This window comes from Pristiophorus japonicus, chromosome 3 (assembly GCF_044704955.1).
Source record: "Pristiophorus japonicus isolate sPriJap1 chromosome 3, sPriJap1.hap1, whole genome shotgun sequence".
Lineage (NCBI taxonomy): Eukaryota > Metazoa > Chordata > Chondrichthyes > Pristiophoridae > Pristiophorus > Pristiophorus japonicus.
Genome location: NC_091979.1, coordinates 171,254,526 through 171,326,614, shown reverse-complemented (window position 1 = coordinate 171,326,614; position 72,089 = coordinate 171,254,526). Strand labels below are relative to the sequence as shown.

Here is a 72,089-nt window from a genome sequence, read left to right as displayed (position 1 = left end):
CTTTTTCTCTTTACATATCTATAGAAACTTTTGCAATCCGTCTTAATGTTCCCTGCAAGCTTCTTCTCGTACTCCATTTTCCCTGCCCTAATCAAACCCTTTGTCCTCCTCTGCTGAGTTCTAAATTTCTCCAAGTCCCCGGGTTCGCTGCTATTTCTGGCCAATTTGTATGCCACTTCCTTGGCTTTAATACTATCCCTGATTTCCCTTGATAGCCACGGTTGAGCCACCTTCCCTTTTTTATTTTTACGCCAGACAGGAATGTACAATTGTTGTAGTTCATCCATGCGGTCTCTAAATGTCTGCCATTGCCCATCCACAGTCAACCCCTTCAGTATCATTCGCCAATCTATCCTAGCTAATTCACGCCTCATACCTTCAAAGTTACCCTTCTTTAAGTTCTGGACCATGGTCTCTGAATTAATTGTTTCATTCTCCATCCTAATGCAGAATTCCACCATATTATGATCACTCTTCCCCAAGGGGCCTCGCACAACGAGATTGCTAATTAATCCTCTCCCATTACACAACCCCCAGTCTAAGATGGCCTCCCCCCTAGTTGGTTCCTTGACATATTGGTCTAAAAAAACCATCCCTTATGCACTCCAGGAAATCCTCCTCCACCGTATTGCTTCCAGTTTGGTTTGCCCAATCTATGTGCATATTAAAGTCAACCATTATAACTGCTGCACCTTTATTGCACGCACCCCTAATTTCATGTTTGATGCCCTCCCCAACATCACTACTACTGTTTGGAGGTCTGTACACAACTCCCACTAACGTTTTTTGCCCTTTGGTATTCTGCAGCTCTACCCATATAGATTCCACATCATACAAGCTAATGTCCTTCCGAACTATTGCCTTAATTTGCTCCTTAACCAGCAATGCTACCCCACCTCCTTTTCCTTTTATTCTATCTTTCCTGAATGTTGAATACCCCTGGATGTTGAGTTCCCAGCCCTGATCATACCTGGAGCCACGTCTCCGTAATCCCAATCACATCATATTTGTTAACATCTATTTGCACAGTTAATTGATCCACCTTATTGCGGATACTCCTTGCATTAAGACACAAAGCCTTCAGGCTTGTGTTTTTAACACCCTTTGTCCTTTTAGAATTTTACATGGGGGTTGAAATTCGGTATCGCCGATTTTGAGGCGGTGTCACTGGCTGAGTGCAGATTTTAACGCCAGGCAGCATTTGCTGCCTGTAACTGCGAAATTCAGTTTTGCCGCCTGAAACGTGGATTGCAGCATTAAATCATGTCGTTGCACACTACTCTGGAGGCTGTAAACAGCGTTAAGTGGGGTGACAACAGCAGCAATTTTATAAAGTTGGTTAAGCATTTGCCACGTTTTTTGGTTAATCATTTGTCACTTTTGACCAATGCATTTGGAGCTGTGCCACAGACATATTGGCGCCACCTGTATTCAATTGAGGCTGTGATTGGGTGCTCACCGCTTCTCGGATGGCATCGTCGATGCACTCCTCATGCCCTGGCGAGGCGTCGGGAACTACTGAGCACAAGATTGCGAGGAGGCCACAACCACAGGTCATTCGACGCCTATGGAGGGAAATGACTGAAAGATTGTCAGTGAGTGAAATGGTGCACAGGGCAGTTACTCAATGGCGCAAGAAGTGGAACGACATGACACTGCTGCTGAGGCTGAGTATCTTTAACATTAACCTGACCAGGCCACGCTCTCAGCTCAATGTGCAGTCTGCCCTCAATGTGAATGTGTCGGGCCCCACGTTACACGTGGCTGAGGCAAGATGCAACGTTTGCGTTTGCAGCCTCATCCACTCCAAGGGCCTGCGAGCGCCGGTAACCTTCCTCATCCGTTCTTCACACCCTCCCCTCATCTTGCTACCTCCTCACTCTTCATATGCATGTGGAAGACAGTAACCTCACCATTACTGTTAGGTCCTGGCCTTCTCATTCAAGCATTGGCAAACCAAGGACATGCAGCTGATCTAAATTTCCTCGACCTGTGAAGACTCTCATACAGTAACATGTCCTCAACTATATAAGGCACTTGGGACAGACCAATAGAAGGACACTAACTCTGATGTTCTCTTTAATCTTGCAGGCCAAGCTCGCCCACAATCGAAGGGATCAGATGAGGACCAAAGGAGGGGACCCTGACCACCAGCACATTGTTGCGTTGGAGGAACGCGTCTCGGCCCTGATGGGCGCTCAAATTAGCAGTGAGCGGGACAGTGACGGAATGTTGAGTTCCTTTGCCGCGTTTAGCAAGCCATTTAGCCTTGACACCACAATCCTTCAGCTCCTTCCATGAGACTGGTATTTCCAAATGCCTTTCCCAGTCCGGTCCCCCTCCCCTGCAGGTAACCACTCTCTTCTCCGGCTTTGTGCTTTCAGATGATCAGCCAGACGGACTGGAGCCTGCACGGCAGCCTTCAACTGTGGGAGATGTTGCACAGGAGGAGGAGGAGGACACCTCTATGGACGTCACACAGGAGACAGCGGCCTCAGAGTGTGGGGCCAGCAGCTTTCAGGAGGAAGGTGTGGTTGGCGGGGCGGAGGGGAGGGCGTGTGGAGGTGGGTGATGCTACAGAACCCAGTGGCCTGCAGCAACACCATGGAGGAGGGGAAGTTCAGGGGCCAACTCCCCGGAGGGAGAGTGCACGTCAGAGTGATGCTCAGCAGCACTCTGATGATGAGGCCAATTTACACGTTGTCGCAAGATAATCATTGCGGTTAGCCCAGTGATCTGCTGGGTGCACTGGCAATGATGCCCGAGAGTCTCGGTGCATTAGCTGTGAGGATGGTGGAGTCCACCTCAAGGTTTGCATCTGCCTCTCAGCAGCCCACCAAGCCCATCTTTGGTAGAGACTGTTATATATGTGGACTTGTATTTACTCTGTACAGCCACCAGAGGGCTCATTCCCCAGTTTCCCAAGGGATCCCATAGTCCCTTGGGAGCACCGGTATTTAAAAAGGCTTCACAGGTTGGAGAGGCACTCTGGAGACTTGCAATAAAAGACTATGGTCACACTTTACAGCTCACAGTATTCAATCTGACTCTTTCTCCATACACTGCAACTGGCGACGAGATACAAATGATCTAAAGGCCAGGAAGTGGCGAGTTATGTCGCTGAGCTAAGACACCTTGCAAGACATTGTGAATTTGAAGGACATTTGGAGCACATACTCAGAGACTTTTTCGTACTTGGCATTAGCCACGAAACCATACTTCGCAAACTTTTGTCTGTAGAGACCTCAACCTTGAGTAAGGCCACAGCGATAGTCCAGGCACAATACTAAGTGACAATACTAAGCAAATCTTTCAGCACACAAGTGCTGCTACAAGTACTGTGAATAAAGTGATGCTGTTTTCGAAATGTAACGTATAGGGCAGGTTTCACATACCTGCAGCTACACGTCCGCAGATGTCACAGAATCCACCATCAAGGGTGATGAATGCAAGGCAATTAGCACCTTGTTGGTGCTGCAGGGGTGATCATCGTTTCCATTCATGCCGATTCAAAGGATACGTTTGCAAGGGCTGTGGAACAATGGGACATTTCCAACGAGTGAGCTGCTAAGCCTGTTAAACCTGCAAAACACCAGATTGCAGAGGAGGATCATGACGAAACAGAGCCTCAGATAGAGGAGGCAGAGGTACATGGGGTACACACATTCACCACGAATTATCCCCCGATAATGCTGAATGTTGAACTAAATGGACTCCCGGTGTCAATGGAGCTGGACACGGGCGTAAGCCAGTCCATCATGGGCAAAAAGACTTTCGAAAGATTGTGGTGCAACAAGGCCTCAAGGCCAGTCTTAACTCGAATTCACATGAAACTAAGAACTTACACAAAAGAACTGATTCCTGTAATTGGCAGTGCTACCGTAAAGGTCTCCTACGATGGAACAGTGCACAAGCTACCACTCTGGGTGGTACCGGGTGATGGTCCCACGCTGCTCGGTAGGAGCTGGCTGGGAAAGATACGCTGGAACTGGGACGACGTCCGAGCGCTATCGCCGGCTGACGACACTTCGTGTGCCCAGGTCTTAAACAAATTTCTTTCGCTGTTCGAACCAGGCATCAGGAAATTCCAAGGAGCAAAAGTGCAGATCCACCTAATTCCGGGGGCGTGACCCATCCATCACAAGGCGAGAGCAATACTGTACATGATGAGAGAAAGGGTAGAGATCGAGCTAGACCAGCTACAAAGAGAGGGCATCATCTCACCGATCGAGTTCAGCAAGTGGGCCAGTCCTATTGTCCCAGTCCTCAAGGGAGATGGCACCGTCAGAATCTGTGGCGATTACAAAGTAACTATCAATCGTTTCTCCCTGCAGGACTAATACCCACTACCAAAAGCCGATGACCTCTTTGCAATGCTGGTGGGAGGAAAGACGTTCACAAAGCGGGATCTGACTTCAGTCTGCATGACGCAGGAACTGGAGGAATTATCGAAGGCCCTCACCTGCATCAACACATACAAAGGTCTTTTTGTTTATAACAGATGTCCGTTTGGAATCCGATCAGCAGCGGCGATATTCCAGAGAAACATGGAAAGTTTACTGAAGTCGGTCCCGCATACCATGGTCTTCCAGGACGACATCTTGGTCACAGGTCAGAACACAGTCGAGCACCTGCAGAACCTGGAGGAGGTTCTTAGTCGACTCAAAAGCGAGGGGCTCGAAGTGCGTTTTCCTGGTGCCTGAAGTGGAGTTCCTGGGAAGGAGGATTGCGGCGGACGGCATCGGGCCCACCAACGCGAAGAATGCACCGAGGCCACAGAACGTAACGGAGCTGCGATCGTTTCTGGGACTCTTGAACTACTTTGGGTAACTTCTTACCGGGTCTCAGCACACTGCTAGAACCACTACACGTCTTACTACGAAAAGAGGACGAATGGGTTTGGGGCAAAAGCCAAGAAAATGCCTTTGTAAAAGCGAGAAAATTGTTATGCTCAAACAAATTGCTTGTATTGTATGATCCATGTAAGCGTTTGGTACGAACATGCGATGCTTTGTCATATGGCGTCGGGTGTGTATTGCAACAAGCTAATAATTTTGGGAAACTGCAACCGGTTGCTTATGCATCCAGGAGTCTGTCGAAGGCAAAGAGAGCCTACAGCATGATTGAAAAAGAAGCGTTAGTGTGTGTCTATGCGGTAAAGAAAATGCATCAATACCTGTTTGGGTTAAAATTCAAATTGGAAACAGACCATAAGCCACTTTTATCCCTGTTTTCCGAAATTAAAGGGATGAATACCAACGCATCGGCCTGCATCCAGAGATGGGCGCTCATGTTGTCCAGCATACAACTATGCCATCCGCCACAGGCCAGGCACAGAAAATTGCGCCGATGCTCTCAGTAGGCTGCCATTGCCCACCACGGGGGTGGAAATGGCACAGCCCGCAGATCTAGCCATGGTTATGGAAACATAGAAACATAGAAAATAGGTGCAGGAATAGGCCATTCGGCCCTTCGAGCCTGCACCACCATTCGATAAGATCATGGCTGATCATTCTCTCAGTACCCCTTTCTTGCTTTCTCTCCATACTCCTTGATCCTCTTAGCTATAAGGGCCATATCTAACTCCCTCTTGAATATATCCAATGAACTGCCATCAACAACTCTCTGCGGCAGGGAATTCCACAGGTTAATAACTTTCTGAGTGAAGAAGTTTTTCCTCATCTCGGTCCTAAATGGCCTATCCCTTATCCTAAGACTGTGTCCCCTGGTTCTGGACTTCCCCAACATCGGGAACAATCTACCCACATCTAACCTGTCCCATCCCATCAGAATCTTGTATGTTTCTATGAGATCCCATCTCATCCTTCTAAACTGCAATGTATAAAGGCCCAGTTGTCCCAGTCTCTCCTCATATGTCAGTCCGGCCATCCCGGGAATCAGTCTGGTGAACCTTCGCTGCACTCCCTCAATAGCAAGAACGTCCTTCCTCAGATTAGGAGAACAAAACTGAACACAATATTCCAGGTGAGCCCTCACCAAGGCCCTTCACAACTGCAGTAAGACCTCCCTGCTCCTATACTCAAATCCTCTAGCTATGAAGGCCAACATACCATTTGCCTTCTTTACCGCCTGCTGTACCTGTATGCCAACTTTCATTGACTGATGAACCATGCCACCCAGGTTTCGTTGCACCTCCCCTATTCCTAATCTGCCACCATTCAGATAATATTCTGTCTTTGCGTTTTTGCCCCCAAAGTGGATAACCTCACATTTATCCACATTATACTGCATCTGCCATGCATTTGCCCACTCAACCAACCTGTCTAAGTCACCCTGCAGCCTCTTAGCGTCCCCCTCACAGCTCACACCGTCACCCAGATTAGTGTCATCTGCAAACTTGGAGATATTACACTCAATTCCTTCATCCAAATCATTGATGTATATTGTAAAGAGCTGGGGTCCCAGCACTGAGCCCTGCGGCACTCCACTAGTCACTACCTGCCATTCTGAAAAGGACCTGTTTATCCCGACTCTCTGCTTCCTGTCTGCGAACGAGTTCTCTATCCATGTCAGTATATTACCCCCAATACCATGTGCTTTGATTTTGCACAACAATCTCTTGTGTGGAACCTTGTCAAAAGCATTTTGAAAGTCCAAATACACTACATCCACTGGTTCTCCCTTGTACACTCTACTAGTTACATCCTCCAAAAATTCCAGAAGATTTGTCAAGCATGATTTCTCTTTCATAAATCCATGCTGACCTGGACCGATCCTGTCGCTGCTTTCCAAATGCACTGCTATTTCATCCTTAATAATTGATTCCAACATTTTCCCCACCACTGATGTCAGGCTAACCGGTCTATAATTACCCGCTTTCTCTTTCCCTCACTTTTTAAAAAGTGATGTTACATTAACTACCCTCCAGTCCACAGGAACTGATCCCGAGTTGATAGATTATTGGAAAATGATCACCAATGCATCCACTATTTCTAGGGCCACTTCCTTAACTACTCTGGGATGCAGACTATTAGGCCCAGGGATGTATCGACCTTCAATCCCATCAATTTTCCTAACACAATTTCCCGCCCAATAAGGATATCCTTCAGTTCCTCCTTCTCACTAGACCCTCGGTCCCCTAGTACTTCCGGAAGGTTATTTGTGTCTTCCTTTGAGAGTGAGCAATCACCCATCACTGCCCGGCAGATCAAAGCCTGGAGAAGCCAGGACCCCTTATTATCTCTTGTCAAAAGCTACGTGCTTCACGCGAGCTGATCCAGTGTCCCAGTGGAAATGCAGGAAGAGATAAAGCCGTTCCAGCGGCGCAAAGATGAAATGTCTATACAGCCAGACTGCCTTCTGTGGGGCAATCGAGTAGTGCTCCCCAAGAAGGGCAGAGGCACCTTCATCAATGACCTCCACAGTACCCACCCAGGCATCGTAATGATGAAAGTGATAGCCAGACCCCATATGTGGTGGCCCGGTATTGATGCGGTCTTAGAGTCCTGCGTTCACAGATGTAATACATGCTCGCAGTTTAGCAATGTACCCAGGGAGGCACCGCTAGGTTTATGGTCTTGGACCTCCAAACCTTGGTCTAGGGTGCATGTCGACTATGCAGGCCCGTTCTTGGGTTGTAGACGCGTACTCCAAGTGGATTGAATGTGAGATAATGTCAGCTAGCACGTCCGCTGCCACTACTGAAAGCCTGCGGGCCATGTTTGCCACTCACAGCTTACCCGATGTTCTGGTGAGCGACAACAGGCCATATTTTATTAGTGCTGAGGTCAAAGAATTCATGACCCGTAACGGGATCAAACATGTCACATCTGCCCCGTTTAAACCAGCATCCAATGGTCAGGCAGAGAGAGCAGTGCAAAGCATCAAGCAAGGCTTGAAGAGGATAACTGAAGGCTCACTGCAGACTCGCCTATCCCGAGTCCGCACGAGGCCCCACTCACTCACTGGAATCCCACCTGCTGAACTGCTCATGAAAACAGCACATAAGACAAGGTTCTCAATAATTCACCCTGATCTACATGAACAGGTAGAGAGAAGGCGGCTTAACAAAGTGCATACCATGATAGTGCAAATGTGTCACACGAGATTGAAGTCAATGATCGTGTATTTGTATTAAATTATGGACAAGGTCCCAGTGGCTTCCCGGCACTGTCATGGCCAAAGAGGGGAGCAGGGTGTTTCGGGTCAAACTTTCAAATGGACTCATTCACCAGAAACACTTGGACCAAATCAAACTCAGATTCACGGACTACCCTGAGCAACCCACCTTGGACCCTACCTTTTTTGATCCCCCAACATACACACCAGTGGCAACTGACACCACGGTTGACCATGAAGCAGAACCCATCATCCACAGCAGCCCTGCAAAGCCCAACACACCAGGCAGCCCAGCAAGGCCAGCTGCACAGCAGCCCAGTGAGGGCCCAACAAATGATTCAACACCAGCTTTCACACCGAGACGATCAACCAGGGCAAGACGGGCCCCAGATCGACTCACACTGTAAATAGTTACACTATTGACTTTGGAGGGGAATGTTGTTATATCTGTGGACTTGTATTTACTCTGTACAGCTACCAGAGGGCTCATCCCCCGGAGTCCCAAGGGATCCCATAATCCCTTGGGAGCACGGTATTTAAGGAGGCTTCACAGGTTCGAGAGGCACTCTGGAGACCTGCAATAAAAGACTACGGTCACACTTTACTTTGAGCTCACAGTGTTCAGTCTGACTCTTTCTCCATACACTAAAGAGACCAATAAATGTTGGATGCAACCAGTGACCATGGCATCTCAGACATGGTGGCACGAGCTATGGCTGACGTTGTAGTAGCCATTGAGTACCATGCCGACGCTATTGGTGGCCTGCATAATGTAATGTCTTCAGTGCGTGGTGGCATCAATCAGCTCTGTGGTGTGCTGCAGCCGCAGTCTACATCAGTGCAGAGGCAACTTGATGAGGGAGCAGCATCTCGAGAGGAGTTCAGCGGCAGAGCTGGACTACAAATGGTGGCGGCTGAGAGCAAGCAGTGGCAGAGAGGGAGCAGCATCACGAGAGGAGGTCGGGTTAACCAGTCTATAATTACCTGCTTTCTCTCTCCCTCCTTTCTTAAAAAGTGGTGTTACATTAACTACCCTCCAGTCCATAGGAACTGATCCAGAGTCGCTAGACTGTTGGAAAATGATCACCAATGCATCCACTATTTCTAGGGCCACTTCCTTAAGTACTCTGGGATGCAGACTATCAGGCCCCGGGGATTTATCGGCCTTCAATCCCATCAATTTCCCTAACACAATTTCCCGCCTAATAAGGATTTCCTTCAGTTCCTCCTTCTCACTAGCCCCTCGGTCTCCTAGTATTTCCGGAAGATTATTTGTGTCTTCCTTCGTGAAGACAGAACCAAAGCATTTGTTCAACTGGCCTGCCATTTTTTTGTTCCTCATTATAAATTCACCTGAATCTGACTGCAAGTGTCCTACGACTTTAATCTACAAGTAGATTGGGCTAGCCATACTGGTAGCAATATGCTGGAGGAGGATTTCCTGAGTGTATAAGGGATGGTTTTCTAGACTAATATGTTGAGAAACCAACTAGAGAGCTGGCTATCCTTGACTGGGTGTTGTGTAATGAGAAGGGACTAATTAGCAATCTTGTTGTGCGAGGCCCCTTGGCGAAGAGTAACCATAACATGGTAGAATTCTTCATTAAGATGGGGAGTGGCACAGTTAATACAGAGACTAGAGTCCTGAACTTAAAGAAAGGTAACTTCGATGGTATGAGTCATGAATTGGCTAGGATAGACTGGCGAATGATACTTAAAGGGTTGATAGTGGATATGCAATGGCACCATTTAAAGATCAACAATTGTAATCCCTGTCTGGCGTAAAAATAAAAGGGAGAGGATGGCTCAACCGTGGCTTTCAAGGGAAATTAGGGATAGTGTTAAATCCAAGGAAGAGGCATATAAATTGGCCAAAAAAAGATGCAAATCTGAGGACTGGGAGAAATATAGAATTTAGCAGAGGAGGACAAAGGGTTTAATTAGGAGGGGGAAAGTAGAATATGAGAGTAAGCTGGCAGGGAACATAAAAACTGACTGCAAAAGTTTCTGCAGGTACGTGAAGACAAAAAGATTAGTGAAGATGAATGTAGGTCCCTTACAATCAGAATCAGGTGAAGTCATAATGGGGAACAAAGAAATGGCAGACGAATTGAACAAATACTTTGGTTCTGTTTTCACTAAGGAAAACACAAATAACCTTCCGGAAATACTAATAGAACGAGGGTCTAGCGAGAAGAAGGAACTAAAGGAAATCCCTATTAGTCAGCAAATTGTGTTAGGGAAATTGATGGGATTGAAGGCTGATAAATCCCCAGGGTCTGATAGTCTGCATCCCAGAGTACTTAAGGAAGTGGCCCTAGAAATAGTGAATGCATTGGTGGTCATTTTCCAATATTCAATAGACTCGGGATCAGTTCCTATAGATTGGAGGGCAGCTAATGTAATCCCACTTTTAAAAAAAGTAGGGAGGGAGAAAACAGGGAATTATAGACCGGTTAGGCTGACATCAGCCTGGATAGAGAACTTGTTAGCAGATAGGAAGCAGAGAGTAGGAATAAACGGGTGCTTTTCAGAATGGCAGGCAGTGACTAGTGGGGTATCGCAAGGTTCAGTGCTGGGACCCCATGATTTAGACAAAGGAATTGAGTGTAATATCTCCAAGTTTGCAGATGACACTAAACTGGGTGGCAGTGTGAGCTGTGAGGAGGATGCTAAGAGGCTGCAGGGTGATTGGACAGCTTAGCTGAGTGGGCAAATACATGGCAGATGCGGAATAATGTGGATAAATGTGAGGTTATCCATTTTGGTGGTAAAAACAGGAGGGCTGCCTATTATCTGAATTATGACAGATTGGTAAAGCGGGAGGTGCAACGAGACCTGGGTACCATGGTACATCAGTCATTGAAGGTTGGCATACAGGTGCAGCAGACAGTGAAGAAGGCAAATGGCATGTTGGCCTTCATAGCAAGAGGATTCGAGTATAGGAGCAGGGAGGTCTTACTGCAGTAGCACAGGGCCTTGGTAAGGCCACACCTTGAATATTGTGTACAGTTTTGGTTTCCTAATCTGAGGAAGGACATTCTTGCTATTGAGGGAGTGCAGCGAAGGTTCACCAGATTGATTGCCGGGATGACAGGACTGATATATGAAGAAAGACTGGATCGACTAGGCTTGTATTCAATGGAATTTAGAAGAATGAGAGGGGATCTCATAGAAACATATACATTTCTGGCGGGATTGGACAGGTTAGATGCAGGAAGCATATTCCCGATGTTGGGGAAGTCCAGAACCAGGGGTCACAGTCTAAGGATAAGGGGTAAGCCATTTAGGACCCAGGTGAGGAGAAACTTCTTCACTCAGAGAGTTGTGGGCATGTGGAATTCTCTACCACAGAGAGTTGTTGATGCCAGTTCGTTAGATATATTCAAGAGGGAGTTAGATGTGACCCTCATGGCTAAAGGGATCAAGGGGTATGGAGAGAAAGCAGGAATGGGGTACTGAAATGTATGATCAGTTATGATCATATTGAATGGTGGTGCAGGCTTGAAGGGCCGAATGGTCTACTATGTTTCTATGCCACGGATGCACTGACCACTGCCGTTGTTTCTTTTAATATGCATTGATGCAATCCATCTAGATCAAGGGTTTTATTCTCTTTAAGTTTGTCCAGTTTATTAGTTAACTTTTTCCTTTGTATCTTAAATGTTTAGGGCGTTGGCACAAAACTTATGGTATTGGAGCGGCCTCCCGTTATACGTAGCACCTGCTAATCTGTTCCAATGACTGAAATGGAACTGATTATAAGGCGCAGCGTTTAACGGGTGTCGGATCCGAAACCGCCCGTTTTGCGCCTCCACAAATGACGAATTTCTAGGCCAAGATATCTTTTTTTGTTCTCTTATTCAAATGCCATGTCCACCTTGTTAGTATCCCCGATGAATACTGAGGCAAAGCAATTATTCAATATTTCTGTCATTTCACTATGCGTTTTTCTTGTGCATCTCTTAGTAGCCCTATCCCGATCTTAACTTTGCTTTTGTTATTTAACGGTTTGTAGAATACGATACAATTTAAAAAATATACTTTGATCATTTCATTTCCTAGTTTCTCTTTGCCTTGTTAATTGTTTTAAACTTCTTTCCTACCCATTTCATATTCTCTTTTGTTATCCTCTCCTTTATTTTTTTTTATTCGTTCCAGGATTTGGGCATCGCTGGCAAAGCCAGCATTTATTACCCATCCCTAATTGCTCTTGAGAAGGTGGTGGTGAGCTGCCTTCTTGAACCTTTGCAGTCTGTGTGGTGAAGGTACTCCCATAGTGCTGTTAGGGAGGGAGTTCCAGGACTTTGACCCAGCGACGATGAAGGAATGGCAATACACTTCCAAGTTAGGATGGTGTATGACTTGGAGGGGAACATGCAGATGATGGTGTTCCCATGCACCTGCTGCCCTTGTCCTTCTAGTTGGTAGAGGTCATGGGTTTGGGATGTGCTGCCGAAGAAGCCGCTCAGGGGTGCTAACAGGTGACGCTAACCAACCAAATTTTACGCCCAGTGGCCTAGAAATTTGTCTCAGGCGGAGCCGCAAACGGGCAGTATCGGATTGGCCACCCGTTATACCCAGCGCCTGATAGTCAGTTCCAATGCAGCCAATGGAACTGAATATCAAGCGTTGTGTATACTAGACGTCCAATCCAATACCAATTTGTGCCACCGCCTGAGACCAATTTCTAGTCTAATATATTTACTTTGGCTTGATATGGAAACAGTAAAATTGGCCAAACAAAATGATAAAATTGCTTGCTATAAATGGTTGCACCAATGTGGTTTTAGTCAGTGCCAGGAAAACTGAATGGATAACACATTGGTTCTATTTTAAGACTTCTTCATTACACCCATATGGTATCATTGCTGGTAATTCGGCATAAACAAGGCTTTGAGAATGTTTTTCTTGGTATAATCCATTAAACCAGATCTGTAAATTTCTGCTAAAAGGATGTTGAGCACAAATGGTTACTTTGGGGTTCGAATGAATGTTGCAGAGTGTTTAATGGCAAAATAAAGGAAAAAATATTAATTAAGACACAAGATTGCCCCTCTTCCATGGCACCTTCCTCAACTTAACTCACCAAATGCTTTCTCAAAATCCAGGTATGATGTCAGTCTCAATTGACTATGTCGATAATGTCTTCAAAAAACTTCACCAGATTAGTTAAACATGATTTCTCTTTCCAGAAAGGTGATTATTCCTTAACAAGTTATCTTTTTTTCAAGTATTCAACCAATACATCTGTCAAGTTTGTTTCAAAGACCACCCCTACAAATTACATCAAAGTAAATGATCTATGTTTCCAGGAATCCCCCGTGACCTTTTTTTAAACAACGTGGCTTATGCTTCAGGTAGTTGCATTCTAATCTTCAAGAATGTCTCCTGAATTCAGTCATTAAATAGTTATTCATCTTGTGTGACAAATTATTGCCTCAAGTATGTCTGGCATTGCACCACAAAGAATGTAGCAAGGAGTCATTACATTTGGGAAATCACAACACAAATCATTATGAAAAGGGATGGTGAAATATGGCATTGGATAGACAACAACAAATGATGCTTTTTGAACTGTGACGTCCCATTGGGAGCAAAAGGAGACAAGTTGATGGAGTTGGTGTGGTCTGATGACATCATTGTTCAATAATTTACTATTACTTTCATGATCTGAAGTATATAAATGCTGAATACAACCCAACAACAGACAGAGAGAAGGGAGAGCTTTCCACCACCACAGAACAGGCAAAATGAAAATAATTCTCTTCATCCTTGCTGCAGTCCAGATTCTCCACTGTTCTGGTAAGCACTGATGTTTTGTTTAAAATTATTGTAATTAGATTCTTCTGATGATGATCATTTAGTGGTGGCTGATATTTCCATGGGTCAGAGATGTTTTGATCTGTAAATCGCTTTGCTTTTTGATTCAGGACAAACATGTGAAATCTGTGGCTTTCCTGTGGTTATTGAGGCACTAAATGCTTCAGTTATAAAGCTGAATGAAATTTCTACAATTGACCACCTCTTCGCTGTGACCAAGCACAAAGTAGATGCTGTGAGTATCACAAAACCTGATTCCCTTTTTTGTCTCTTACCTAGAAATACATTTTTATTAAGGGAATGAATTTTATTTGATGACTTTGTAAGGATTTTACTATGAGGAAAGATGACACAATCAAGAGATAGAAAATAATTATATATAGAAAATAATTATATATCATTAGCAACACATTGCGAGTGCGAGTTCAGAACATGGTAAATGAAACGTTGGGGGAATTGAAAATCAAAAACCGCTCCTACTAGGGAGAGCTTTCCACCACCACAGAACAGGCAGAATGAAGATCATTCTCTTCAGGACCTAATTTGATTAAATTATTCTGGCCATTGAATGTTCCCAGCATGCCTTCCTGCTCACCATATTCGAAGCTTAGTAGGCCAGTTAGCACCTGAGAAAGGAGTGCTGCACAGCCAAATTTCTAAGCAAACATGCACTACAAAAAACTTCTATTTCCACTGTTTGAAGTGATCAAATAATCTATATTTTATTAAAAATGGTGAGTAGCCTCAAGATTTGAAATATAGAATCATATGATCAATACATTATAACCATCCAGACATAATGCTATGTGACAGTCTATTGAAAACACAACTATCCCATGTGTTAGCCTTTCAAGTAAAAATCCAGTTACTGAAAAGCCAAGAAACTAAAGTCCGCTGGAAAAGTCCCCTGAGAGATAGTGACTTCCTTCTCCCACACTGAGCAGGTTTATGATCCAGCCTTCCTCCGCCCCCGATGAGCAATGTTTTGGTACTCCCACAAACAAGATTTCGGTCCCTTCCCTTCCATCCCTACCCCCGCCCAGCAAGTTTTTGGCTCCTTTCCTCCCGATGAATAAGATTTAGACACCCAACCCACACCCAATACACGCGATAGATAGGATTTCGACCACTGCTTGCCACCACTTGATGGTTCTATTTCCCATTCCAATCCACCATTGGATGCCAGTTACTTTCCCCCAATCCCCATTAGATGCATTTCCCCCTCACAGGTTACCCCTACCATTGATCATTGTTCCTTTTACAGTAACCCTCTGACTGTAACATTGAAACATAGAAAATAGGTGCAGGAGTAGGCCATTCGGCCCTTCGAGCCTGCACCACCATTCTATATGATCATGGCTGATCATGCAACTTCAGTACCCCATTCCTGCTTTCTCTCCAAACCCCCTGATCCCTTTAGCTGTAAGGGCCACATCTAACTCCCTTTTGAATATATCTAATGAACTGGCCTTAACAACTTTCTGTGGTAGACAATCCCACAGGTTCACAATCTGAGTGAAGAAGTTTCTCCTCACCTCGGTCCTAAATGATTTACCCCATATCCTCAGATTGTGACCCCTGGTTCTGGACTTCACCAACATCGGGAACATTATTCCTGCATCTAATCTGTCCAATCCTGTCAGAATTTTATATGTTTCCATGAGATCCCCTCTCATTCATCTAAATTCCATTGAATATAAGCCTAGTCGATCCAGTCTTTCTTCATATGTCAGTCCTGCCATCCTGGGAATCAGTCTGGTGAACCTTTGCTGCACTCCCTCAATAGCAAGACTATCCTTGCTCAGATTAGGAGACCAAAACTGTACACAATATTCAAGGTGTGGCCTCACCAAGGCCCTGTACAACTGCAGTAAGACCTCCCTGCTCCTATACTCAAATCCTCTCGCTATGAAGGCCAACATACCATTTGCCTTCTTCACCGCCTGCTGTACCCGTATGCCAACTTTCAATGACTAATGTACCATGACACCCAGGTCTCGTTGCACATCCCCTTTTACTAATTTGTCACCTTTCAACTAATATTCTGTCTTCCTGTTTTTGCCACCAAAGTGGATAACCTCACATTTATCCACATTATACTGCCTCTGCATTTGTCCACTCACCTAAGCTGTCCAAGTCACCCTGCAGCCTCTTAGCATCCTCCTCACAGCTCACACTGCCATCCTGCTTCGTGTCATCTGCAAACTTGCAGATATTACATTCAATTCCTTTGTCTAAATCATTAATGTATATTGTAAATAGCTGGGGTCCCAGCACAGAACCTTGCGGTACCCCACTAGTCACTGCCTGCCATTCTGAAAAGGACCCGTTTATTCCCACTCTTTGCTTCCTGTCTGCCAACCAGTTCTCTATCTACGTCAATACATTACCCCCAATACCATGTGCTTTAATTTTGCACACTAATCTCTTGTGTGGGACCTTGTCAAAAGCCTTTTGAAAGTCCAAATACACCACATCCACTGGTTCTCCCTTGTCCACTCTACTAGTTACAGCGTCAAAAAATTCTAGAAGATTTGTCAAGCATGATTTCCTTTTCATAAATCGATGCTGACTTGGATTGACCCTGTCACTGCTTTCCAAATATGCTGTTATTACATCTTTAATAATTGATTCCAACCTTTTCCCCACTACTGATGTCAAGCTAACCAATCTATCATTCCCTGTTTTCTTTCTCCCTCCTTTTTTAAAAAGTGGTATGACATTAGCTACCCTCCAATCTATAGGAACTGATCCCAAGTCTGTAGAATGTTGGAAAATGACCACCAATGCATCCATAATTTCTAGGGCCACTTCCTTAAGTACTCTGGGGTACAGACTATCAGGCCCTGGGGATTTATCGGCCTTCAATCCCATCAATTTCTCCACGCAATTTCCTTCCCACTAGACCCTCGGTCCCCTAGTATTTCCGGAAGGTCATTTGTGTCTTCCTTAGTGAAGACAGAACCAAAGTATTTGTTCAGCTGGTCTGCCATTTCTTTGTTCCCCATTATAAATTCTCCTGATTCTGACTGCAAGGGACCTACGTTTGTCTTCACTAATCTATTTCTCTTCACAAATCTATAGAAGCTTTTGCAGTCAGTTTTTATGTTCCCAGCAAGCTTCCTCTCATACTCTATTTTCCCCCTCCTAATTAAACCCTTTGTCCTCCTCTGCTGAATTCTAATTTCTCCCAGTCCTCAGGTTTGCTGCTTTTTCTGGCCCATTTATATGTCTCTTCCTTGGATTTAACACTATCCCTAATTTCCCTTTTTAGCCACGGTTTAGCATCCTTCCCCATTTTATTTTTACGTCAGACAGGGATGTACAAATGTTGAAGTTCTTCCATGTGATGTTTAAATATCTGCCATTGCCTATCCAGCATCAATCTTTAAGTATCATTCGTCAGTCCATCCGAGCCAATTCACGTCTCATACCATCCAAGTTACCTTTCTTTAAGTTCGGGACTCTAGTCTCTGAATTAACTGTGTCACTCTCCATCTTAATGAAGAATTCTACCATATTATGGTCACTCTTCCCCAAGGGGTCTCGCACAACAAGATTGCTAATTAATCCTCTCTCATTAACACCCAGTCTAGGATGCCAGCTCTCTAGGTGGATCCTCAACATATTGGTCTAGAAAACTATCCCTAATACACTCCAGGAAATCCTCCTCCACCGTATTGTTGCCAGTTTGGTTAGCCCATCTATATGTAGATTAAAGTCACCCATGATAACTGCTGTACCTTTATTGCACGCATCCCTAATTGTCTGTTTGATGCCATCCCCAATCTCACTTCTACTGTTTGGTGGTCTGTTCATGTTATTTCAACTTTCACAAAAAAGCAGTTGAATTTTGAAGTTGCCTGATTACATTACCTGTATTTTGTTGGCAGGTAGAAAAAGTTAATGCTAATTTCTTCCTCTTGTGAGGCAGCAATTTTAATTTCCTATGAGGCAGACTAAGAGCAAGAGCAAGAGAGAGAGAGAGAGAGAGAGTGATAGAAACTGAGATTCAAATAGATAAGCAGGCAAGCAGGTTCCTCATTCTAATTTGATATCTTTCTTTTATGAATTTTAAAAGAAAACGGAGGGTGCTAAACTTGGTAACACCCGAAAATGGGCGCGGGATCATGATGCGCAATTAATCTGTGCCCATTCAATATAATGCAGGTTGCACATCCACTTTGTGCTGCCTGCTCATTTCAATGATTTCAGCATTCAGCCAGCACAAAGCGCACTGCTGATTGGCTGTACACATCAGCAAGGGGCCCCAAATCATGAAAGGCTAGAACCAGTTAAAGCTAGCCTGCACTTCTTAAAGCTAGCCTGCACCTCTTAAAGGGGAGGTTCATTGTGGCCGGAGAAGGTTCTGATAGCCGTTCTACAACAGAATATGACCCGGGAAACACTCAATAATGGCACACCATGGGAGAGAGCTCCAACGTTTTCCAACATGCAGTGGAGGCCTTGGTGGAGGAGGTGGAAAGGAGGAAAGATGTTCTCTATCAACAGGGGGGCCATGAGGCCCTCCAGACACACACTCAGAAGGCAGTGGGAGGAAATAGCCTTGGGGTCAATGTCAGGATTCAAGTCCAGAGGACCTGGATGCAGTGCCGCAAGAAGTTCAATGACCTCAAACGAGTGGTCAAGGTCAGTGAATGCATCTTTAAATGTTATATTCTACCAACTGCACTAACCTCAGGCACTGCTCAATGCACCACACCCCATTACTCATCTACCAACAATCTCTATCAATCATGACACATATCTAACTTTCATAGCTTCACCTCACCCTCACACTTAGCACTGCTGCAAGTCTCACACCCACAACTCAGAGCTTGCACACACTGCCAACTATTCAACTATGAATAATTAAAGAGGAGAGGAATTTTTCAGTTTTTTCCCAAATTGGCCTGAGCTTTTTATTTGCATTTTTTGCCTCTCCCAGGTGATCACATGGTTTTGGGTGGGATGGAGTGTATATGTTGTGGTATATAAGGTATCGCAATTGCGTGGGACAGGCTTGATGGGCCAGATGGTCTTTACCTGTCCATCATTGTTCGTATAACCACTATTTGTATGATAGCCACATCAACCAAACACATTGTATGACACACTGTCGCTCGATTTCACACTCTCAGCCACCAGCTCAGATACTGATACTGCACGTACTTTAGAGGATAGCATAGATGCGGGATCTGCACGTGGTGAGACACTGGGCATGAGTGGCCTACAGTCAGGGCAGGGGGCAAGGGTAGCACAGGTGTCAGCTCCCTGGATGGCAAGATCACCCAGGAGTTCTGCTGCAGAGGACACAGATGAGGACTTCGATGGGCCAGGCTATAGAAGAATGCTGATGGATTTACACAATGAGATGCTTGGTGCATTGGGAAGCCTGCCAGAAAGCTTGCGCTCAATGTCAAGAAGCATGGAGGAGTCCGGCACCAACTTGGCACAGGGCTTTGTGCAAAGCTTGGAGACAATCCTTTTCAGCATGGAAGTGGTGGCCAGCTCCATTAGCACACTTGTGGACCCAACCATGATGCAGCATCTGATGGCTGATGTTTCAGATTCAATTGCAGCACAAGCGACAGCCAACCAATGTCTGGGTGCTGCCTTGGAAGGTCAGTCTTCCTTCATGGATCTGGATTATAGTGTCCAAAGGGGCTTGCAGGGTATCACAGCAGCCCAGCAACCTGTCTCCAAACAGATTTCTAGGGTTGCTGAGGTGCTGCCCCTGGGAGTGGCAGTGGCTCCATGGAGCACGAACCTTCTGTCCTTTCTCAGGATGACAGCATTCATACTCCTACCACTGCCACTCTACCAGTGTCTTTGCTGTCAGCCAGCCAGCCCAGACTGCTGCCATCTATACCGAGGTGGTGCAATCGACAGCGGGGCCTTCTAGGCCCAGAGCTGCTTGAGGTCATCGTCCAAGACCATCTGCAGTCTCCTCCATTGAAAGTCAGCAGCCTTTCTACAGCCACTGGGGTAGCACTGCATAGGAGCACTAGGGCAGGCAAAGGCACACAGATGACAGACACTTAGGAAATACACAAGGGTGATTAGTTTACGTTTGTGCGCAATATGCCATGATTTGATTTATAAATTTGGTTTGGAATGTTACTTTGTGGATGCTTTTATTTTTGCATTGTGGCCAAGCGGGCACTGTGATGGTCAGTGGCAGAGGGAAGGCAAGGTGTGGGACTGTTGGTGAATGTGGAATTGGGGTTGTGGTTACCAGTATCATACTCAGATGAGTCCTTCATGGACAGCATGGCCAGAAAGTGGCTGTCCAGGTTACTTCTTCCCTTTCTCTTCCTCTTTTTCCTCTTCCTCCTACTCTTCCTCCTCAGCTACTCGCTGTATAGCTGATGGCAAGGGCTGTGCTCTCATAATGACAAGGTTATGCAGCCTGCAGCAGACCACCACGAATCTTGAGACCCGCTCTGCCGAGTACTGCAGGGTTCCTCCAGAGCAGTCCAGGCAGTGGAACTGTTGTTTCAGCAAGTCAATGTGTGCTCTATCACATTTTGTGTGGCTCGTGGCTTTAATTGTATGCACGCTACGCATGTGTGCAATCATCAGCCATGTCACCAGCGGACAGCCCTTGTTGCCCAGTAGCCACCTTTTGGTTTTACCGTGGAGGCTCAATTGCAGATGGCATAGTGCACTGCCACAGAATGAAGGCATCATGATTGCTGCCAGGATATTGTGTTTTGACCTGCATGGTTCATAAGAACATAAATAGGGGCAGGAGGACGCCATTTGGCCCCTCGAGCCTTCAATAAGATCATGGCTGATCTGATCATGGACTCATCGCCACTTCGCTGCCCGCTCCCCATAACCCTTTACTCCCTTATCGCTCAAAAATCTGTCTATCTCCGCCTTGAATATAATCAATGACCCAGCCTCCACAGCTCTCTGGGGCAGAGAATTCCATAGATTTCTAACCCTCTGAGAGAAGGAATTCCTCCTCATCTCAGTTTTAAATGGGCGGCCCCTTATTCTGAGACTATGTCCCCTAGTTTAAGTTTCCCCAAAGAGTGGAAATATCCTCTCAGCATCCACCTTGTCGAGCCCCCTCATTATCTTATATGTTTCAATAAGATCACCTCTCATTCTTCTGAACTCTAATGTGTATAGGCCCAACCTATTCAACCTATCTTCATAAGTCAACACCTCATCCCCGGAATCAACGTAGTGAACCTTCTCTGAACAGCTTCCTATGCAAATATATCCTTCCTTAAATATGGAGACCAAAACTGCCGCAGTACTCCAGGTGTGGCCTCAACAATACCCTGTATGGTTGTACCAGGACTTCTCTGCTTTTATATTCTATCCCCCTTGCAACAAACATTCCATTTGCCTTCTTGATTACTTTCTGTACCTGCATACTAACTTTTTGAGTTTCATGCACAAGGACTGCAGTACTTTGCAATTTTTCTCCATTTAAATTATAATTTGCTTTTCCAGTTTTTCTGCCGAAGTGGATAACCTCACATTTTTCCACATTATTTTCCATTTCCCAAATTTTTGCCCACTCACTTAGCCTGTCTATATCCCTTTGCAGGTTTTTTGTGTCCTCCTCACAATTTGCTTTCCCACCCATCTTTGTGTTATCAGCAAACTTGGCTGCATTACACTTGTTCCCTTTATCCAAGTCATTAATATAGAGTGTAAATAGTTGAGGACCCAGCACCGATCCCTGCGGCACCCCACTAGTCACTGTTTGCCAACCGGAAAATGACCCATTTATCCCGACTCTCTGTTTTCTGTTAGTTAGCCAATCCTCTATCCATGCTAATACATTACCTGTGAAATTTTATCTTGTGCAGTAACCTCTTATGTGGCACCTTATCGAATGCCTTCTGGGAATCCAAATGCACCACATCCACTGGTTCCTCCTTATCCACCCTGCTCGATACATCCTCAAAGAACTCCAGCAAATTTGTCAAACATGATTTCCCTTTCATAAAACCATGTTACTCTGTTTGATTGAATCATGCTTTTCCAAATGTCTTGCTACTGCTTCCTTAATAATGGATTTCAGCATTTTCCCAACGACAGATGTTAGGCTAACTGGTGTATGGTTTCTTGCTTTTTGTCTGCCTCCTCTTTTCAAATAGGGGCGTTACATTTGCGGTTTTCCAATCCGCTGGGATCGCCCCAGAATCCAGGGAATTTTGGTAGATTAAAAAAAATCCTTCCACTATCTCTGCAGCCACTTCTTTTAAGACCCTAGGATGTAAGCCATCAGGTCCATGGGACTTGTCCGCCTTTAGTCCCATTATTTTCCCGAGTACTACTTCATTAGTGATAGTGATTGTATTACGTTCCTCCCTCCCTATAGCCCCTTGATTATCCACGATTGGGATGTTTTTAGTGTCTTCTACCGTGAAGACCGATACAAAATATTCCCTGTTCCCCATTATTAATTCCCCATTGGGACATATTTTTGTTGTGAGTTATGAAATATCTCCTTAAATGTCTTCCACTGTTCATCAACGGTCCCATACTTTACTCTATTTTCTCAGTCCACTTTAGCCACCTCTGCCCTCATACCTTTGTAGTCTTCTTTATTTAAGAACCAACTTTTTCACCCTCCAACTGAATTTGAAATTCAACCATGTTGTGGTCACTCATTCCGAAAGGATCCTTTACGATGAGATTATTTATTAATCCTGTCTCATTACACAGTACTAGATCTAAGATAGCCTGCTCCCTGGTTGGTTCTGCAACGTACTGTTCAAGGAAACTATCCTGGATACACTCTATGAACTCTTCCTCAAGGCTACCCTGGCCAATTTGCTTTGTCCAATCAATATGAAGGTTAAAATCGCCCATGATTATTGCCGTTCCTTTATTACAAGCCTCCATTATTTCTTGATTTATACTCCGTCCAACAGTGTAGCTACTGTTAGGGGACCTGTAGACTACGCCCACCAGTGACTTTTTCCCTTTATTATTCCTTATCTCCACCCAAACTAATTCAACATCTTGACCCTCTGAGCCAATATCGTTTCTCACTAACGCACTGATCTCATCCTTTATTAACAGAGCTACCCCACCTCCTTTCTGTCTGTCCTTCCGAATTATCAAATACCCCAGAATATTTAGTTCCCAGTTCTGGTCACCTTGTAACCACGTCTCTGTAATGGCTATCAGATCATACCCATTTGTATCTATTTGTGCCGTCAACTCATCTATTTTGTTACGAATGCTACGTGCATTCAGACAAAGAGCTTTTAAATTTGTTTTTTTTAACCATTTTTTCCTGCTTGTTTCCTCTGTCCTTCAAATTCACTTTCTACATTTTTGCTTTCCAATTCCAGCTTTACTATCCTCCCTTCTGAATCTATTCTCAGGTTCCCATCCCCCTGCCAAGCTAGTTTAAACCCTCCCCAATAACACTAGCAACCCCCCCATTGGTCCCGGCTCTATTGAGGTGCAACCCGTCCGGCTTGTACAGGTCCCACCTCCCCCAGAAGTGGTCTCAATGTCTCAGGAATCTAAAGCCCTCCCTCCTACACCATCTCTCCAGCCATGCATTCATCTTCTCTATCCTCCTATTTCTGTACTCACTAGCTCGTGACATCGGGAGTAATCCGGAGATTACTATCTTTGAGGTCCAGCTTTTTAATCTTTCTCCTAACTTCTTAAACTCTGCCTGCAGGACCTCATCCCTCTTTCTACCCACATCATTGGTCCCGATATGGACCACGATATGGCTGTTCACCCTCTCCCCCCAGAATGCCCTGCACCGCTCGGTGACATCCTTGACCCTGGCACCAGGGAGGCAACATACCATCCTAGAGTCACGTGTGCGGCCGCAGATATGCCTGTCTGCTTTCCTTATTATTGAATCCCCTCCCACTATAGCTCTTCCAATCTTCCACCCACCCCCCTGTGCAGCTGAGCCACCCATGATGCCATGGATTTGGCTCTGACTGCACTCCCCAGAGGCACCATCGCCCCCACCGGTACTCTGTTCTGAGTACCGGTTGGAGAGCGCGATGGACTCAGGGGACTCCTGCACTACCTGCCTAGTCCTCCTCTTCTGTCTGCTGATCACCCACTCTCTCTCTGTCTGCACACTCTTAAGCTGCGGGGTGACCACCTCTAGAAACGTGCTATCCATGTAGTTCTCTGTCTCGTGGATGCACTGCAGTGACTCCAGCCACCACTCAAGGTCCAAAACGCGGAGCACAAATTGGTGCAGCTGGAGGCACCTCCTGCAAACATGGTCGTCCAGTCTGCGTGAAGCGTCCAGGACTTCCCACATGCCGCAGGTTATGCAATCCACGGAACTGAGCTGCCCTGCCATCCCTCTAGTCAGACTTAGAACTATCAAGCAAAAATAAACTCTAAACCTTCACAAAACACACCCAGCAACTACTCAGCAATCAGCTGATTTAAGTAACCTTTATTTAGAGACTAAGTACTAACTTAACAGAAAAAAACCACACTCACCCACTACTCACCAATCAGCTACTTCTCTTGTGCTGACGTCCCTTTTCAACTCTGACATCCCTTTCGAATGTTGCTGGTTGAGCCGCTGCTTTTGTTAGCTGTCTATGGTCGCACACCAACTGGACGATGAGGGAATGGAATCCTTTTCGGTTCTGGTACATAGCAGAGTTGACATGTGGTGCCCGCAAAACAATGTGCATGTAGTCAATGGCACCTTGCAACCATGGGGAAGTTTGCAATCCTCACGAAGTCGTGTGCTCGCTCTACCTGCTGCTCTCTGGCAGGAGAAAACAAAATGTAGTCAGCTCTCTTTGAATAAAGCGCATTAGTGATCTCTCTTATACAACAGTGGGGGGCAAATTGCAAAATGTTGCAAATATCTCCAGCTCCAGCTTGGAAAAAGCCTGACACATAAAAGTTCATCCCCATGGCCACCTTCTCAGCCACTGGCAATGTGGTCCTTGCCCTGCTGAGTTTGCAGTTGTGACTGCAGCAGGTTGCAGATTTCAGTGAGGATGTCCTTACTGAATCACAGACATCTCACACATTGTTCCTTGCTGAGTTTCAGGTAAGAGAATTGCTCCCTGAACACCTTGGACTCCTTCCTCTTCTAGTGTCTTGTCCTGCTCTATGTGCACTCTATTCATTCTCCAAGTCATGCTCCCTGTAGACTTTGACAACTTTGAACAATTCTAGAAACACTTATAAAAGCACACCAATATCTGGAAGAAATCAACCAGCAACTAACCTGTAATTAGTTGATGATCCCTTTAAGTAGCTCTGGGTGTGGGTGGGTGGGGGTCCTTCCTGCTGAACACGTGTTCAGCTGTGCAAGATTAAGAGAGGACAAACTGATTGACACCATGATCTACCTGCTATGCATACTTCCGCCAGGTGTTCACTGCATTTGTTAATGCCATCATCAAGATGGCATCTGGCATGACCTGCCCCACAAGTGTGCGAATGTGCTGCGGATGCTGTTTTGTATCGCTAAGGGCACTCGTAGTGCCCAAAAACGGGTACTACAAATCCATAGTTTGTGCCAATAGCCTCTCAGGGAAACAGCTGGAAGGAAGCTAGAGTAGAAGGGGGAAGATAGGATGGAAAATATTTAAGGATTGGGGACTCTGGTCTCTCAGCACTCATCCTTGGCGGAAGATTCAGGGTGTGAGTGAGAGTGGAGCAAGGGGAGGTGGAAGATACAGTGAGTAGTCCAAGAGTGAAGAGGTAAGTGTAATGATAGGAGTGAGAGGGTGGTAGGAGGGGTAGCATGTTGTGGAAAGGTGAAGAGGTAGGGGATGTGATGTTACCAAGGAGACAGTGAAGCATGGGGGATGTGGTAGGAAGGGAATTGCAGATGGCCATGTTTTTCCTGCAATCCTTACCACATATACAGCCTCCAGCCATTGGTGGCTCCTTTCCCATCAATACCGTGCCATACTCCTCACTAATACCCACCAGAAGAAAAGAAGAAAAGAAAAAGAGAGGGGAGCAGATGAGCACAGAGAAAGAAGCCAAAATAAAGGAGTTAAGGAGTTAAAGAGTTAAGGGTAGAGAACAGAGACAGAGAGAAATGGCAACACAAAGGCAGGTAAGAGAAGGGCCATAGTGTCTGATTTATCATGTGCAATGTGCATGAGACTGATTAGTGTTATTATAAATCTTAACATGTGAACAAATCAATGGGGTAGATATTTGTCTTTATTCGGTGGCAATCTGTCAGACTAGAAGTCAGGAGGAGTCTTTCAAAGGCGATGCCTGACCAGATTATTGCCCAGGTGCTGAGAAAAAAATCTACCCCAATATGTTCACCCATAAATTCTTATGTTCTTATGTTCATAAATCTGTGCTCAGCATACAACCTTCACAAATCAAATGATCACCATAATAATTTTGCATATGCTTCCACTTCCTAACTATAATGCATGGGAAGCTCAGAACATTTCTGTCTGACACTGTATCATTATTTATAAGTATTATCACAAACACTCTTCACTGTATTTACTTTAAATGACACAAATCTAATTCTTTTTTTGTTGTTAGATTACTCCTTTAGGAGAACGTCTGCTCCAGGTAGACTTAACATTTGATGTGCAGACAACTGTGTGTCGCAAAGATGCCGGAAATTATTCAGCAAAATGTCAACTGATACCTTTACCAGATGCCGTGAGTATTAACATTTCTCATTTCCTTCTTCGTTGTAATAAAAACTTAGATTGGAGGTTTTACTGCAGAGTTGTTCGATTGAAATCATTGACTAGCTACAGGTTTGGCTATGGCAACACCGTTTTAGGCACACACATTGATTTTAGTCGAAAAAATTTGCCTTGCACATAATACAGGTTAATGTACTTCACATGTGCATATTTATCTAACAAACATCTACTTGCATCAGAAACGAGGAAGTAGAATGCTCACAATGATCCAAAACACTGGGGGTGAAATTGCCCCTTTTTATAACCCTGTTAGTGCCTCCATGAGGACGGTTGCAAGCTGCCCTGGTGGCTTAGTGGAGGCCATCAGAGGCCTCGCAGAACGTGCAAGGCCCTCTCCTTTCGTTTCAGGGGAGGGTCGGTGCGCTACGCAAAGTATCCGCATAGCATTTCCTTCAGTTCCCCAGCAACGACCCAGTTACCACCCCCAAAGGAAGTGGAGCGCGCGAGATTGCACTCCGCTTCTTTTGAGGGGTGGTATGGACAATTCCTTCGGCCGCCTGAGGAAAAGAGTGTTCGAAGACCAGGCCCTCAAATCTTCCACCGAGCTCATGGTCTACAGGGCTGTAGTAATACCCGCCCTCTTGTATGGCTCAGAGACATGGACCATGTACAGTAGACACCTCAAATCACCGGAGAACTACCACCAACGATGTCTCCGCAAGATCCTACAAATCCCCTGAGAGGACAGAGGCACCAACATTAGCATCCTCGACCAGCCCAGCATTGAAGCACTGACCACACTTGATCAGCTCCGCTGGGCAGGCCACACTGCCTGCATGCCAGACACGAGACTCCCAAAGCAAGCGCTCTACTCGGAACTCCTTCGCGGCAAACGAGCCAACGATGGGCAGAGGAAATGTTACAAGGACACCCTCAAAGCTTCCGTGATAAAGTGCAACATCCCCACTGACACCTGGGAGTCCCTGGCCAAAAACCGCCCTAAGTGGAGGAAGTACATCCGGGAGGGCGCTGAGCACCTTGAGTCTCATCGCCGAGAGCATGCAGAAATCAAGCACAGGCAGCGGAAAGAGTGTGCGGCAAACCTGTCCCACCCACCCTTTCCCTCAACGACTATCTGTCCCACCTGTGATATGGACTGTGGTTCTCGTATTGGACTATTCATCCACCAAAGGACTCATTTTAAGAGTGGAAGCAAGTCTTCCTTGACTCCGAGGGACTGCCTATGATGGTGATGGTGGGGGCGGGACTTCTGCGCCCGGCGCAGAATGTCCCGGCCCCAGAAGGTTACAGCCCCCAATCGGGGCGCAGGGCAATTATGCCCCTACTGCTTTTGATCTTCGTAGTTTACCAATAAATATACATAAATGTGAAAGTAGACATGCACACATCATGTGAATATGAGTGTTGAGATCATACACCCAAGAAACGTATTTACTAATCAGAAATGCAATGAGCCACATCTGGATTTGCAATTAGCCACGTCCGGCTATTGGCAAATGTATTGGACAATACTGTTTTAGTGTGAGGACAGTCGGGAGGAGGCATCGGAGAGGCCTATAAAAGGCCCGTGAGTTCAGGAGGCCAGCGGGAGTTCAAGGATGAGGCTAGCTGGTGCAGGGACAGGGGCAGAAGGTTAACAAAGAAGTAGAAAGAAATCGAAAGGTGACGTCACAGCCAAGCGGGTAAGTGATTGGCTGGTGGATTGGTGAGTATTTAATCTCTTTTTCTTCTTTTTATTTCATTATCAATAGGTAACCTTTAACATTGTTGCCAAATTAAGTTAATCTAAGGGTTAAGTCATGGCAAGAGAGATCTGACACGTGTCATGCTGCTCCTGTGCTATATGGGAACTCAGGGACGCTTCCAGTGTCCCTGATTACTGCATGTGCGGGAAGTGTATCCTGCTGCAGCTTCTGACATACCGCATTGTGGCACTAGAGCTGTGGTGGATTCACGCTGGAGTATCCGTGATGCTGAAGATGTCATGAATAGCACGTTTAGTGAGTTGGTCACACCGCAGGTAAAGGTTACACAGATAGTGAATGGGTGATCAGCAGGAAGAGCAGTGGAAGGAAGGTAGTGCAGGGGTCCCCTGCGGTCATCCCCCTCCAAGACAGATACACCATTTTGGGTACTGTTGGGGGGGATGACTCATCAGGGGAGGGCAGCAGCAGCCAAATTCATGGCACCGTGGGTGGCTCTGCTACACAGGAAGGCAGGAAAAAGAGTAGGAGAGCTATAGTGGTAGGGGATTCTATTGTAAGGGGAATAGATAGGCGTTTCTACAGCCACAATCGAGACTCCAGGATGGTATGTTGCCTCCCTGTGGTGCAAGGATCAAGGATGTCTCGGAGCGGCTGCAGGACATTTTGGAGGGGGAGGGTGAACAGCCAATTTTCGTGGTGCATATAGGTACCAACGATATCGGTAAAAAACGGGGTGTGGTCGTACAACCTGAATTTAGGGAGCTCGGAGTTAAATTAAAAAGTAGGACCTCAAAGGTAGTAATCTCAGGATTGATATCAGTGGCACCTGCTAGTCAGAGTAGGAATTGCAGGATAGCTCAGATGAATACGTGGCTTGAGGAATGGTGCAGAAGGGAGGGATTCAAATCCCTGGGACATTGGAACCGGTTCTGGGGGAGGTGGGACCACTACAAACCGGACGGTCTGCACATGGGTAGGAGCAGAACCAATATCCTAGGGGGAGTGTTTTCTAGTGCTGTTGGGGAAGGGTTAAACTAATATGGCAGGGGATGGGAACCTATGCAGGGAGACAGAGGGAAATAGAATGGGGGCAGAAGCAAAAGATAGAAAGAAGAAAAGTAAAAGTAGAGGGCAGAGAAACCCAAGGTAAAAATCAAAAAGGGCCACATTGCAGCAAAATTCTAAAGGGGAAAAGTGTATTAAAAAGACAAGCCTGAAGGCTCTGTGCCTCAATGCGAGGAGTATTCATAACAAGCTGGACGAATTAACTGCGCAATTAACGAATATGATACAATTGGCATCACGGAGACATGGCTCCAGGGTAACCAAGGCTGGGAACTCAACATTCAGGGGTATTCAACATTCAGGAAGGATAGACAGAAGGGAAAAGCAGGTAAGGTAGCGTTGCTGGTTAAAGAGGAAATTAACGCAATAGTAAGGAAGAACATTAGCTTGGATGATGTGGAATCTGTATGGGTGGAGCTGCGGAATACCATAGGGCAGAAAACGCTAGTGGGAGTTGTGTACAGACCACCAAACAGTAGTAGTGAGATTGGGGACAGCATCAAACAAGAAATTAGGGATGCGTGCAATAAAGGTACAGCAGTTATCATGGGCGACTTTAATCTACATATAGATTGGGCTAGCCAAACTGGTAGAATACGGTGGAGGAGGATTTCCTGGAGTGTATTAGGGATGGTTTTCTAGACTATTATGTCAAGGAACCAACTAGAAGGCTGGCCATCCTAGACTGGGTGATGTGTAATGAGAAAGGACTAATTAGCAATCTTGTTGTGCGAGGCCCCTTGGGGAAGAGTGACCATAATATGGTAGAATTCTTTATTAAGCTGGAGAGTGACACAGTTAATTCAGAGACTAGGGTCCTGAACTTAAGGAAAGGTAACTTCCATGGTATGAGACATGTATTGGCTAGAAGAGACTGGTGAAAGATACTTAACGGGTTGACGATGGATAGGCAATGGCAAACATTTAAAGATCAGATGGATGAACTTCAACAATTGTACATCCCTGTCTGGAGTAAAAATAAAACGGGGAAGGTGGCTCAACCGTGGCTAACAAGAGAAATTAAGGATAGTGTTAAATCCAAGGAAGAGGCATATAAATTGGCCAGAAAAAGAAGCAAAACTGAGGACTGGGAGAAATTTAGAATTCAGCAGAGGAGGACAAAGGGTTTAATTAGGAGGGGGGAAATAGAGTAGGAGAGGAAGCTTGCTGGAAACATAAAAACTGACTGCAAAAGCTTCTATAGATATGTGAAGAGAAAAAGATTAGTGAAGACGTAGGTCCCTTGCAGTCAGATTCAGGTGAATTTATAATGGGGAACAAAGAAAAGGCAGACCATTTGAACAACTACTTTGGTTCTGTCTTCACGAAGGAAGACACAAATAATCGGCTAGCCTAACATCAGTAGTGGGGAAAATGTTGGAATCAATTATTAAAGATGAAATAGCAGCACATTTGGAAAGCAGTGACAGAATCAGTCCAAGTCAGCATGGATTTATGAAAGGGAAATCATGCTTGACACATTTTCTAGAATTTTTTGAGGATGTAACTAGTAGAGTGGACAAGGGAAAACCAGTGGATGTGGTGTATTTGGACTTTCAAAAGGCTTTTGACAAGGTCCCACACAAGAGATTGTTGTGCAAAATTAAAGCACATGATATTGGGGGTAATGTACTGACATGGATAGAGAACTGATTGGCAGACAGGAAGCAGAGAGTTGGGATAAACGGGTCCTTTTCAGAATGGCAGGCAGTGAATGATGGGGTGCCACAGGGCTCAGTGCTGGGTCCCCAGCTATTTATAATATACATTAATGATTTAGATGAAGGAATTGAGTGTAATATCTCCAAGTTTGCAGATGAGATGACACTAAGCTGGATGGCGGTGTGAGATGTGAGGAGGATGCTAAGAGGCTGCAGGGTGACTTGGACAGGTTAGGTGAGTGGGCAAATGCATGGCAGATGCAGTATAATGTGGATAAATGTGAGGTTATCCACTTGGGTGACAAAAACACGAAGGCAGACTATTATCTGAATGGCGGAAGATTAGGAAAAGGGGAGCTGCAACGAGACCTGGGTGTCATGGTAAATCAGTCATTGAAAGTTGGCATGCAGGTACAGCAGGCATTGAAGCAGGCAAGTGGTGTGTTGGCCTTCATAGCTAGGGGATTTGAGTATAGGAGAGGGAGATCTTACTGCAGTTGTACAGGGCCTTGAGGTTTCACCTGGAATATTGTGTTCAGTTTTGGTCTCCTAATGTGAGGATGGACATGCTTGCTATTGAGGAAGTTCAGTGAAGGTTCACCAGACTGATTCCCGGGATGACAGAACTGACATATGAGGAGAGACTTGATCGACTGGGCCTGCATTCACTGGAGTTTAGGATAAGAGGTTATCTCATAGAAACATATAAAATTCTGACGGGACTGGACAGGTTAGAAGCAGGAAGAATGTTCCTGATGTTGGGGAAGTCCAGAACCAGGGCTCACAGTCTAAGGATAAGGGGTAAACATAGAAACATAGAAACATAGAAAATAGGTGCAGGAGTAGGCCATTTGGCCCTTTGAGTCTGCACCACCATTCAATAAGATCATGGCTGATCATTCATCTCAGTATCCCTTTCCTGCTTTCTCTTCATATCCCTTGATCCCTTTAGCTGTAAGGGCCATATCTAACTCTCTCTTGAATATATCCAATGAACTGGCATCAACAACTCTCTGTGGTAGGGAATTCCACAGGTTAACAACTCTCTGAGTGAAGAAGTTTCTCTTTATCTCAGTCCTAAATGGCTTACCCCTTATCCTTAGACAGTGTCCTCTGGTTCTGTACTTCCCCAACATCGGGAACATTCTTCCTGCATCTAACCTGTCCAGTCCCGTCAGAATTTTATATGTTTCTATGAGATCTCCTCTCATCCTTCTAACTTCCAGTGAATACATTTAGGACTGAAATGAGGAGAAACTTCTTCATTCAGAGAGTTGCTAACCTGTGGAATTCTCTACCGCAGAGAGTTGTTGATACCAGTTCATTGGATATGTTCAAGAGGGAGTTAGATATGGCCCTTATGGCTAAAGGGATCAAGGGGTATGGAGAGAAAGCAGTAAAGGGGTACCGAGGTGATTGATCAGCCATGATCTTATTGAATGGTGGTGCAGGCTCGAAGGGCCGAATAGCCTACTCCTGCACCTATTTTATATGTTTCTATGTTTCTATGGCCATATACCATGACATTTTCAGGTGGATATTTTTTACTGGCCCCCCACACAGCAGAAACCAATAAAACACTTCCAACTCTCTTTTGGCATTATGTCCAGTTCTTTTTAAAATATTAGTTGTAAACTATTGGCAAGTTTTTATTTCATTGAAGCATTGTATAGAAACTCTGGTATACAATTAGAAGCCATTCCCATGATGTTTTTCTCTCCGTGCTTTTGTGTAATGATGGTTATCTTTCTTTCTCCCTATCTCCCCCAGTAATTATATATTGGTCTCTATGCTGCATTCTGCAGTGACTCATCTAAAACTCAACCATCCACTTGCTGTACTAAGTCGCAGACACCTATCAACACTAGGAACATAGGAACAGGAGTCGGTCATTCAGCACTTCGAGCCTATTCCGCCATGCAATGAAATCATGGCTGATCTGTGACCTAACTCCATATACCCGCCTTTGGCCCATATCCCTTAATATCTTTGGTTAAGAACATAAGAACATAAGAACATAAGAATTAGGAACAGGAGTAAGCCTCCTAGCTCCTCGAGCCTGCTCCGCCATTCAACAAGATCATGGCTGATCTGGCCGTGGACTCAGCTCCACTTACCCGCCCGCTCCCCGTAACCCTTAATTCCCTTATTGGTTAAAAATCTTATCTATCTGTGACTTGAATACATTCAATGAGCTAGCCTCAACTGCTTCCTTGGGCAGAGAATTCCACAGATTCACAACCCTCTGGGAGAAGAAATTCTTTCTCAACTCGGTTTTAAATTGGCTCCCCCGTCTTTTGAGGCTGTGCCTCCTAGTTCTAGTCTCCCCGACCAGTGGAAACAACCTCTCTGCCTCTATCTTGTCTATCCCTTTCATTATTTTAAATGTTTCTATAAGATCACCCCTCATCCTTCTGAACTCCAACGAGTAAAGCCCCAGTCTACTCAATCTATCATCATAAGGTAACCCCCTCATCTCCGGAATCAGCCTAGTGAATCGTCTCTGTCCCCCCTCCAAAGCTAGTATATCCTTCCTTAAGCTATCAACAACAACAACTTGTATTTATATAGTGCCTTTAATGTAGTGAAACATCCCAAGGCGCTTCACAGGAGTATTATGCGATAAAAATTTGACACCGAGCTGCAAAAGTAAAATTTAGGGCAGGCGACCAAAAGCTTGGTCAAAGAGGTATGTTTTAAGGAGTGTCTTGAAGGAGGAAAGAGAGGTAGAGAGGTGGAGAGGTTTAGGCAGGGAGTTCTAGAGCTTGTGGCCTAGGCAACATAAGGCCACCAATGGTTGAGCGATTATAATCAGGGATGCTCAGGAGGGCAGAATTAGAGGAGCACAGACATCTCAGGGGGTTGTGGTGCTGGATGAGATTACAGAGATAAGGAGGGGCGAGGCCACGGAGAGATTTCAATAAAAGGATGAGAATATCCGATTTAAAATTGACACTTGATTTAGCATCAATTGCCCTTTGGGGAAGAGCGTTCCAAACTTCTACCACCCTTTGTGTGAAGAAGTGTTTTCTAATTTCATTGCTGAAATTTCATTTTAATTTTTAAACTATGCTCCCTAGTTCTAGAATCCCCAACCAGCGGAAATAGTTTCTCTCTATCTACCCTATCTGTTCCCTTTAATATCTTGAAAACTTCGATCAGATCACCCCTTAACCTTCTAAATGCTAGGAAATACAACCCTAATTCACTGATCTCGCTGACCACTAGTACACTGATTTTAAAAGCCTCAACTTCGCTCACGAATCCCTCAAAAGGTTGGTCTTGAGCAGGCTTTTATAGATGGGGAAAGATGTAACAACGCAAGGGTTTGGGAAGCAAATTCTAATGTGCAGGGCGGAATGGCTGAAAGCTCTGCTACAGATGATGGAATGGAGGGGGAAGATCTGCACAGCGGATCAGAGTCAGAAGTGGAGGGTGTTGGCTGGGATGTGAGGCTGGAGGAGGTTGCAGAGGCAGGGTCGAGAAAAACAATGGAGGGATTTGGAAATGAGTACAAGGATATTCAGGTCAATGTACTGGAGGATGAGGAGGTCATCCAGGACAAAGGTGATAGGTGAACAGAACCTGGAACAGGATGCAGGAAATGGGATTTTGGATCATTTGGTGATCCTGTGAGCACTGGAGGAGTCGAATCTGGAAGTGAGGAAGGTGTGAATTAAGTTTCAGCAGATGTATGAGTGATGTAGGTAGCTGATAATACAGGCATGTAAACAGATGGTCTTGGTGATGGGTTGGAGATGGGTTTTGAAGCTCAGCTCAGAGCCAAACGTCCCAAAGTTCAGCTTGATTGAGAAGTCAGGAAGGGGAGTATAACTGTGGGTTAAGTTTCTCCCCCCTCCTTGCTTTGAGCTGAAGAAAGTTGTAGCTTAGCCATAACTTGATGTTGGACAGTAGTCAGTCATTTAGCAGTTGAGTTTGATGACCGAAATGTAAAGCTGGGTGCTGTCAGAATACAACTGCAAGAGTAACCATACGTCCGCGTTTTCTGGGGACAGTCACGGATGAGGTACAGTGTCTCCGGGCAAACAAGTCCCCGGAAGAGTCAATGGTTCACAATACTCGGCCCCGCTGTCTATCCCTGGGCAGTGAGTCTATCCCCCTGAGCTGTCAGTTTGTGGCACTAAAACTAATTTAAACAACAATTGTACAACGGCCAGAATGACTCACTGCACGTGCAAGACTGGGCGGTCACTGAGTCAGGTGTAACCTCAGTCATGGGAGGGTGGGGGGAAGGTCAGGTGTGACCTCAATCACGGGGTGCTGGGATGAGGTGCGACCTCAATTACTGGGGGAAGGGCCTAGTGTGACTTGGTCACTGGGGGAGGAGCCAAGTGTGACCTCAGTTACTCAGCGGAGGCGGGTCAGGTGTGACCTCAGTTACTGTGGGGGTGTAGATTGAGGGTCAGGTATGGCCTCAGATACTGGGGGGGGTGGGGGGGAATAGGTCAGGTGTCTGAACGGGCTTCGATAGTGTGATGTCAAATCCGCGGTAATTAAATGCACTTTATTTTTGCATTTGTAGTATATATGCACAACTTGTAAAATATAGGCTGCTAAATTGTTTTGCCTTGCTACACTGCGTGACCTACATTTTCCATCCTGGCTACTTTTCTGTGCTTCCACACTGTGTGTCCCTGGATTCAGTTTAGAAAATATGGTCTCCCTAAGCTAAATCCGTTCTTAAAAGAAAATGGTGGGTGTGTGTCAGGTGTGACTTTAATCACCCGGGGGTGGGGGTCGGGGGAGGGGAAGGGTGGGAGGGGCAAGCGTGACCTCAATCACTGGGCGGTGTCAGGTTAGGTGTGACCTCAGTCACTGGGGGGATGGGGGGTGAGTTGTCAGGTGTGACCTCAGTCACGGGGAGTGGGGAGACATCAGGTGTGACCTCAGTCATGGGCTGGGAGGTGGGTCAGGTGTGATCTTAGTTACTGAGGTTGGGGTCCGGTGTCACCTCAGTCATGGTGGGGATGGGGTGCAGGTCAGGTATGACCTCTATCACTGGAGGAGTCAGGTGTGATCTCAGTCATGCGCACTCTGCAGTCCCTTTGGCGGCCACCACTAGGCCACCAGGGATGCCCTCGACCGGGTCAGCAGTCTGGCAAAACGGAGTGCTGGGCTGCAGGAAGGCGGCCTGGTCAAGGCAAGGGCCACCATTGTTGGGCCAACAGAAGAGTCGCCAGCAGAAAGATATGGCGGCTCACGACGCAAACGGCCTCCCCTTTAAGGGGAGTCAGCAATGGATATCCGCCCCACCTGCGAAGCTGGCGGTGACATCGGCCCGCGCCATCCTCGCCGCCCGTGGGGCAATTTTCCCAACAGGGCGCAAAGGGGTTGGCACTGGGTGGTGAGGATTCAGCGCGCATTGTAATGACATCATCGCGTGCGTGTGCCAGCCGGGGCGCAAATCACGGGGCATGGCGCTGACAGCACAATGCCCCCCAAACCTCCGGAGCAATTTCACCGGTGGCACTATTGACCCATTCCCCCGGGCAATAATCTCGTTGTGCCCCATTCGCACTCCTTGGCAGTGCTAATGGGGCTATAATAAAAGGCAATTTCACACTCAATGGGCCTAAAGATCTCCTACTATGCCTCCTTCTATGGTTCTATGGTTTGTGTTATTATGCATTTTAATTCCAGCGAGATTAAATAATCCACTTGTTTTCCTTTAACTGTTTATTTTTGCAATAAATCAGCTTCAAACGAAATGATCCAATATGTATTTTACTGGTAAAATAAGGGGTTCCGGAAAAGTTCCCAAGCATGCTGAGCAATTGAGCTGCTAGGATAGGATAAGGAGAGCAGGCAGTTGTTCAACATGGGCATATAATGCTCTGGAATGTCATGGAATAACCTTCAACCTTACCAAACATGGAGAAAACCCCAACTGCTTGATAATAGATTTGAGTAGTCCAGAAAGGGAGTTGTTTATTCTTTTGTTTGATTGGTGAAGTCCTTTATCTCGTCTAATGTTGTGTCTCTTTCTTTGATAGGTTTGATTAAGGAAATTATTCATTCTATAACTATCTTAAAAAATACCCAGGAAGATTTTTAACTAGAATTCCACACAAAGGTCACTGATCTATTATCACTTTTCAAGCACACATTCTTAATACATTTTAAAGTTAAATCAAACAATTTGTAACAATTTAGATAAAGAAAACAAAATCACGTCCAATCAGAAAGAAAGCCATCGCAAATGGGCTCAATTCACCATGCTGCAAAAGGATGCTGCAATTTTTTCTGTGAATTCTCGTTAAAAAAAACACCCCCAAGTGAACAGTGTGTACTTTTCTCATTATCAGTTTCTGCAACTTGTCAATGAATGACCCATTTGAAACAAGTTCCCTGTGGTTATAAAATCTGAAATGCTGGCACAGTATCCTACAAAGAAGGCTCAACAGTGAGGTGCTTGATTCTGCTCTGTGTATATTAAGTGGTTCTGAGTGACTGATTGTCACACCTTCATCAAAGGCTTTCGAGCTGTTAATATAGCTCTGTTCCATCAATTCCACTGCACGAGTCAACTATTTAAGCATTCTCTGACAAAATGTTCAATGTGGCAAAGATTTAAAGGGGTGAAGAGTCCATGGTATGGTAGTAATAGGAGGGGTACAGAGTTTGTGATGTGATAGTAAGGGAGAACATAACATAAAATACAGGAGTAGGAGTTGGCCATTTTGCCCCTCGAGCCTGCTCCACCATTCAATAAGATCATGGCTGATCTGATCTTGGCCTCAACTCCACTTCCCTGCCCCCTCCCCATAACCCTTGACTCTCTTATCATTCAAAAATCTGTCTATTTCCACCTTAAATATATTCAATGACCCAGCCTCACAGCTCTCTGGGGGTAGAGAGTTCCAAAGATTCACAATCCTCTGAGAGAAGAAATTCTTCCTCATTTCCATTTTAAATGGGCGAACCCTTATTCTGAAACTATGCCTCCTAGTTCTAGATTCTCCCACAAGGGAAAACATCCTCTCTGCATCTACCTTGTCAAGCCCCCTCAGAATCTATACATTTCAATAAGATCCACTCTCATTCTTCTAAACTCCAATGAGTACAGGTCCAATCTGCTCAACATCTCTTCATAAGACAACTCCTTTATCTCAGGAATCAACCTGGTGAACCTTCTCTGAACTGCCTCCAATGCAAGTTTATCCCTCCTGAAATAAGGAGACCAAAACTGTACACAGGGAAGGGTATGGAGTCCATGGTGTGACAGTAAGGGGAGGGGTACGGAGTCTATGTTGTTACTGTAAGGGGAGGGGTACAGAGTCCATGGTGTGACAGTAAGGGGAGGGGTACAGAGTCCATGTTGTTACTGTAAGGGGAGGGGTACAGAGTCCATGGTGTGACAGTAAGGGGAGGGGTACGGAGTCTATGTTGTTACTGTAAGGGGAGGGGTACAGAGTCCATGGTGTGACAGTAAGGGGAGGGGTACAGAGTCCATGTTGTTACTGTAAGGGAAGGGGTACAGAGTCCATGGTGTGACAGTAAGGGGAGGGGTACAGAGTCCATGGTGTGACAGTAAGGGGAGGAGTATAGAGTCCATGGTGTCACAGTAAGGAGAGGGGTACAGAGTCCATGGTGTTACTATAAGGGGAGTGGTACAGAGTCCATGGTGTGACAGTAAGGGGCGGGGTACGGAGTCTATGTTGTTACTGTAAGGGGAGGGGTACTGAGTCCATGTTACTGTAAGGGGAGGGGTACAGAGTCCATGGTGTGACAGTAAGGGGAGGGATACAGAGTCCATGGTGTGACAGTAAGGAGAGGGCATGACGAAGTGAAGGCATCTTTCAGAAAATATCAAAACTGTCATTTTGCTACAGAGCTTCAGGATTTGCTGCAACAAATTTGTGTCCCCGAACTTGCTCTCAGTGGCTTCGCCTTTCTGAACCAGTCAGATCAGTTCAGTGATCAGTTCCATTAAACAAGGCAGCTTTTTCAAGTTTCACCCAGCCCCCTTCCACTGCTTTAGCAATGCTGAATATCAGAATACAACAGCATTTCTGGCCCCCGTGTGGTTAAGGTGTTAACAATGGGAAATATGACAGGTGACAGGATCCAATCTCTAATCTACACATTCTCTTTGGGTAGTCCTGCCGTCGCTCTCGATGGAAAATCCCGGATGTGGCAGTGGAGCTTAGGAAGCTGAAAAAGAATAATGTGAATTTGGTCTCCCACACTGATAACCTTCAAAGGTCTCCCTCACAATATCACATTAATGTGCAATGCAACATTTACCCTGATGATAAAATAATGTCCCGTGTTAATAACACCCCTTGATGGTTACAGAATCCTGGCTCTCAGACATGCGACAGTCGATGCCCACTCACTATTACTACATCTGCTCTGTTTTGGAACACTGTTACTGAATTACAATAACGTCTCTATATCTGTAGGAAACTGCTACTTGCACGAGCCGAGTCACATTTGAAGCTGGCATAATCAAGAATGTTCAACTACAATGCATGAACACAAACTTGACGACACCCACAGCACCCGTAACCAGTGAACCAACAAGGCCAACATCAACGCCAACTCAAACACCAACATCAACGGCAACTCCAACATCAACACCAACATCAATTCCACCTCCAGCACCAACATCGTCGTCGTCGTCGTCGTCGTCGTCGTCATCATCATCATCATCATCATCATCATCATCATCATCATCATCAGAGGAAAGCAATGAATCATCAAAGAAAAGAATGGTAATAACTTTTTGTTTTTGAATTTCATGCTGACTTAAATAATTGGCTGGAATTTCCTGAAAACAAATTCTGTAAGTACGGCGTAATGCCGATTTTCAGTACAAAAGATCAAACAAATTAGGGCGGCAATTACTTATTCTGACTGAGAGCTACAATGTGTTCTCTTCATCTCTTCATGGCATCAGATTGATGTGTATTAAAAATTAAAAGACTTCTTGATTGCTTTTTCATAAACATGCTGTGTATAATGTGCATAGAAAAATGGCTTGATGGCTTTAAACATTAATTTTCATGCATAAAGAGGGACATAAAGTAGGAATATGGTATACATTCAGCACTTTCCTGGGGCCCTGATTGTTTACTCTGATTTCCACCTGTTTGACGCTGTTTTTTAATATTGTGACGTATGCCAATGAGACTCTCAGAGAATTCCAAATCAACTCACCAGCGGGAAGATCGGCACAAATTTTGGCTTAACTTAATGGTTACGCTGTTTCAGGAAATTCCAGAACAAATCATTTGGAAATCACACCTTGAGGAAACAGTGGGTGAAACTATCTAAGTCCTCTGGTCACTGGCATGCACCCATGATTTTGCGATAATCATATACAGTCTGGTATATGAGGGCTAGACTGTATCGAGAGCCCTCAGAATCCTCGCCCCATTTCTGTAACTTGTCCGAGAGACTCAGGATGGATTCTTATATAAAGCTGGCAGAGTACCACAATAATCAGATCACTAATGATAGCACTTGACATCTTGTCAAACCCAATGAGTGTGACTGGTTCAACCCACAATGCACATTACTTCTTTCAGCAAATGTAGCAGCCAACTTGCTCGTAGTGAGATCCCACAATTAGCAAATGAGATAAATGTGCAATTAATCTGCTTTGGTAGTGCTGATTGAGGGAGTGGATGTTAGTCAGGAGAGCTCCCTACTCTTCTTCAGATCATGCTACGGGATCTTGTATATCAACCTACATGAGCTGACAGGGTCTCAGTTTAACATCTCATCTAATGAATAGCATCGCTGACAGTACAGCACTCGCTCACTGAAACATTAGGCTAGATTAAGTGTGCAGATCCTGCAGTGGGGATTGATCACATGATCATGTGGTTCTGAGGAAGGTGCTCTATTACTGAGCCAAGATGACACACCTCTAACTGATGCAGATTTAACCTGTCTACAGAGACACTGCACTGAAGCCGAAAAATGGACAATCGACAGGTTTGACTGCAAGTCAGACTTTACTGGTTAGTACAGGGGGGGGATTCTTCAGCTATTTAATATTAATGTTCTGTCCTTAAAAACTGTATATATAAAGAGCATTCTGTTTTCTCTGGGCTGAGATATAAATAATGCATTTCAATTTAGAAACGTTGCAGAAAAGGTCGAATAAGCAATTCAGGAAGAAACATGGTTGCAGAAGAAATGCTACCACAGGAGTCAAATATAAATCTAGAGGAGGAATCTACACAACAACGCACAAGGCAAGGTACTGGCGAGAGTAAAATACGGATTTAGTAAGTATCACCAGACATTATTTGTTACTTTTCGAAGAGTATATTCTCCTCATTTTTGTCCCATTTACGTGGTTGCAGAATTACATACAATTACAACACGCAAACAGGCCATTTGTAAGTGTTGCTGTTGGTCTTCCACAGGAGCAGTAGTCCTAATCCCATTTGCCTGCCCAGTTCCCATATCTGTTTATTCTCCTTTCCTTCAGCCTCTTAACTAACCAATTCTTAAATGTTGATATGATCTATTGTGATGTTTTTTTTTAAATTATATTACGGACTTGTATTTTTTAATTCTGTTAATTATCTTGTACATCTCTATATGGTCATCTTTCAGATGCCTCTTTTCAGGGCTGAAAAGCCTAGGGCCTAGAAATGTGTTAGCCCCCTGAAAATGGATGCTGGGATCATGATTGTAGTGTTCAGCTAAATGCTGAATGTGCTGCTGAGTGGATGAATGCTCAGCATGGGGCCCAAGTTTGTGTGAGGCTAGCTCCAAGTAAAGCTAGCCTGCACAACTTAAAGGCAGTTTGCACCTCTGCTGGGGAGGTGCCATCTGCCTGCACCAGGTGGTGAACATGCTTGTGAAGGCTACTATCAGAAAAATAGTGAGTAATGGCTCAATAGGCCAGATAAAGGGCTCCAAGTTTCTCTAATGCAGCAATGGAGACATTGTTCTAGATGGTCAACTCCAGGAGAGAGGTCCTCTTACCTCAGGGCACCAGAAGGCCCTCAGTGCAACAGACAAGATTGCAGTGGGAGCAGATAGCCAGTGTGATTAATGCCAGCAGTATAGTCACGAGGATCGAAACTCAACACAGGAAGAAAATCAATGACCTCATAGGCATGGTCAAGATCAGTGAATTCATCTTCAAATGCCATATCCCACAATCTGCACTATTAGCCTCACACAGTGCTTAATGCACCACACCCCCATCACTTACCTATCAACAATCTTTACCAAACGCAACTCATACCTCAGATTTATAGCTTCACCTCACCAACACACATTTACCACTGCTGCAAGATTCACACCCACATCTAACAGTTTGAACACACTATCAGCTATTCAACCATGACCGGCATATCACCCAAACACATTGCACCACTCTGAATGACACATTTCCCTTTCTCTTGCAGGAATAGATGCTGCATAACAGATGACAACAGACGTTAACTGGCAGGGACAGGTGCACCTGCATCACCTTACCCCCATGGCCAACGGTGGGGCTGAAGGAATGCAAGATGCCGCATACATTATCCTCCTTCTCACATCCCACGTCCCTCTCATCCCACAATCTCTTCTGATTTACAATCTTCATATGGTGTAAGCATGCACCTCTTGCTTTTCTACCTCAACTCACCCCCTCCCCTCACCACAACCCTATCCTTGTGCCTTTCCAATTTTGACACCCAAGATATCCAGCCTGCCCAAACAGTGGTCGAATAACTAGAGGGAGGGGCGAGTCAAGAAGAAGAAGAAACACCATCACTCTATTTCAGACTCCCAGCCAGCAACTCAGATACTGACACTCTGTGTACTTTAGAGGATAGGTTAAACATGATATATGTACGTGGTGAGACATTTAGCATGAGTGGCTTTCAACCAGGACAGGGGAAAAGGGTAGCTCAGATAACTCAGCGGAGGGCGGGGTCGCACTCGAGTTCTTCTGCACAAGACTCAGATGAAGACCTCGATAGGGCGGCCTACAGAAGAACACTAATGGGTATGTACAATGAAATGCTTAGTGCATTGGCAGGCCTGCCAGAAAGCCTGAATGCAATGTCAAGTAGCATGGAGGAGTCCAGCTCCAGCTGTGCACAGGGCTTTGGGCAGAGCTTGGAGCCTATCCTTTCCAGCGTGGAATGGCTGGCCAAATCTATTAACGCACTTGTCGACCTAACCATCATGCTGCGTCTGATGACCGAAGTCTCAGGTTCCATTGCAGCACAAGCACAAACACCCAATGTCGGAGTGCTGCAATGGAAGCTCAGACTGAAGCCATGCAAGCACAGACTCTTGCCACCATGGCTGGATTTACCAGTGTTGAAAGGGGCAAGATGACGCTGTGATGGACAGTAACAGAGGGAAGGGAAGATTTGCGAGTAATGTTGAAAAGGGATTTGGGGTTGTGTTTACTGGCATTGCAGGCGGATGATTCAATACCGGATATCCTGGCCAGAAAGGGGCTATCTGGGTTTCTTAGGTTTGCTTCTCTTCCACCACCTCCTCTTCCTTCACTTCCTCCTCATCTTCCTCCTCCTGCTCCTGAGCTGGTGACCATATCTCCGGTGTCAAATCCTGTGCCCTCATATGGCCAGGTCGTGGTGAATCCAGCAGACCACGATGTTCCAGTGTGTACTGTTTGCGGTTCCGGTAAATCTAAGCATTTATGTACAGTGCTTGTAAAGCCACGTGCGTACAGTTAATGCAGAGAGAAGAAAATGAAGTTCCCTCTCCTGGCATAGAGAGAGTCTGCCACCTCTCTTATGCAGCAGCGGATGGTGAACTGGGAGATGTTACAGATGTTGCCTGATCCAAGCTGGAAGGATCCCGACACAAAGAAATTCAGGTCCACGGTGACTATCACAGCCACTTGCATCACTGTCCTTGCCCTGGTGTAAGGCTGCAGGTCTGGTTGCAAAAGGTGGCAGAGTTCTGTGAGCACTTTCTTCATAAAGTGCAGATGCCTCACACACTGCTCCTGGCTCAGGTTGAGGCAAGAAAATTGCTCTTGGAAGACCCTATGTGGGTAAAGCCTCCTGCAGAGCCCTTCTCCTCCTCCTGCTCTTCCTTCTGCGAGCAACTTGTCCTATTCTGTGCTTTCATCTGCTCCACAGAGCGCCACCTAGTGTATTACTGATGTAATGCAACTACTGATGCATTAATAATAAAAGGTCACATGACACAGTCTTGTTTAGAAGCCACCTTGTGCAGTGTATGTTTGTGTTAGTGATGCCGTAAAGATATCACATATTGGCCACGAGGATAGGGTCTTTGGATTCCCTAGCTGACATTTTTGTTGGTGGATATTGCTGCCAACCGACAGAGAGACTTTGAGAGGTTCTTTGTTTAGTAGAACAGCTAAAAATCCAATTTAAATTTTAAGCACACTTGACTGAACTATCGATGTTGCCAAAATCCAGATGGCCATGCCTTTAGGAATAATAGGATGTTTAGGTGAGTCCCATCGTGAATGAGGGATTTTGGAGCATATGTGGAGTGGCTAGAAATGTTTTTCACCGTGAATAGTATCGTCAAAGTCCCGATGATGAAAACAATAACCGGGTGGCTTTAGAAAGGAAATGGGCTCTTTTCTCGACTGAAGCAGGCCCCGAGGTGTATGAAAGCCTAAAAAATGTGCTTGTTCCCATCAAGCCAAAGGGCACGCCACTGATGGAGATTCTAGAACAGCACTACAGTCCCGAGCCCCTGGAAATTGCTGAAAGTTATCGTTTTGGAACACTAAATCAATAAACTAACGAGGGAATCAGTGAGTACATTGTAGTTTTAAAAAAGCTATTCATTCACTGTCATTTTGGAAACTTTCAGGACTGAGCATTGCGTAACCGCTTTGTGGGTTGAAAAATGAAGCAATCAGAAGGAAGTTGTTGACAACCCCAAACGTGACTTTTGATTTAGCTTGTCAGACAGCTATGTCGATGGATATGGCCAACCACCACTCCCGAGAATTTTGCGCCATTTCCAATCATCAGACAACTGAGGTGGATCACCTGCAGGTTAGAAGTAAATGGCAGTTGGGACCCAAGGCCTCAGCAACTGGCCATGGTAACAGTGCATTGAAGTTGTGTTATCGGTGCCTGAGACAACACATTGCTCAAAGCTGTCCATATGTGAAGGCAGAGTGTTTCTACTGCAAGAATACTGGGCAACTTGTGAAGGCATGCCGACTGAAGAGCAAACCGACTTTCAATACTAGAAGTAGAAATTGGCAGACACTACATTGAAGAGAAGCAACAGGACGAGGAGGTTCTCAAGATACACATCATCAGGAGCACAAGGATATCTAACAGCGATTCGCTAAGATTCATCATCCAAATAGACATTGCAGGAACCAGGATGCCCGTGGAAATCAACACTGGTGCACCATGAGTTTAGTATTGGAGTCACTATATATCGACAAGTTGTGTGATTTTCGACTGGAGAAATTGAAGATGGAGCTGCGAGGCTACTCAGGAGAGCAAATCCCTGTTGTAAGAAGTATCACCATACTGGTGAAATACAAGGATCAGTTTCAGAGCTTGCCTTTCATAGTAGTGGCAGGAGACAAGCCTGTCTTGATAGGTAAAAATTGGTTATGATCACTGAAGCTGGATTGGAATTAGATTTTTTGTGTGGAAACGAAATTTGCATCGAAAGATGTTATCATCAAGCAGTATGCAAAGGTGTTCCATGAAACAGGCAGTCTGATCCAAGACTTCAAGGCAAGTGTAAGAGTGCAGATGGATGCAAGACCAGTTTACTGCAAACCACAACCCATATCATACTCACTCAAGGAGAAAACTGAACAAGAACTCAAAAGACTAGAAACTGAGAACATTATCTCTAAGGTAGATCCATATAATTGGGCTACACCCATTGTTGTAGTACCTAAGTCCGATGGTAAGATAAGGTTATGTGGTGATTATAAAGTAACCATAAACCAAGTTCTAGAGGGTAATCTACCCAATACTTTGCCAAATGTAGAAGATTTGTTCACAATGCTGACAGGTGGCCAGCATCTTTTCCAAATTACATCTGATAAATGCCTACTTACAACTTGAGCGAGATAAGGAGTCCAAGTCATGCTTGACAATAAATACTCATCTAGGCCTATATCAGTTTAATAGGCTCCCATTTGAAGTGTCTTCCGCAACTGCCATATTCCAAGGGGTGATGAACCAGATTCTGCAAGGTATTGAAGGGGAAGTATGTTATTTAGATGACATACTCATTTTAACTCCAAACAGGCAAATCCATAATAACATGTTGAATGAAATGCTCAAAGAGCTAGAGAAGCACAGAGTATGAGTGACTGCTCACAAGTGTGAGTTATTTCAGACCTCAGTGGAGTACTTAGGGCACAGAGTAGACAAAGATGGTTTACTTCCAAACAAGGAAAAGCTGGATGCAATCAGAAATGCACCCGCTTCCAGGAATGTCACTGAACTTCGGTTCATTCTTTGGTCTTTTGAAATATTATGGGAAGTTCCTAACAAATTTGGCTACAGTATTACATCCACTGAATGAACTATTGAAAAATAGGTCCATTGGAAGTGGTCAGAAGAATGCAATACAATATTCAAGGAGTGTAAAAGCCAATTGGTAGAGAGCACCATGTTAGTTGGCTATGACGAATCTAAGGAGATCGAGCTAACATGTGATGCCTCTCTGTATGGAGTTGTGGCAGTGATCTCTTATGCACTAGTCAGTGGGGAGGAGAAATCAATTGCTTTTGCTACATGCATTCTCAGTGCCAGTGAGCAGAATTATGCGCAGATCAAAAGGGAAGCTTTGGCATTGATTTTTATGGTCAAGAAGTTCCATAAATAGAAACAGAGAAACATAGAAAATTGGTGCAGGAGTAGGCCATTCGGCCCTTCTAGCCTGCACCGCCATTCAATGAGTTCATGGCTGAACATGCAACTTCAGTACCCTATTCCTGCTTTCTCGCCATACCCCTTGATCCCCCTAGTAGTAAGGACTTCATCTAACTCCTTTTTGAATATATTTAGTGAATTGGCCTCAACAACTTTCTGTAGTAGAGAATTCCACAGGTTCACCACTCTCTGGGTGAAGAAGTTTCTCCTCATCTCGGTCTTAAATGGCTTACCCCTTATCCTTAGACTGTGACCTCTGGTTCTGGACTTCCCCAACATTGGGAACATTCTTCCTGGATCTAACCTGTCTAAACCCATCAGAATTTTAAACGTTTCTATGAGGTCCCCTCTCATTCTTCTGAACTCCAGTGAATACAAGCCCAGTTGATCCAGTCTTTCTTGATAGGTCAGTCCCGCCATCCCGGGAATCAGTCTGGTGAACCTTCGCTGCACTCCCTCAATAGCAAGAATGTCCTTCCTCAGGTTAGGAGACCAAAACTGTACACAATACTCCAGGTGTGGCCTCACCAAGGTCCTGTACAACTGTAGCAACACATCCCTGCCCCTGTACTCAAATCCCCTCGCTATGAAGGCCAACATGCCATTTGCTTTCTTAACCGCCTGCTGTACCTGCATGCCAACCTTCAATGACTGATGTACCATGACACCCAGGTCTCGTTGCACCTCCCCTTTTCCTAATCTGTTACCATTCAGATAATAGTCTGTCTCTCTGTTTTTACCACCAAAGTGGATAACCTCACATTTATCCACATTATACTTCATCTGCCATGCATTTGCCCACTCACCTAACCTATCCAAGTCGCTCTGCAGCCTCATAGCATCCTCCTCGCAGCTCACACTGCCACCCAACTTAGTGTCATCCTCAAATTTGAAGATACTACATTTAATCTCCTCAGTCTAAATCATTAATGTACAGTGTAAACAGCTGGGGCCACAGCACAGAACCTTGCGGTACCCCACTAGTCACTGCTTGCCATTCTGTAAAGTCCTCATTTACTCCTACTCTTTGCTTCCTGTCTGACAACCAGTTCACAATCCATGTCAGCACACTACCCCCAATCCCATGTGCTTTAACTTTGCATATTAATCTCTTGTGTGGGACCTTGTCGAAAGCCTTCTGAAAGTCCAAATATACCACATCAACTGGTTCTCCCTTGTCCACTCTACTGCAAACATCCTCAAAAAATTCCAGAAGATTTGTCAAGCATGATTTCCCTTTCACAAATCCATGCTGACTTGGACCTATCATATTACCTCTTTCCAAATGCACTGCTATGACATCCTTAATAATTGATTCCATCATTTTACCCACTACCGATGTCAGGCTGACCGGTCTATAATTCCCTGTTTTCTCTCTCCCTCCTTTTTTAAAAAGTGGGTTTACATTGGCTACCCTCCACTCCATAGGAACTGATCCAGAGTCAATGGAATGTTGGAAAATGATTGTCAATGCATCTGCTATTTCCAAGGCCTTAAGTACTCTGGGATGCAGTCCATCAGGCCCTGGGGATTTATCGGCCTTCAATCCCATCAATTTCCCCAACACAATTTTCCGACTAATAAGGATTTCCCTCAGTTCCTCCTCCTGACTAGACCCTCTGACCCCTTTTATATCCGGAAGGTTGTTTGTGTCCTCCTTAGTGAATACCGAACCAAAGTACTTGTTCAATTGGTCCGCCATTTCTTTGTTGCTCGTTATGACTTCCCCTGATTCTGACTGCAGGGGACCTACGTTTGTCTTTACTAACCTTTTTCTCTTTACATACCTATAGAAACTTTTGCAATCCGCCTTAATGTTCCCTGCAAGCTTCTTCTCGTACTCCATTTTCCCTGCCCTAATCAAACCCTTTGTCCTCCTCTGCTGAGTTCTAAATTTCTCCCAGTCCCCAGGTTCGCTGCTATTTCTGGCCAATTTGTATGCCACTTCCTTGGCTTTAATACTATCCCTGATTTCCCTTGATAGCCACGGTTGAGCCACCTTCTCTTTTTTATTTTTACGCCAGACAGGAATGTACAATTGTTGTAGTTCATCCATGCGGTCACTAAATGTCTGCCATTGCCCATCCACAGTCAACCCCCTAAGTATCATTCGCCAATCTATCCTAGCCAATTCACGCCTCACACCTTCAAAGTTACCCTTCTTTAAGTTCTGGACCATGGTCTCTGAATTTACTGTTTCATTCTCCATCCTAATGCAGAATTCCACCATATTATGGTCACTCTTCCCCAAGGGGCCTCGCACAACGAGATTGCTAATTAATCCTCTCTCATTACACAACACCCAGTCTAAGATGGCCTCCCCCCTAGTTGGTTCCTTGACATATTCGTCTAGAAAACCATCCCTTATGTACTCCACGAAATCCTCCTCCACCGTATTGCTTCCAGTTTGGTTAGCCCAATCTATGTGCATATTAAAGTCACCCATTATAACTGCTGCACCTTTATTGCATGCACCCCTAATTTCCTGTTTGATGCCCTCCCCAACATCACTACTACTGTTTGGAGGTCTGTACACAACTCCCACTAACGTTTTTTGCCCTTTGGTGTTCTGCAGCTCTACCCATATAGATTCCACATCATCCAAGCTAATGTCCTTCCTAACTATTGCCTTAATCTCCTCCTTAACCAGCAATGCTACCCCACCTCCTTTTCCTTTTATTCGATCTTTCCTGAATGTTGAATACCCCTGGATGTTGAGTTCCCAGCCCTGATCATCCTGGAGCCACGTCTCTGTAATCCCAATCACATCATATTTGTTAACAACTATTTGCACAGTTAATTCATCCACCTTATTATAGATACTCCTTGTATTAAGACACAAAGCCTTCAGGCTTGTTTTTTTTAACACCCTTTGTCCTTTTAGAATTTTGCTGTACAGTGGCCCTTTTTGTTCTTTGCCTTGGGTTTCTCTGCCCTCCACTTTTCCTCATCTCCTTTCTGTCTTTTGCTTTTGTCTCCTTTTTGTTTCCCTCTGTCTCCCTGCATTGGTTCCCTACCCCCTGCCATATTAGTTTAACTCCTCCCCAACAGCACTAGCAAACACTCCCCCTATGACATTGGTTCTGGTCCTGCCCAGGTGCAGACCGTCCGATTTGTACTGGTCCCACCTCCCCCCGAACCGGTTCCAATGCCCCAGGAATTTGAATCCCTCCCTGTTGCACCACTGCTCAAGCCACGTATTCATCTGCGCTATCCTGCGATTCCTACTCTGACTATCACGTGGCACTGGTAGCAATCCCGAGATTACTACTTTTGAGGTCCTACTTTTTAATTTAGCTCCTAGCTCCTTAAATTCGTTTCATAGGACCTCATCCCTTTTTTTACCTATGTCGTTGATACCAATGTGCACCACGACAACTGACTGTTCTCCCTCCCTTTTTAGAATGTCCTGCACCCGCTCCGAGACATCCTTGACCCTTGCACCAGGGAGGCAACATACCATCCTGGAGTCTCAGTTGCGGCCGCAGAAACGCCTATCTATTCCCCTTAAAATTGAATCCCCTATCACTATCGCTCTCCCACTCTTTTTCCTGCCCTCCTGTGCAACAGAGCCAGCTACGGTGCCATGAACTTGGCTGCTGCTGCCCTCCCCTGATGAGTCATCCCCCCCAACAGTACCCAAAGCAGTGTATCTGTTTTGCAGGGGGATGACCACAGGGGACCCCTGCACTACCTTCCTTGCACTGCTCTTCCTGCTGGTCTTCCGTTCCCTATCTGGCTGTGGACCCTTTACCTGCGGTACGACCAACTCGCTACACGTGCTACTCACGTTATTCTCAGCATCGTGGATGCTCCAGAGTGAATCCACCCTCAGCTCCAACTCCCCAACGCGGTCCGTCAGGAGCTGGAGGCGGATACACTTCCCGCACACGTAGTCGTCAGGAACACTGGTGTCGTCCCTGAGTTCCCACATGGTACAGGAGGAGCATAACACGTGACCGAGCTGTCCTGCCATGACTTAACCCTTAGATAAGCTACAACAATGCTAAAGTTTACTCACTGTTATAGAAGAGAAAAAAGAAAAACTACTCACCAATCACCAGCCAATCACTTACCCCCTTGGCTGTGATGTCACCTTTCTGTTTCTTTCTACTTCTTTTTTGCCTTCTCCTTGTAGCTGCACCGGCACACCTCTCCACGCACCTCCTCACGCTGCTCCCGACTGCCGCCGCGTTGGGCCTTTATAGGCCTCTCGCCGACCCCGGAACTCACGCCTCTCCACGCACCTCCTCGACGCTGCTCCCGACTGCCGCCGCGTTGGGCCTTTATTGGCCTCTCGCCGACCCCGGAACTCACGCCTCTCCACGCACCTCCTCGACGCTGCTCCCGACTGCCGCCGCGTTGGGCCTTTATTGGCCTCTCACCGACCCCGGAACTCACGTCTCTCCACGCACCTCCTCGACGCTGCTCCCGACTGCCGCCGCGTTGGGCCTTTATAGGCCTCTCGCCGACCCCGGAACTCACACCTCTCCACGCACCTCCTCACGCTGCTCCCGACTGCCGCTGCGTTGGGCCTTTATAGGCCTCTCACCAACCCCGGAACTCACGCCTCTCCACACACCTCCTCGACGCTGCTCCCGACTGCCGCTGCGTTGGGCCTTTATAGGCCTCTCACTGATCCCCGGAACTCACGCCTCTCCACGCACCTCCTCTACTTGTTTAGTTGCACGTTGACCATCGTTACTGACTGCAATCCTCCATCCAAAGTCCCCAGTTTCAACCTTAGCTGCAGCCCGAATGCAGAGATGGGCTTTGATTTTGTCAGCATATCCATACGACATTGAGTACAGCTGGTCAACTGATCACAGTAATGCTGATGCTATGTCCAGGTTGCCATCCCCATCAAAAGTTACACCCAATAGGGAAGAAGTGTTCTCTTTTTCATACATTGATGAGCTGTCAGTCACAGCTGAACATAAGAACATGAGAACATAAGAAATAGGAGCAGGAATAGGCCATATGGCCCCTCGAGCTTGCTCCGCCATTGGCTGATCCGATCATGCACTCAGTTCCAGTTCCCTGTCCGCTCCCCATAACCCCTTATTCCCTTATCGGTTAAGAAATTGTCTATCTCTGCCTTAAATTTATTCAATGACCAAACTTCCACAGCTATCTGAGGCAGCGAATTCTACAGTTTTACAACCATCTGAGAGAAGAAATTCCTCCTCATCTCCGTTGTAAATGGACGGCCCCTTATTCTAAGATTATGCCCCCTAGTTCTAGTCTCCCCTATCAGTGGAAACATCCTCTCTGCATCCACCTTGTCAAGCCCCCTCATAATCTTATACGTTTCGATAAGATCACCTCTCATTCTTCTGAACTCCAATGAGTAGAGGCCCAACCTACTCAATTTTTCATAAGTCAGCCCCCTCGTCTTCGGAATCAACCTAGTGAACCTTCTCTGAACTGCCTCCAAAGCAAATATATCCTTCCTTAAAAATGGAAACCAAAACTGCACGCTGTATTTCAGGTGTGGCCTCACCAATGGCTGTAGCAAGTCTTCCCTGCTTTTATACTCCATCATCTTTGCAATAAAGGCCAAGATTTCATTGGCCTTCCTGATCACTTGCTATACCTGCACACTAATCTTTTGTGTTTCATGCACCAGGACCCCCAGGTCCCGCTGTACTGCAGCACTTTGCTATTTTTCTCTATTTAAATAATAACTTGCTCTTCGATTTTTTCTGCCAAAGTGCATAACCTCACACTTTCTAACATTATACTCCATCTGCCAAATTTTTGCCCACTCACTGAGCCTATCTATATCCTTTTGCAGGTTGTTTGTGACCTCCTCACACATTGCTTTTCCTCCCATCTTTGTATCGTCAGCAAACTTGGCGACGTTACACTCAGTCCCTTCTTCCAAGCCGTTAATATAGACTGTAAATAGTGGAGGTTCCAGCACTGATCCCTGCGACACCCCATTAGTTACTGATTGCCAACCCGAGAATGAACCATTTATCCCAACTCTCTGTTTTCTGTTAGTTAGCCAATCCTCTATCCATGCTAATATATTACCCCCAACCCCATGAACTTTTATCTTGTGCAGTCACCTTTTATGTGGCACCTTGTCAAATGCCTTCTGGAAGTCCATATACACCATATCCAATGGTTCCCCTTTATCCACCCTCTTCATTACATCCTCAAAGAATTCCAGCAAATTTGTCAAACATGACTGCCCCTTCATAAATCCATGCTGACTCTGCCTGACTGAATTTTGCTTATCCAAATGTCCTGCTACTGTTCCTTAAATAATGGACTCCAACATTTTCCCAACCACAGATGTTAGGCTAACTGGTCTATAGTTTCCTGCTTTTTGTCAGCCTCCTTTTTTAAATAGGGGCATTACATTTGCAGTTTTCCAATCTGCTGTGATCTCCCCAGAATCCAGGGAATTTTGGTAAATTACAGCCAATGCATCCACTATCCCTGCTACTACTTCTCTTAAGCCCCTAGGATGCAAGCCATCAGGTCCAGGGGATTTATCCGCCTTTAGTCCCATTATCTTACTGAATGCCATTTCCTTAGTGATTGTGATTTTGTTAAGTTCCTCCCCCCTATAGCCCCTTGACTATCCACTGTTGGGATATTTTTAGTGTCCTCTACCGTAAAGACTGATACAAAATATTTGTTCGGAGTTTCTGCCATCTCCATGTTCCCCATCACGAATTCCCCGGTTTCATCCTCTCAGGGGCCAGCATTTACTTTAGTCACTCTTTTCCTTTTTATATACCTATAGAAATTCTTGTTATCTGTTTTTATATTTCGTACTAGTTTACTTTCATCGTCTATCTTCCTTTTCTTAATCCATTTTTTTAGAGCAACAAAATGTGACCCAGTTATGTCAAAGGTGTATGATTACATAGCATAAACGTGCCCTCATTAAGTAACTGCTGGATCCAAATCAAAGGAAATAACAGTTGTCGTTGGATCACAAATGAGCAAATTTTCTGGTTACTTATCAAAATACTTCTCATACAACTACAGGTACAACACTCAAATGACAGCCATGAACCAGGTACTCGTTGTGAAAGCCAAAGCTGGCACAGTCAGTAGAAGAGAAACAATTAAGACAGAAAGAGAGTCATCTTAGAGGTAGACTAATAGAGAGAAATGTGAAATTGAGTCAGAAGTTTAGTGAAAAACCATCACCATAAATGGTTAAAGTGGTTACCAGGAATAGTAGTGAAGATATGTGGCCCTCACACATATTTGGTCCAGATGTTTGATCATGGAAAGGTTAGGTTTGTTCACATTGATCATATTTTATCTACATATGTGGAAGGAGTTGAAAGTTGGAATGCTTCCATTATTTCTGATGAGTCAGATAGTCTTATTACAAGTATTGTACCAGTAGAAAATCCTACATCAGATGTACTAAAAACAAACCCAAGTGAAAGTCGGAATTTAGGTCTGAGTCCGAGTCAGGCAGACAAACAGTCTGAAGTTGTAGAGAGTTCAAATGTAAATCAAGGGCATCCCTTAGAGGAAAATTTTCCTCAGGATCAGCCTAGAATGAGTCTAAGTTCAACACCATGTTTGGAAAGTTCTGTACGAGAGCGAAGGTATCCTCTTCAAAATAGATATCCAGTGGTTAAGTTTGATTTGTAAATATGAAAAATAAGTTCATATCTTTTGTTGTACATACCATGCAAATTATGTATAATGATTATTTTGTTATGATTACTTTTTCAATAAGGAGGGAAAAGTGTTATAGAGCACCACCTAGTGGACTATTGATGTAATGCAATACTGATACATTAATAACAAAGGTCATATGGCAAGTCATATGACAAAGGTCATGTGGCAAGTCATGTGACACAGTCTTGTTAAGGAGCCATCTTGTGTAATGTGTGTTTGTGTTCGTGATGTTGTAAAGATAGCACAAGTAAGGCCTCCTGCTGAGCGCCCTTCTCCTCCTCCTGCTCCTCCCTCTTTGAGCAGCTTGTCCTCTTCTTCGCTGCCTTTGCTCAATCTCCCTGTCACACTAAAGGCCAAGGAGGATGTCAACTAGAGCACTCATGACTGGGAGCTAGTGGTCTGACCAGAACCCCTGAATTCAGAAGCAAGACCACTTGCAACACCACATCCTCTCACCTGACCAACTTTAAATTACGCCCCTCCTGTTTGTTGGTTCCCCCTTTCTCCTGTTTACCAGCCTTCCCACCCTTCTGATTGCCGGTCCTCCCTCCCTCCCAATTACTGGGCCCCTTCCCTCCCGATTACTGTCTCCCTCCCTCCTGATTACTGGCCTTCCCTTCCTTCTGATTGATGGTCCCCTCTCCCTCATGATGGCTGGCCCTCCCTCCCTCCCAATTTCTAGTCCCTCCTCCCTCCCTATGCTGTGATATTTCCTAGTTGGTGGTGTTCCCCGACTTTAGCCTTCTAGCATTGTTTTTTCTGGCTGGCTGCCAGATGGAAAACAGAGTAAACAAAATGATAATGAGGCCTGGCTATTAAATTCAGCTGGACATCCGCATCCCTGGCATTTTCCGGGTTCCAACCCCGCAAACATGTTCCCCGCCTCCATGTAAATATTGGGGCCATTGAGTTGGATGGAATGTTCCTAGCATTTGCCCATATTGGAGGACTTGATAAATCTTTGTGAATGAAAATAATTCTTTCTGTCTTTTATACTCCCTTCAGTCACGCAGCTGTGCAAGAGAAGAAACTTTTTGGTTTGTTGACAAACTGAATAATGTTCACCAAAAACCTCTTAGAAAAATGGTTAACTAATAGCTGAAACTATTGGAAAGTCCCACTGAATTAATTTTGCTGATTAAATTACAGATTTTGTAAGATTACCGAAGAGTGGATGGAGATATTGTGTCAAAGGAAGGTGGTAAACATGAAGAAAATTCTACATGACTTATACTGTTTAATTTTAAAGCATTATGTTTCACATTTAATTAATAGTAGTTTACTGTTTAATTGTTAGTATTTCATACTATTGTTTATTATACTGGTGTTCATAATATTATCACTGCTCAGCAATGTGCTAATTATCTAAATCATGTGATATATCCATACCAGACATCATTGTGAACCCGGATAATAAACAGAAGATTGCAGTCTAATTATTGTATCACTTGGGGCTCTTTCAGTTCTGTAAAATAGTATGAGAATTTCCTCCTTCAACACGCTCCTTAAAACCGACCTCTTTGACCAAGTTTTTGCCCATCTGCTGTAATTTCTTCTTATCTGGCTCAGTGTCAAATTTATTTTTTTGTCTTATAACACTCCTGCGAAGCACCTTGGGATGTTTTATTATATTAAAGGCACTATATAAATACAAGTTGTTGTTGTTGAGAAGTAATGCACAACCAGGGTGTTAACCATCTGGGAGATATCACATCCACAATGGAGCTCCCACACTGCACAGCAGATCAATAAAATAAACAAGGCTTTCTTACTTCATCTGCTGTCATTAAAATCTGTGGTCAGTTGTCACAAATTCCAGCTCTCAGTCAGTTCCATGTTCATGAGAAAGTTCATCTCTTCAGTGAGAGCCAGGAATGAGGATAATTTCTGCATTGCAAAACTGATTAAATCTTTCTCACCAATGCCCACAGGCATTGTAGCCTCCCACTGAGAGCTCACACAGCAGCTAAAAAAAAAGAGAGTTCTCGTCTGTCAAATAAAAGATTGGGTCACCAGAAGAAAGTGTAGCAATACTGGGGGGAAAAATTCCATTGAATAGCACCCCTCGCAGTGCTGAGGAGTATCACCCGGGAGCATCGTGCTAGTGTGCAACACCTCCGGTAGCGACATTTGGTTTGCGCTGCACCCGTAGCGCCCTGCAGTGACACCGCCAGAGAAAGCTGCCATGCAGAGCTGTCTTGGGGCGCTAAGGGAAGGAATGACTGCATAAGGTAAGTGTGATTGATATGGATGGTGAGTAATGCATAGGGAATGTTTTTGTGTTTTTTGTTCCGATTCTTTTTTTTGCAGGGAGGCCTCTCTTAAGGCGCTACGAATCCAGCTCTCTAGCATGGGATATTAAGTTGCTCACCTGGCCTAGCACCCTCAGAGAAGTGTGGAATGCGTCCCTTAGCACTCCACTCCAATGTCAGGACACAACAACTGAATTTTGTGGCTTCGGTCGCTAACCATTTTCTGGCGCTAAATTTAGCGACCGCCCAACATTAGCGCCTTAAGAACCCTCCAACAAAATTTCTAGCACATGGAGTCGGAAGTTGTTACAAAGTTACGTCTGGAACCACAGCTGTGCCCAGATGTAGCTGATTACCTGACCACAGGGTTCAGTATTTTGTACTGTGAACCATGCATCGAGTTCCAGTCAGAACAATTCATTCTGAATGCAATCCTTTAGGGTTTTTACTTGCAGCTTTCCTTAACTCAATTCCTTGCTCAGAAGCCAATGCATCAGTTAACAGATGCGTGAGTTAATGTTTTAGGGCTTCATTAGATATTTTTCTCTTACTCGACAACAAAGTCCACTTCTTATGAACCGAGTGTGAATTTAGTGCAAAATACCTGTCAATACAGCATGGTCCACAGATCAAACAGAGACCCATGTTCCTATAATTAACTCACTGGCTATGAATGTAAGACTATTCATGAGATTTGTAAAATTATAGAGGATCAGAAAGTCAAATTAGCAGTAAAACAGTATGAAAATAAGAGATTCGCTACAGTTCGCTAATTCCTAATAACACTGAATCTGAACCAATGTTTTTAATACAAACTGATAAATGAGGCTTAATTTGTGCCTGTGAAGGCTCCAGATGTACCCATTACACATTTTGGGTCTGCTTTACATATTCTCTGAGGAATAGCATCGCCTAATTGGCCCAAAAGGAGATTTTTCTCTCATGATCAGGAATTTACTTTTGCTGTCAAATATCTAGATGTGTAATAGTATAACTGCATTATTTAACAGAAAGACTCTCTTGTTGATATGAATTTAATAATATGATCCTCACACATGAGGACTACTCTTTTCTTCCATTACTGCTTTGATGAGATGAAGCCAGATACAAATCATTAAGTTGCTTTATTTTACATTCAGTAAATGTAACATATGTGGCTAGAACAAATGAAGGACAGAATCACGATGGAGTGCTAGTCCATGTGCTTGCTTTACTAGGCCAGAGCGAACTGAGCATGTGATAATATCCCCCAATCATTATCCTTCCGAGCCTGTTTCTTTCTTTCTTTTTTTCTCCTTGTCTCCAATGGTAGCTGGTCATTATCCTGCCATTCACACCCTATCTTGACTAATGTTTTTCTAACTCCTGGCATTACCATTTTAATTTGGCCCATTGTTTTGGATCTATAATAATAGACCCAGGTTCGGGATCTGGATGAATGTTAAATAAGAGACAAGACAAATGAAGTAAGTAATAAAACACCATTTACTGAGAGAAAAGAAACATAATAATACAGTTTACAAAGAAAAGAGAAGTATGATAAGGTGCAATAAAGCTCACGGCCTTCAGCCCGTCGGGAACTCTGCAACGATGGCTGGTCTGGAACCTTGGGGGTCTCAGCACCGCTCGCGAATCACGGTCCAAGGTGAAGTTCAAAAAGCTATGGGACAGTGCCGCTCCTGTATACTATTAAACAAATATACTATTGAACAAAACATGGGTACATGTGGCTTATGGCCAACTCCTAATCTGTAAGGCCCCAGCTGCTCGTCCACAAAGCATGAGATCTCGAAGTGCCAAGCGTCTCATAACAAGCTGGTGTGCGTCTTAAGGTCGCTTCCCTCTCTCTCTCTCTATAGCCACAACATTCCACGGGACATGGAACAGAGATACACTGTAAACGTCTAAATATCATAATTAACAGTATGTGATTAACTCCATACAATACAATCCACCCTTGATATTTAGACATTCTAAGTAATATAATCAAGTTGAAGGCGTAATGCATCAGTTACACGTTGAGTATGCGCAAGCAACGCCCGCAATCTACACCTAAGAATACATACAAGCAGTAATAACGCGACGAGTAAAACAACGATAGGATGTATTAACAGCTTCAAAGCGGCGGATGTTTTTGGGGACCATCCGTAAAAGATGTCCCACCAATACAATCCACCCTTGATTGTCTTGCGTACGATCAGTGTTAGCTAACCGCCACCCTATACGGCCATCCCATGCTGTGTTTGAGGATGGAAGTAGCACAGTCACAGATAACGAGACACAGAGACTTGCCAGCACGAGTTGGTAAGTCACCATTTTGGGCAGAATTCCTGAGGGAGGAAGCATAAGTATATTAATTTCAGTCTCGTCCCTTGTCAACACAGAGAGGAATATCTTGACCAGTCAGGAGCACCCAATAAGTGTTTCCTTCGCCTTTCGCTAAGATTTCCTCTGCTTGTAAGGGTTTCTGGGGGTACTGCACCCACACTTTTCCTCCTTCACAAACTATGTCCTGAGTCTGATTTTCCTTTTAAATTGTAGGGACACTAACTTTGCCTAACATGTGGCTTATGGGAGTTCCCCCCCGTAATGGTCGGTGATTCAGATTGTGCACTGCTTGTGGTAAGACCTTTAACCACCCTTGCAATGTGTTAGTGGGAGTTAATATTTTAATCTGTTGCTTAAGTAGTCCATTCATACGTTCTATTAACCCTGCAACTTGCGGATAGTAAGGTATGTAAAACATCCAATAGATCCCGTTGTCTACCACCCACTGTTGCACTGTTTGACCTGTGAAGTGCAACCCATTATCGGACTGTACTTCTGCTGGCTCACCGTAGTATGTGATTAAATTCTCCAGTCCTTTAATCGTACCTTGTTGATTCGCTTTAGTCACTGGATAAGCTGTCAAAAGTCCAGAGTAGCAGCAGTGAGCAAATATTGGAACCGTTGTTGCAATGGTAAAGGTCCTACATAATCAACTTACCATATTTGTGCTGGTTGAGTCCCTCTCTTAATATGGGCACCAGGTTGTCATTGTAGGGGAAAATGCTTCACTTTTTGACAAATTTCACAGGTGTTTATGATCTGTTTAACAGCGTCCGTAGTCAAATGTAATCCCCTATTTCGTGTCCATTGTATCGTACCCTGAATGCCCAAATGTCCAGATTTGTGGTGGGCCCACATACCTATGCCATATTCTTCCTCTTCCGCCTCTTTGACAGCCCATACCCGGGCTATATTATCAATGGTGTTATTATATTCAGAGGTCTTTGAAGTGTTTTTCATGTGAGCATCCACATGATATACAGTTATTTTCTGGGCTTTGGACCATATTTGTTCCCATAGGTGCTTTCCCCACAAGTCTTTCCCAGCTATTTGCCAGTTATGTTCATGCCAGTTTCGCATCCAGCTTGCCTTGCATTGGCTACTGCCCATGAGTCAGTATATATGCGTACTTGTTGCTGTTCCTCTTCTAACACAAGGACTACAGCTGCTAGTTCTGCTAGCTGGCTGGAGCCTCCCACGCCCTCATCATGCACAATTGTCTAGGTTTTTGGATTGAAGGCAGCGGCTATCCACTTTGGTGGCAAAAACACGAAGGCAGAATATTATCTGAATGACGGCAGATTAGGGAAAGGGGAGGTGCAACGAGACCTGGGTGTCATGGTTCACCAGTCATTTAAAGTTAGCATGCAGGTACAGCAGGTGGTGAGGAAGGCAAATGGCATGTTGGCCTTCATAGCTAGGGGATTTGAGTATAGGAGCAGGGAGGTCTTACTGCAATTGTACAGGGCCTTGGTGAGGCCTCACCTGGAATATTGTGTTCAGTTTTGGTCTCCTAATCTGAGGAAGGACGTTCTTGCTATAGAGGGAGTGCAGCGAAGGTTCACCAGACTGATTCCAGGGATGGCTGGACGGACATATGAGGAGAGACTGGATCAACTGGGCCTTTATACACTGGAGTTTAGAAGGATGAGAGGGGATCTCATAGAAACGTATAAGATTCTGATGGGACGGGACAGGTTAGATGCGGGAAGAATGTTCCCGATGTTGGGGAAGTCCAGAACCAGGGAACATAGTCTTAGGATAAGGGGTATGCCATTTGGGACTGAGATGAGGAGAAACTTCTTCACTCAGAGAGTTGTTAACCTGTGTAATTCCCTACCGCAGAGAGTCGTTGATGCCAGTTCATTGGATGTATTCAAGAGGGAGTTAGATATGATCCTTACGGCTAAATGGATCAAGGAGTATGGAGAGAAAGCGGGAAAGGGGTACTGAGGTGAATGATCAGCCATGATCATATTGAATGGTGGTGCAGGCTCGAAGGGCCGAATGGCCTATTTCTGCACCTATTTTCTATGTTTCTATGTTTCTATGTCCCAAGGTCGCTTCCCTCTCTCTCTTTCTCTATAGCCACAACATTCCACGAGGCATGGAACAGAGACACACTGTAAATGTCTAAATATCATAATTAACAGTATGTGATTAACCCCATACAATACATCCATCATTCCTTTTGTCTCTCTAATCTCTCCTGTCTTCCACCCTATCACCGACCTTCCCTTTTGTTCTTTCTTCCCCATCCCCTTTCAGTGCTCCTTAAGAATCTGTTCTTTCTGAACACTCTCCAGTTCTGATGAAGGGTCATCGACTCGAAACGTTTACACTGCTTTCTCTCCACAGATGCTACCTGACCCGCTGAGATTTCCAGCATTTTCTGTTTTTATTCCAGATTCCAGCATCCGCAGTATTTTGCTTTTGTGTTTGTGATAATACATTACACTGCTTTCCCCTTTGAAAAAATGTATGTATTCCCCTCTCAAATACAGCAAAACTATGGTCCCACCTTTCCCAGCATTACATGTACCACATAACAAAACTCCTCGCTTTTTTTTCTTTTAAATGAACTACAAATTCTACAAATGAACTAAAAATCCATTTTAATAACAGATTTGTGGAGCCTTCCTGATCTTCTTACAGATGTTTTGGCGTTGATCCAATTTTCTGGCTGTTTTGTTTTGGTTTAAAGATAATCCTGTTTCTATCTCAGACATGTTTGAACCTGGTATTTCAGTTACTGAAGTCTGAACCGAGTCAAACTCATGTATGTTTTCATGATCAAGTGGTTCACAATCATGCCTTGGTGCATCTCTAACAGAGATCATTTGATCTACGTAAACACTTTGGATTTTGTCACCAATTTGAACCAAATATCTCTTGGTTCAAACTGCCCAACATTGCATTCTTGATGTGGCCATTGAAGGGATGGCAGACTTGGGTCCCAATATTGCTAGGAGCGGTTAGTGATTGGTTATCAGTGTAAATATTCTGTCGATTAGGAACTGTTGGAATTTCTTGATTCCAAACACTATAGCATGTGCTTCCTTTTCAAATTGCACATAGTTTCTTTCACTCTTTGTGACGGTTCGCAATGTGAATGTGATTGGCTTCTCTTAGCCGTCATCCATTACATGGCTTATGACAGCTCACACAGTGTAGCTGGAAGTCGATGGCACCCTACAGCTGTGGGAAACCAGCCAGAGACGCAAACCCAAGTGGGCACTCCTTCTGATTAGTGTCATTACAGATGAAGTTGACATAATTGCTGGCTCTGGCAATGAACTCTGGCATCTGTCTGATGCATTTATGTGTAGCCGACCATTAGAGTCCTGGAAGGATATGGAGGCGAAAAATTTGAGGGCAGTGGTGACTTTCACAGCCATTGGTAATGTGAGGCCGTCAGGTCTACCAGGCAGCAGGTCTTCTACTAGGAGGCTGCAGATGTTTGTCACTACCTGACGTGACAATCTCAGCCTCCAGAAGGACTGCTCTTCCGAGAGGTCAAGGAATCTGAGCCTCTGCCTTTACACCCTATGTAGGTAGTGCTTCTTGTGGGCTAAACCTCTCTGCTGTTTCCCCTCCCAGCTGCTCCCCTCTGCTACTTCCCTCTCTGCTTCTGCCCTCTCTGCTCCTCTCTCTCTGCAGCTCCCCTCTCCAGTGCTCCCCTCTCTACTGCTCCCCTCTCTACTGCTCCTCTCTCTGCTGCTCCCCTCTCTGCTGTGCCTCTCTCTGCTGTGCCCCTCTCTACTGCTCCTCTCTCTGCTGTGCCCCTCTCTACTGCTCCCCTCTCTGCTGCTCCCCTCTCTACTGCTCCCCTCTCTACTGCTCCCCTCTCTGCTGCTCCCCCCTCTGCTGCTCCCCTCTCTGCTGTGCCTCTCTCTGCTGTGCCTCTCTCTGCTGTGCCCCTCTCTGCTGCTCCCCTCTCTACTGCTCCCCTCTCTACTGCTCCCCTCTCTGCTGCTCCCCCCTCTGCTGCTCCCCTCTCTACTGCTCCCCTCTCTACTGCTCCCCTCTCTGCTGCTCCCCTCTCTGCTGTGCCTCTCTCTGCTGTGCCCCTCTCTACTGCTCCTCTCTCTGCTGTGCCCCTCTCTACTGCTCCCCTCTCTGCTGCTCCCCTCTCTACTGCTCCCCTCTCTACTGCTCCCCTCTCTGCTGCTCCCCCCTCTGCTGCTCCCCTCTCTGCTGTGCCTCTCTCTGCTGTGCCTCTCTCTGCTGTGCCCCTCTCTACTGCTCCCCTCTCTACTGCTCCCCTCTCTGCTGCTCCCCTCTCTACTGCTCCCCTCTCTACTGCTCCCCTCTCTACTGCTCCCCCCTCTGCTGCTCCCCTCTCTACTGCTCCCCTCTCTACTGCTCCCCTCTCTGCTGCTCCCCTCTCTACTGCTCCCCTCTCTGCTGCTCCCCTCTCTGCTGCTCCTCTCTCTGCTGTGCCCCTCTCTACTGCTCCCCCCTCTGCTGCTCCCCTCTCTACTGCTCCCCTCTCTACTGCTCCCCTCTCTACTGCTCCCCTCTCTACTGCTCCCCTCTCTGCTGCTCCCCTCTCTACTGCTCCCCTCTCTACTGCTCCCCTCTCTACTGCTCCCCTCTCTGCTGCTCCCCTCTCTGCTGCTCCTCTCTCTGCTGTGCCCCTCTCTACTGCTCCCCTCTCTACTGCTCCCCTCTCTACTGCTCCCCTCTCTACTGCTCCCCTCTCTACTGCTCCCCCCTCTGCTGCTCCCCTCTCTACTGCTCCCCTCTCTACTGCTCCCCTCTCTGCTGCTCCCCTCTCTACTGCTCCCCTCTCTACTGCTCCCCTCTCTACTGCTCCCCTCTCTGCTGCTCCCCTCTCTGCTGCTCCCCTCTCTGCTGTGCCCCTCTCTACAGCACCACGCTCTATGGCTTCCCTGTCTACTGTTGCCCTCTCTACCTCTGCCCTCAGCAGGCTTTTGCTGCTGCTGATCATCCGAGGTCCAATCTAAGGCACCCATGGTGCCACCCATCCTGATCTGAGTCTCAATTCTTACAATGTATATGAATTAGCCGCTCAACACAAGTAGTCTTAACAAACACTTTCCCAGTGGGAGGTAATAAAGCAGCTTTGAGCACTGATTATTTATTGATACCCGTATACCTGACTTTTAATGAGCCCCATGAATTGTCGTACAATCTTCTTACCTTGGTTTCAACGGCGAGTTTCAGGAAGACGGAAAACCCATGCATTTCATGCAAAATTTAAATCCACGGTAAAAGATGGTTTAAATTGCTTCATTTAAATATAATAAGCAGAAACCCACCTCTCTAGAGGGGGTTACACATAGAAATCGAAGCACAACTCTGTTAAAACTGGATATTGGAGTGTTGGAGCCGATACACTGCCAATTTCAGTGACTTTACAGCCCTCTCAATCCCGAACCCATGTGCTCTTTACTGTTAACATTCCCTCCAATATTTCAGTCTCCTCACCTTCTAAATTATGTAGAACATAGAAAGCTCTCTCTCTTTCTCACTTGTTATTTTTATCTTTCCTAAACACCCTATTTCCCCATAGATTGAAATTACTCTCATCCTCTGGAGTGAACGATGTTGTTATAATCCCTATGACAACATAATTTTTTTCTAACACATGTGTTTCCAGTTCCAGCAATTTTTTACGATTGCTTCTAATATTCACATAACTTCATTGAATTATGTTTACTGAACTGTTTTATATTTGTTTTCTTTGCCTGAATTCATTCTCAGTTTTCTTATTGTTGCCTTCCCTTTCACCACTCTCCAAATTCATTTTTAATCTTAAGTAAAGTCTGATTCACTCCAAATGGATTTTACAAGAGCCTTAATAATTCTTGCACATATATGTTATGCTTGCTGAAGCATACCTGTGGCAGATTGAGATCATTTGCAAATTTAGAACCATTGTGCAAATGAATAGGAATTTAATTTGATCTGAATATTGACCTGTCATTCGAACTCATCATTTACAGGAATTTACAAATCTCTGTACAAGGAGACCTGAATACGTCCTCCCTGACTCACTGAGTAAGGGGGCCAATCAGCAATCATTTTTTTCAAAATGTTCTTCTACTTCAAGAATTTAAGCGTTTTCTTGGCTTGGTCTCCAGAACTATTAATTATCTAGAGAACGGTATACCTCCACTCACTCAGCGTACAAGCCTCCAGGAATAGCTTGGGTACCGACTGAGCGAGTCCAGTGTGCACTCCCGTTGTAAGAAGACTCCACCCCCTAGCTCCATCTTTCCCCACAACACTTGCCATTTAGAAACAAGTTGCAAACCAGCATGGCCTCAGTTCAGCTCCCAGAGTTACACCATGGCACCACTGAATCCCCCTACGAACTTCAGCCCTAATAAGTTAGGCAACTTCTCACTTGATGTATTTTTAGCGATAGTGGAAAATAGGAGGATTTTTACAGGAATAAGGTCTGTCAGAGGCTGCAAATTGAAGTCCAGTATATTGAGGGCCTGGGAAGTATTGACAGGATAGCTCAGGTAAACAATTACCTCTGCCCCCCCTAGGCACACTACCATGGCCTGATGTTCTGTTCTTCTTACTACTATGGTGTAATTCTGTCTTAGGATGTCCTGTACATTAAAGGCACCAAATCAATGCCAGTTGTTGAAATAGACGACAGAACTCTCAACATCTAAAAGGTAACAGATTGATTGAAAATTTTGTGTGGTGTCTCTCATCATAACTAAGGTATTCGAAATTGCAAAGTACTACTTAAAATGGTGTAGGAAGATAATTCAATTTGCACACAATTCTTCTAGCAGCAGATGGCCTGAGGCTTGGGTGGAGACGGGAGATTTTATGGAGGTGGAAATATGCAGTTTTTGTGTTGGAGAGGATATGGAGCTTGGATACTCAACTAGGGGTCAAGTAAGGTGCCGAGGTTCAACCTGAGACAGTGCCTCCCCACCCCTCACCCTCTCCTCAACTCCAACATATTTTTAATGCAGTCCAATATAATGAATCTCCAGGATAAAAAATTACATTAAAAGTGATGCCTTTTTTTTTATGCTTTTTATTTCATGATTGATTTATAATATAAAAAACAATACAGAAAAATAAGTTCCAATTGACTTTATTCACGTTCAACAGACTAGCCAGTCTATTGTTTTCTTAAAAGATACTTTCACCGAAGCAAGAAGAAATTTACAAGATCAACAGATAATTTTGTGCCACAACCTCTGTCTTCTGTTCATTGATTCCATTCCCCTCCCTGGCCACCGGCTCAGGTTGAACCAAACTGTTCATAATCTTGACATCTTACTGGATCCCGAGCTGAGTATCCAAACTCCATATCCTCTCCAACACAAAGACCGCCTACATCCACCTCTATAACATTGCCCGTCTCCACCCCTGCCTCAGCCCATCTGCTGCTGAAATGCTGATCCATGCCATTGTCATCTCCAAATCTTTCCTGGACAGCCTCCCATTCTGCACCCTCCATAAACTTCATTTCATTTAAAACACTAGTGCCCATATCCTAGCGCACTCCAAGTCCCGCTCAAAAATCATCCCAGTCCTTGCTTACTTACATTGGCTCCCGGTCCCCGAGAGCCTCAAATTTAAAATTCTCATCTTTAAGTTCACATCCATTCACTCCTCCCTACCTCAGTAAATTCCTCCAGCCCTACAATGCTCAGCGAACTCGATGTTTCTCCAACTCTGAACTTTTGAATCACAAAATCCATTTGCCCCATCATTGGCGGTTGTGCCTTCAGCCATGTAGGCACTAAGCTCTGGAATGCTCTCGCTAAACTTCTCCATCTCTCTGCCCAACCCTCCAATTTTAAAATCCTCCTTAAAGTCCACCACTTTGATGAACCCCTCCTAATACATCCTTCTTTGGCTCTAATTTGTTTTTTTGTCTGACTATGCTCCTGTGAAGCATCTTGAGAAGCTTTTCTATTCTAATGACACTATATAATTGGCAGATTCATTTCAACATAGATAAGTGTGTGGTATTACATTTTGATAAGTAAAATAAGGAGGTCACATATTACTTGGAAAATAGGAATCTAAATGGGGTAGAGGAGCAAAGGGATCTGAGAGTACAAATACACAAATCAGTAAAAGTTGTGACGCAGGTCAATAAGGCCATAACAAAAGCAAACCAAGCGCTGGGGTTTATTTCTAGAGGTATAGAATTGAAAAGTGGAGAAGTTATGCTAAACCTGTATCGGACCTTGGTTAGACCACATTTGAAGTACCGTCTGGTCACCATATTATAAAAAGGAAATCGAGGCACTGGAGAGGGTGCAGAGAAGATTTACAAGGATGATACTAGAACTCTGCAGTTATACCTACTAGGAAAAGATGAACTGGCTGGATCTCTTTTCTCTTGAAAAGAGAAGGCTGAGGGGTGACCTAATAGAGGTCTTTAAAATTATGAAAGGTTTTCATACAGTACACATAGTGAGCATGTTTTCACTTGTGGGGAAGAGCAAAACTAAAGGCCATCAAAAGAAGACAGTCACCAAGAAATCTAATATCAAATTCAGCGGAAACTTCTTTATCCAGAGAGTGGTGAGAATGTGGAACTTGCTACCACAGCGAGTGGTTGAAGCAATAGTACAGATGCATTTGAGGGGAAGCTAGATAAGCATATGCGGGAGAAGAGAATAGAGGGTTATGAGGATGGATTTAGATGAGGAAGGATGGGAGGAGTCATGAGTGGAGCATAAATGCTGGCATAGTCTGGTTGGACCGCATGGCTTGTTTCTGTGCCATATATTCTATGTAATTCTATGTAATATAAATGCAAGTTGCTGTTATTGGTTTGTATTTGAAGCTGAGTTCATTACTATTACAATAATCATTTACTCCAGACCAACAGTAATTCTGATTAATTGTCAACCATGAATCTAGTGAAGGGGCTTTTCATATTACCTATTGAGGAATTGGTAATTGCGATAACAGTAAAAAGATAGAGTTAATGCCCAAGACACTGAGTAAAGAGTATCTTCATGCATTAATGATGTTCTTTAAAATATCATAGAATCATACAGCACAGAAGGAGGCCATTCGGCCCATCATGCCAGTGCCAGCTCTTTGTAGGAGCTATTCAATTAGTCCCACTCCCTGGTTCTTTCTCGTAACCCTACAAATGCTGATTTCTTTGCCCATTTCATGACAGCTCTATGAGCACCACAATAATTTATGGAATAATGAGGCAATGATCCATATGGTTTTATTATTGGATGCAGGAATAAGCCACATGGCAATTAGATGTATGGAACCTCTGAGCTGACTCTGGCTTTCTCTCCAAGGCCAAGGGTTCATCTCATTCTCCATGACTGTTTGGTGATCTAGTGTTTACTGAAAACTTTTGACTTTTCAACTCAGGTCCCCAAAACCTCCACACTGGTGTTTTGGGGCACAGTCCACATTTAATTGCCATTTTGTACTCACGGCAAAGCTCTACGCTGGGAGCATGAATTCATAAAATGACCCGTTATTAGTTTGTTCTGTAACAGCTGTCGAGTCGGTGGTCAGCAGAGGTTGTTTACGTGGAGATTGCTGTTCACATTACAGCTGTGGATATGAGCCAGTGCAACACCTTTTTCAAACAGACTTGTTGGAGCATTGTATGGTTGAATGGGCTGGACACCAGGGGTAATGTTAGGATGTCACTTTCCTGGCACAGAGCATCCTCCACAGGGAGCAATCATTAAGAATTAGAGAGCCCACCTCCCATGATTTGCCATCAATTAAAATCCGTGGAGCTCTCCTAATCTCCTGCTGTAACTTCAGTGGATGATCAGTGGAAACCCTGCAGATCTCGTACTAGAGAACCCCCATGGAAATTCCAGGTGGGGCGAGAAGAACTTATGAAAGAGTAGAGCGAGATTAAACACCTCAAGGCAGTTTTGGATCCGAATCGGTTCAGGACAAGTTGGATTAAAAACTGCCACATTCAAAATACCCAAATTGTTTGTCTTTTTCTTATACTGGTATAAGCAAATGTTCTGGTGCAAATCCTGCCTGAATGGTAATGTGTTAATAGTATTCATTTCTTCAGGGTCAGATCATTTGCACATGTATTCACAGCTTCAATTTGAACAGGTGCACAGAGCAGATGACTAGGTGAGAGTGGAAAATAGTAGGTGACATTTAAAGGGAATAAAATAAAGTGCAAGAATTTTGTAAAGCTTTCTAAAAGGTCAAAAAGCATCTGAAGCCAATGTCAACCTTTTGCCAAGACTGAAAGGAGAGAGGCAAATATTTAGAGGAAAGAAACCCAGCGTTCCAACACGAGTCTGCAGGCAAGTGAAGGAGCAGCACAGCACCCTGCTTAGTGGCTGCTGAAGTAGAGGTGGTGCTGCATGAGATGGTTGGGAAGATAGTAGCCCTGTTTGAGGTTTGCCGCAAGGAGGTGGATGCAGGATTGAGGCCACAACTGACCAGCAGCATCAATGGCTGCATTGTAGCTACAAGTATCCCTTCACAGATATGTTTGGTGATATCTTGGTGGCTAATGTCAATCAGGACATATTGGCTGTTGAGCCACGTCTCATGACTCTCTCATGCAGTGCCATTGAAAGCCTGACATATAATGTGATGAGAAGCATCCAGCATAATCATCATCATCATCATAGGCAGTCCCTTGGAATCGAGGAAGACTTGCTTCCACTCTTAAAATGAGTCCTTAGGTGGTTATACAATCCAATACGAGAGCCACAGTCCTTGCCACAGGTGGGACAGATAGTCATTGAGGGAAAGGATGGGTGGATTGGTTTGCCGCACGCTCTTTCTGCTGCCTGTGCTTGATTTCTGCATGCTCTCGGCGCTGTGACTCGAGGTGCTCAGCGCCCTCCCGGATTCACTTCCTCCACTTAGGGTGGTCTTTGGCCAGGGACTCTCAAGTGTCAGTGGGGATGTTGCACCTTTTCACGGAAGCTTTGAGGGTGTCCCTTTAATGTTTCCTCTGCCCACCTTTGGCTCATTTGCCGTGAAGGAGTTCTGAGTAGAATGCTTGCTTTGGGAGTCTCGTGTTTGGCATGCGAACGATGTGGCCTGCCCTACGGAGCTGATCAAGTGTGGTCAGTGCTTCAACGCTGGGGATGTTGGCCTGGTCGAGGATGCTAATGTTAGTGCGAGCAGCAGGGACTCCAGGGATCGGCGGAGGTCTATAAAAGGCACAACAGTCGTCGGAGGCTGGAGTGCGAGCAGCGGGGAGTCCGGGGACCGGCGGAGGCTTATAAAAGGCACAGCAGTCGTGCGAGGCGGGAGTGCGAGCAGCGGGGAGTCCGGGGATCAGCGGGGGCCTATAAAAGGCCCAGCTGGTGCAGCTGCAGCAGGGTGAGAAGGCAAAAAACAAGTAGAAAGAATTTGAAAGGTGACGTCACAGCCAAGGGGGTAAGTGATTGGCTGGTGATTGGTAACATAGAAACATGGACATAGAAAGTAGGTGCAGGAGCAGGCCATTCAGCCCTTCTAGCCTGCACCGCCATTCAATGAGTTCATGGCTGAACATGCAACTTCAGTACCCCCTTCCTGCTTTCTCGCCATAACCCTTGATCCCCCGAGTAGTAAGGACTTCATCTAACTCCCTTTTGAATATATTTAGTGAATTGGCCTCAACTACTTTCTGTGGTAGAGAATTCCACAGGTTCACCACTCTCTTGGTGAAGAAGTTTCTCCTCATCTTGGTCCTAAATGGCTTACCCCTTATCCTCAGACTGTGACCCCTGGTTCTGGACTTCCCCAACATTGGGAACATTCTTCCTGCATCTAACCTGTCTAAACCCGTCAGAATTTTAAACGTTTCCATGAGGTCCCCTCTCATTCTTCTGAACTCCAGTGAATACAAGCCCAGTTGATCTAGTCTTTCTTGATAGGTCAGTCCCGCCATCCCGGGAATCAGTCTGGTGAATCTTCGCTGCACTCCCTCAATAGCAAGAATGTCCTTCCTCAAGTTAGGAGACCAAAACTGTACACAATACTCCAGGTGTGGCCTCACCAAGGCCCTGTACAACTGTAGCAACACCTCCCCTGTATTCAAATCCCCTCGCTATGAAGGCCAACATGCCATTTGCTTTCTTAACCGCCTGCTGTACCTGCATGCTAACCTTCAATGACTGATGTACCATGACACCCAGGTCTCATTGCACCTTCCCTTTTCCTAATCTGTCACCATTCAGATAATAGTCTGTCTCTCTGTTTTTACCACCAAAGTGGATAACCTCACATTTATCCACATTATACTTCATCTGCCATGCATTTCCCCACTCACCTAACCTATCCAAGTCACTCTGCAGCCTAATAGCATTCTCCTCGCAGCTCACACTGCCACCCAACTTAGTGTCATCCGCAAATTTGGAGATACTGCATTTAATCCCCTCGTCTAAATCATTAATGTACAGTGTAAACAGCTGGGGCCCCAGCACAGAACCTTGCGGCACCCCACTAGTCACTGCCTGCCATTCTGAAAAGTACCCGTTTACTCCTACTCTTTGCTTCCTGTCTGACAACCAGTTCTCAATCCACGTCAGCACACTACCCCCAATCCCATGTGCTTTAACTTTGCACATTAATCTCTTGTGTGGGACCTTGTCGAAAGCCTTCTGAAAGTCCAAATATACCACATCAACTGGTTCTCCTTTGTCCACTTTACTGGAAACATCCTCAAAAAATTCCAGAAGATTTGTCAAGCATGATTTCCCTTTCACAAATCCATGCTGACTTGGACCTATCATGTCACCATTTTCCAGATGCACTGCTATGACATCCTTAATAATTGATTCCATCATTTTACCCACTACTGAGGTCAGGCTGACCGGTCTATAATTCCCTGTTTTCTCTCTCCCTCCTTTTTTAAAAAGTGGGGTTACATTGGCTACCCTCCACTCCATAGGAACTGATCCAGAGTCAATGGAATGTTGGAAAATGACTGTCAATGCATCCGCTATTTCCAAGGCCACCTCCTTAAGTACTCTGGGATGCAGTCCATCAGGCCCTGGGGATTTATCGGCCTTCAATCCCATCAATT

General features: G+C 45.1%; 1 protein-coding gene across 1 annotated transcript; it reads left to right on the top strand.

Moving 5' to 3' along the window:
• Nucleotides 1-13,804: 13,804 nt before the first annotated feature.
• On the top strand, nt 13,805-56,138 carry LOC139259402 (secreted phosphoprotein 24-like). The gene is made up of 6 exons (XM_070874867.1): nt 13,805-13,884; nt 14,013-14,137; nt 26,416-26,538; nt 39,408-39,719; nt 41,095-41,243; nt 55,653-56,138. Coding segments are annotated over exons 1-6 (762 nt in total). The 5' UTR covers nt 13,805-13,832; the 3' UTR covers nt 55,654-56,138.
• Nucleotides 56,139-72,089: the final 15,951 nt, after the last annotated feature.

Coding starts and splice junctions, on each gene's coding strand:
- LOC139259402 (XM_070874867.1), top strand. CDS start 13,833: ATGAAAATAATTCTCTTCATCCTTGCTGCAGTCCAGATTCTCCACTGT. Junction 13,885..14,012: donor CCAGATTCTCCACTGTTCTG/GTAAGCACTGAT, acceptor TTTTTGATTCAG/GACAAACATGTGAAATCTGT. Junction 14,138..26,415: donor CCAAGCACAAAGTAGATGCT/GTGAGTATCACA, acceptor TTTTGTTGTTAG/ATTACTCCTTTAGGAGAACG.